The sequence below is a fragment of the Sphaeramia orbicularis genome, chromosome 16 (genome assembly GCF_902148855.1).
Source record: "Sphaeramia orbicularis chromosome 16, fSphaOr1.1, whole genome shotgun sequence".
NCBI classification, from domain to species: Eukaryota; Metazoa; Chordata; class Actinopteri; order Kurtiformes; family Apogonidae; genus Sphaeramia; species Sphaeramia orbicularis.
The window spans coordinates 5,785,362-5,857,450 of record NC_043972.1 but is presented as its reverse complement, the minus strand read 5'-3'; the positions used below and the strand labels follow the sequence as shown (position 1 = coordinate 5,857,450).

The following is a 72,089-nucleotide window of genomic DNA, read 5'->3' as shown; positions in this document are numbered from 1 at the left end:
GTGTACCTGTACTAGTCATACTTACATTATTAATTGAGCTGTGTGTATTACTTATAAGTAAGAGAGGTACAAATTCAGTAAAATAAATAAATGCACCACAAGAGACCTTTTTATAATGTGACTTACAGGTAGAGATGGAACCCATGGGGAGCAGCTACTGCCATCCAGAAGTATCGTACCCATGTTGTTTCCAGGTGATGGAGTGTGATTAAACATGCAGTAGTCAGTGAGCAATAGTGAGTTGAAAGCACATGTTTGCGCTTTTTGTTTGTGCAGCCAACTCATGATTCAATACGATTTCTGATACTGGGTTAACAATACGATTTTCTCATGATTTTTAAAACAGAATGAGCTTGGAGACAAATTATGACTGAAAAACAGTCCTTTAATTATTTCTCAGACAAAAAACACATTTCTTAGGTAGGGTGTAACTGCAAAACACAAACTATGCTATGAATGCATATTTAAAAAACATACATGTTTTTAAAATATGTATTAATTGCATATTTATTTATATATTTTTAATATATAAAAACTACAAAATATATTTTCTCTTGTCTTTAACAAATTAAAGAGTATCCAACTGTCTTTGACACCTGAGGTCACACTCACAAAAAACTACTGCATTCTGGGTAGTTGTCACCATTTTGAAGGGTAAAGTGATAAACAAAGCTGCACATCATGAGAGAGTTAAGGACTGTTTCTTGTGTGGTATAAAATAACACTGACTTGTTATTTTTGGATCATATCTTACATACACTTCAAGATGCTGTAGTGCGAATGTGGAGAAAAAAACAAACATCATACTGTTTACAGGTGATACACGGGCTTGACTAACCCGAATGACAAATTGAGTGGAATAACAAATGACCACAAGGGTTAGGGTTAGGGTTTGGGGTTTGGGGTTAGGGTTTGGGGTTAGGGTTAGATCATTCATTATTCCATGCCATTTGTCATTCGGACTAGGAAGGCCCGTGATGCACTGACTAGGCTTTCTTACCTTTGCTGTGACGGCCGTGTTTGCACAATTCTCCAGTTGAACTGAGTAAAAATCCTGCATCCAGCCATTGGAAAAGTGTCCATGTGCCTCCAGAGATTTGTAATTTTTAAACTCTTCTGCCGTAAACCAGATAGTAATGTCCATGGAAGACTTCAGAGGCAGCAGTGCTGTGTCGGCTTTCCAGCTGTTTTTTTTTTTTTTTCGGGTTATGTGGATCAGTGTTGTTCATAGAGGCCAACCTAGTAAAGTACTGATCCATGGAATCTTTGCTCAGTTTCTCTTGATACGGTATCTGCTTGTTCTTCTTTTTCCTCTCCATTATTGTTATATTTCCTTAACTCTCCTCTCTCTCTTTAATAAACAGTGTTTGTTGTTGTTCACTTACCCATTAAAATGGCGCCGGGGGCGTGTCTGTGATATCAGTGTCAAAGACCTGACAGAGACGTACGACGTCAAACAAATGAAATCAAAGTAGAATACGTCCTCTGCTTTAAAAAGGGCATCACGATTCATTTTTCATGTCAGCCAATGGGCTCTATGCACAGCCCCACTACTTCCTGAACTTCAGGTGGCTCCTTTATTTCCTGTCTTTCATTATTGGACACACTGATTAATCCAGGTGTGCCTAATTAATCAACAAGAAGCAGCAGACACACCTGGATTAATCAGTGTGTCCAATAATGAAAGACAGGAAATAAAGGATCCACCTGAAGTTCAGGAAGTACTGGGACTGTGCATAGAGCCCATTTCAATCGTCACACATTTGTAACTGTCTTGTGATGCATCGTTTTAACCCTAGTATTTATAAAAGATAAGAGTAGATTCACAGATTATTACATCAAAACAGAGAAAAGGTGACTTTCTCAACAAAATATATCATTAACCTAACATAAAACTAAGCAACAACCACTGTCATTTTTCAAACTCCATGGGTTTTATTGGAGAATTAATTTTACAGAAGGTGACAGTGTTTCCATGTTGACTACAGAACCTTTGAGCATCCAGATGGATCATATCTGATGCCAGTGAAAAACTGAGAAACTGCATTTTATCTGAATTATTTGTATGTATTGACTGGATTAATGTTTCAAAAGTTAAACATTTGAGATCAGTAGAGGCTTTTGGTTTCCAGTGGCTGTTTAGGAATGAAAGAGTCGAAGGTTTTTTGTGAATCACCTTTAGCCATAATGAGGGCAAATTTGTTGTTTTTTTGTCACAATGGAACAACTCGACTGTCAGTTTTTGGCTGTTCTTTTACCACAGATACACAACTTAGTGCTAAATAGTGCATCACATTTTACAGATGTCAGTTATGACACAAAATGCCAACTGTCCAGCATCCGATGAACTACTTGTAGGAGCCATTCTTTATGTTTGTTTGTTTGTTTGTTTTGTGTCTACTTAATTGTGGCTTTCCGGTTTGAGTTAGGGGGGGTGAACGGAAATCTATTTAAGGGGTAGATAACTAGGTCACTAGGAAGGGACGGGGAGGTCATACGGTTTTTACCGCTATCAGTTAGAAGTCAGCATCCTTTAGTAGTCATGTTTGTATTTTAATCTTCATGAGACACTGATGTGATCATCTACGAACATTCAATAAAAGTGAAAAGCTCACCGAAGGATTCTGTCTGGACATTAATTGTTTGGACATTAATTGTTGGAAGTGCGTCAAAAATGAGGTCTCCACCTGCACCCAGCAGTGACAGGTCCGTCACTATACTACTAATAAGTGTTTATTGTATATGAAGTAGAAAAATGAGTGTTATTGTTGCATTGGAAGTCTGCTAAATATCCTTCCATCTCCCGGTGGCTTAAAGACACCATGTATTTTCTAAAACTCGAGAAAATTAAAGTCACATTGAGAGGATGTACTGACAAGTTTTTCCACAAATGGAAACTCTTTATTTCTTATTTCACAAACTTAGAGGTACTGCCTGATTGAATGTGTGCATGTTGTTGTTGTACTTTATAATACATAAATAAACATTACTTTGTACTGGTCAGGATGAGCTGAGGTGGGACAGGTTTCGGGGTGGGGGGGTGGGGGGGCAATTTCTTTATTTCATTACATATTTAGTTTATTTTTTTATTTTTTTATTTTTATTTTTTGCTACACTCTAATTCGAGTACTCTTTCATTTATTGTTTTTGAATGCATGCATGTATGTATATATAGTAATTCCATGATTGGAAGTGTCTTATTAGAGCGGGTAGAGCAGGTTTGAATCCCGTTCTGTCCTAGTCATGTGCTGTTGTGTCCTTGGGCAAGACACTTCACCCTCCTTGCTTCCAGAGCTGCTACTCACACTGCTGTATAAATGTGTATGAATGTTCGGTGGTGGTGGGAGGGGCCAAAGGCGCAAATTTGCAGCCACTCTTCTGTCAGTCTTTAAAACTCATTGACCTTGTGGAGTTCAAAACTATTCAAAAAATGTATTAAGCAAAGAATAACTTACTGCCTGGCAATATTCATGAAATGTTCTGTGAAAGAGAGGGAGTCTATGATTTACAGGGAAAATTTAATTTAAAGATTCATAAAGTACGCACTACGTTAAAAAGTTTCTGTATCACTATCAGTGGAGTAAAATTATGGAACAAATTGTGTGTGGAGATAAAAGAAATATCAAACATAATTCAGTTTAAAAAAAGATATAAAGAATTGATTCTTGAGAGGTACAATATTTAATAATGACCATGAGGCCTGTTTGTTTATGGATGATGTTGTACTGATAAATTTTCTGTAATTATTGAAGAAAATGGTTAAACTGTTGAGTCTGTTTGTATGACTGGACTGCCATGAACATTTTGTTGTGAATAATTCAGTTACTGCATTATGGATTTGTTGTGGTTTGATGCTAAAATTAGGAAAATAGTATTGTTTGATTCTTGTATTAAGTTAATGATAAAGGTGTACAAGCACTGAGGGGTTGGATTAAATAAGTTTACACTTCTTCCTACTCCTTTTCGACCATAGAATATTCAGACTTGTATGTGCTTGAAAATAGATTCTGTCCATTTAAATGTTCCTTTGTTTTTGTCTTAATTTGCTTTGTTTTGTTTTATTTTGTTTCTTTGCATGTTTGAAATAAAAACAATAAATCAAATCTAATCAAATCAGTCTGCCCCAGGACAGCTGTGGATACAGATGTAGTTTACCACCACCAGAGGGAGGATGTGAGAGCGAATGAATAATGGATCCACTGTACGCACTTTGAGTATGTGTTCATAGAAAAGTTCTATATAAATCTAATCCATTATTATTATTATTATTATTATTATTATTATTAGAATATTATTATTATTAAGGAGGTACGAGGAGGAGGAATAATGTGTGTGGAGTGTGAAAAGTGTGGAGATTTTTTAAAATAAATGACGGTGATAAAAGTAACGCTGACCGCAAGTAACGTTAAAGACGCAGACAGATACAGACGCAGCGTTCTGTCCGTCCTCTGCGTACATTCCATCTGTTTTCCATGTGCTGGTGCTGATGAGTACCCAGACAGAGAATACCAGCGGGAGTATGGAGCGGTGTGGACCTCTGTCAACAGAAGTGAAAATGAAACGTATTTCTCTTTAACTCATTTGTCTTTTCTCTTCCTGCTGAAGCTAAGCTTTTAAACCTTACCTGCAAAAACGCTGCAATATTAGTATCACATTAGTGTTGCCTCTGTCGTCTCCATGTTTGTTATTACTGACTTTCTTCTTCTTCTCATTAAACTTTCCTCTTCTTTGTGGTATTTGTCCAGTATGGTTAAATCAGAGCGGCGCCCCCTGATGGATTAATTGACAAACGCTCATTCCAACACATTAAATGTCAGTAGCAGCACTTTGTTCCAGTCAGACTAATGACAACGACAATAAAGCACATTTACCAAAGGAACTAACAACTGGAACAGGATTATTAAGTATTGGTACTCAGTATCGGCAAGTACTCAAATGTAAGTACTCGTACTTGTACTCGGTCTGGAAAAAAGTGGTATCGGTGCATCCCTAATTATTATTATTATTATTATTATTATTATTATTATTATTATTATTATTATTATTATTATTGGGAAAAATGAGTGAATAAAGGAGTGACACAACCTGAGGCTGAAAAATTATTCCAGCCTTGTTTCCCTTTTATGGATCTGCTCCATGCTTTAAGGGGTTTGTCCTTGGTTCATGCCCTTCTACAAATCAATCAAATGACTTCTTCTGTGTATGTAAATATCTGTCCATTCTACACACATGACAAATAAAGCTTTTTCTACTGTTCCAAAGAAGTAATAGTCATATCTTTTCTGCAGGACTTCAGTACAGACATGTAGTCACCGTCATGGTTCTGGGTTAGATTAAAATGGGAGTTGAAGTAAATTAAGGTGCAATGTGCAAGAGGAAATAGCCGTCACCATGGTTACTCATAGATGCCTCAGCTGTCAGGTTGTTTTCTAATTGATGCTCGTATATAAGCTTCTTTTTGTCTTAATTTTTCACTTCACTGCACAATTGTTTAGTTGTTTGTCTACAGCCATTATCCAGGACTGAAGCTGAAAATCGAACCTGCAAAGAATTAACGTTTCATTCTGAGATTTATTCAGGGGAAGGATATGTATAAATACACATGTAATAGTTTGAGAAATACACTGATATCCCTTAAGATATTATCAATAGTAACATTAAAGGCGCTTCATGTTGTTTAATCTTTCTTTTTTGGTATTATATGTACATAATAGATCATGTTAATAAACACAAGTGTTGTTCCAAATAAAAACTACATTTTCTGGACATTTTCTGGGCTAATTCTTGTGTGTGGACATTCTACAATAGTGGAGTTACGTTATCTGTGAACGTGGAACAGAACAACCCTGGATGTACAGAATGGTTGATGTAAATGTGAAGACCAAGGTGAGGTTAACACACTTCTACTGTAGCGATGTGGATAAAATGAAGTTGAATTATTGTGCACTGTAGCTTTAAAGGTCACTGGAAAATGTAGGGTTTTTTTTTTTGTTATTTCATTTTATTAGGCTCATAAGAAATAAAAAATACAACTGGAATACAGAAACTCTGAAGGGATGAATACAAAACTAGATCTTAACCTTTACCTCATTATGACAGAAACCTTTAGGGACCCATGTTTTGCCCTGGACACCATGAAACTCCTGACTTGCAGACTCTGAAGTATGAAGGGCCTGTTGTTTCTGAATAAAACAGTGACTTTCTGCATGGATTACATCTCCCCCCTCATGAGCAGATGCCATGTACACATCTTTCCCAAGTTGTAGTATTCTTGAAAAAGTCATGCGCCTCGGAGTCAGGGTGATTTCTCATCGACTGTGACATCGCTGTGATTTAAATGGAAGACCTGTGTACCTCTGAAGTTTACCAACATCAAATATAAAACAAAACAAAACCTCCTCATTCCAGCGAGACCGCTTGGCTGTTAAATATTTCAAAAACCTTCCCCCTTTTTCCTCTTGCCGGCAATCAGGAAACAATCTTTCCTTGTCTCTCCCCGGCATCTTCAGGGACTCTGGGTACAGAGTGTGAGGGAAGACGTCTGAATGCGAGATGACTGCTCCAGATCCGACGGCGGATGGGTTGGGTAGAGCTGGGTGGAGGCTGGTTTAATTGGAGATGTGGTTGGCTTCTCCTGCGGAGGGAGAATAGGAATATGAGTGGCTCCCAGTGGCTCGGCGCATCGCATAACCAGTGACCTAGAAAAGGAACACTGATCACTCCCCGGAGTTGACGGCACACGAGCCGAGCTCCTAACGAACGCGCTCGGCTGAAGTCTGCTGCTGATCACAGAAAACAGAGGCATTGTGGGTAAGCAGGAAGGGCAGCAGCGAATGTGACCCTGAAGAGGAGAACTCAGTGAAGTGATTTCTAACCTAAAAAAAAAAAAAAGTTGAATTCCTTATTTAAAAGCCAAACAATTGCACAGACATTGGTTTAAAATGCAAGCATTCCCGCTGACCTTCATATTTTTCTGTGCTTTATAATGAGGTGAAAGAAAAAGAGAAAGGAATCGGCTGCTGTTAGTCATGTTGGAGACGTCTCCTGTGTTTCCTCAGTCAATTACTTCAAACCCAAGGAGAGGCTGATCACTGAAGGAGCTGCAGCCAGTCAATACACCAGCCGCTAACCCTGGATGACTCAAATTCAATGGGTCCAGATGGGGCAAAAAAAGGACATTTAAAAAAATCCATTCAAGTTTGGAAATTCAGAAAAATCTGTTTCTTATAGTGCACGTCTAATCAAGGCACTATATTCAATAGGTCAAATGGAAGGACATCTCATCAGAAAAGAATCCACCTACAGTCAAACACAGATGGACCTCTGACTAATCATGTATTTTATCTAAGGCAGTGTTTTTCAACCTTGGGGTCAGGAACCCACGTGGGGTCACCTGGAATTCAAATAGGGTTGCTGGAAATTTCTAGTAATTGATAAAAATTTTAAAATGACTAATAAAAAATATGGTGAGTTGAGAGAGACAATCACAATCCATAACAGACATGACAAACTGAGTCTGAAACTGCAGCACTGTGGTTCTGTTTCTCTGTCAAATGTTCATTGTGGTCAGTTTCAGATGCTGCAGCTCTGTCATAATTCATAGTTTGAGTTCTTGTTTGTTCAGTATTAATTTGCAGCCTTGTAAATACAAGCTGGACTGACTGACCAAAGAAAATCAAATTCTCCCTTTGTGCAGTAATCTACACCTGGCTTTTCTGCCTCTGTCCATAATAATATATATTATACAAACTAAATGTCATCTAAAATAAAAAAAAAAACATAGTAAATCAACATAGTATAGCTATACTGACTGCCCGTTCAACCTCACCTACTCTCATCTACCTTCTTTTATGTCTTTTTTTTTTTTTTTTGTCAGTATTTGTCTCTGTATTTGTTCTTCAATCACCATTTAGCATTAACTTCGTATCTGTTTACCCATTTGATGTATGTTCGTCCCATGGTGGTTTATTGTGAAGCATCTTTGAGTACTTAGAAAAGCGCTATATAAAACCGATGTATTATTATTATTATTATTATTATTATTATTATTATTATTATTATTATTATTATTATTATTATTATTTCTGGCAAATTATTACATGATCAAAAACAAACAAAAAAAAGTCTCTGTTTTGAATGTCTGGGGTCGCCAGAAATGTATGACATTAAAATGGGGTCACAAGCCAAAAAAGGTTGGGAACCACTGATCTAAGGGGAATATGTCAGCCCAACAAACTGCAACATTCTCTCAATATTTTGCTGAATCTGCTCCACGGCTGCAAACTGCAAAATGTACCTGATTCAGAGGAACAGTCACAGCTCGACTCAAGATTCAGAAAACAATACTGCAACTAAAAATCAGAGGGAGACTGTCTAATATGATAAAAGCTGCGTCAAAGCGCTAACAGTAGAAAGCGTCCGCACTTTGACCAGGTTTGGGGTTGAAATGTTATTAGCTCCTGTCCTCTTTTTCCTTTTCAAAGAAATTTTCTGCCCTTCCTTTCATTTGTCTCCCGTTGACGTGCATCACAGCCTTCACATTAATCACCAGTCTGTCGCTTCTTTCTCTCCTCCTCCTGGTCTCAATTTATTCACATTCCTCTCTTTCCCTTCCTTTACCGTGAATCACGCCTAATTAGGCGCTCTCTAGATCTGATTTTCATAAAAGGCTCAGGGGAAGGGGGGATTTCGTTATGACAATTATTTTTCATATATGGAGCAGGGACAAAGGATAAATGGTTATTAGTATTCCGCACCTTAAAGAAAATCACCAAATGATTCTGCTTTGATTGTGAAATTACAAAGAGGCAGTGCTGTTTTTTGTGGATATGTGGGACAGTGTCAGATAAGACGCATGGGCACTTTATGTAGATAAGAAACACCCCAGACTCTGTGTTCATTTTCTTAAAAATTACTTTCAACTATACAAAACTTGCAAAAAATATTGATAATACACAATAGCAGAGTTTCACTGATGGGCTGTTTTTTCTTATTTTTCCTGTTTTTTCTTGAGGAAGTGTCTGAGTCTACATCTGCTCTCTACAAATTGCTCTTCTGCAGCAGGTTTCTTTTGTTCAAATTAGCGGCTGCTGTGGTTGTAAGTGCGCCACTCTTCAGTAGATACATATGGAACACACAACACAAACAATAACAGACCCACAAACACGGCGGGAAATCAAGATTTTATAGATGCATAAAAAGAAAAATGTAAAACTGTAAAAAGAAATATAAAGAATGTGATTTACAGCCTTTACATCAGGAGAACAGATAGCATTTTTACCGCTTGAGGCACTTTTCACCCAAACTCTCAGAAATTATTGACCTTTTTTTTTTTCTTTTTTTTTTTATCATATTTGTCTTTAATACTGTAACATGTCTGGAATGCATTGATTCCTTTTACATTTATAACAACTCAGATCTTATTTTTCTCCACATTTACCATTTTCTTAAGGCATCTACGTCCACTGTCACTTATCAGATTCCATGGGTTTTACTGGTGAATCAATGTTGTAGAAGATGACGGCGTTTCCATGGTAACTACAGAGCCTCTGAACGTCCAAATGGGTCATATCTGATGTCCATGAAAAGATGACAAACTGTATTTTACATCAATTACTAAAATATATTTATAGGATTAATGGATCAGAAGTTATTAAATATATGACATGTTTAGGTCTTTGACGGTTATTAAAATGTGTTATTATACGTTTCTGCAAACCACAAATATGTACAATCTGAACATATCTGGATCAAAAACACAATTTATATCAACATATCTACACATTTCAACTTTTCACTTTGCTATAAGGAATAGAATGAGGATAGAATAATAACAGCCATAACCACACACAATGACTTGATATTAAGAATAGAGATAAAAAGTGCATAAAAATACAGTTGCAGAAAATATTATTAGACCACCCCATGTTTTCTTCAATTTCTTGTTCATTTTAATGCCTGGTAAAGCTAAAGGTACATTTGTTTGGACACATATAATGATAACAACAAAACTAACTCATAGTAGTTTAATTTCAGAGCTGATATCTATCCATTTAACATGTTTTCTTGATAATAACCAAAATCTCTTCAGTTCTTGTATCAATATCTATGTCATACTGACAAAAACAGTGCTTTTAGGCATTCCATGTTTTCTTTTCTGTCTGTTTTAGTCACATGATACACACAGGAGTTAGGACTTGATTGTATAACTATTGTTTTTGATGACTTTTGGTGGTCTAATAATTTTTTCCGCGACTGTGTGGTGTAAAAAATATTTGCAATGTCTTTTTCGAAGCTCCTTTGCTTTCCAAATACCAATCGAAGCATTTTATTGGCTAATTTTACAACACTAAATAGAAGTTAGAATGTGTTTTCAGCATCTGGTGGCAAGGTATTGGATTTTTTTTACCCAAGAAATAGTTGATCCTTCAATATTCAATTACATTGAGATTGTATGGATCCAAAATGTACAACAACAACAACAAAAATGAGAAAAGTTCTGCATCCACAAACTGTGCACAAAGGCCTGAATGAAGACTTGGATTTTAAACCTTTTCATCATGAACTGAACTTTACAGTAACTCCATTATATGTATATACAGTTTTCTCATATATTTATGTAGCGCTTTTGTAATATTTTTGTAAGTGTTCTGTAAGTACAAAATTCTCCAGCTATATACATATATATATATGCATATATAGTCTCTTAAGGCCTTCAGTTGTATTTGAAGCATTAAAAATATTTCCCTTTGTCCTTGTGTTGCCTCTGTACATGTGTTTTCTGCAATTTTTCATGTATTACTTAACTTGGTGTAAACTGGACATAGTGTGACCGCTTTTATGTCACTAAAAACACTAAACTCCATAATAGATCTTCTATATATTTAGCATTTATGACAGCTACATAGTGTGAGTCCCCATTAAACACTGGGTCAATCCCTCTTTTGTGTGTATATTCTTTTCATGTCCAATAAAAGACCTTGAACCTGATAAAAATGATTGTAAATATTCTTGAATAAATCACAGAAACATAGGGAACATAGCCTGGAGCAGCAAAGTTGCAAAAACACAACTTTAGGGCATGACTGTATTTTTTGTGTATATCTGTAATAATGTAGTAACATGTCTTAAATATTTCCTTTTCATCATCCCATGGTCAGAACAAAGGGAGGTGATGCTGAATATTACATGAAGCAATCCAATATGTGTTGTTTTGCTTTGGTTTTTGTTAATGTATGCCATTTATTGAGTTGAGGTTTGTGTTTGGTGTTTTCTACCTCATAATACTGACCCTGTTTCTGGTTATTTACACTTTTTTGTGATGTTATCTATTTTGATTTGATAGATAGCTGATGAAGGAAATATATTTGGTTATGAAGCTGACACAGAAGGTAAGGAAGGGGCAGGACTAGACGGCTTTGCTTCTTTCTGTTCCTTCTCAAACTGTGTTTATCAGTTGATTCATAGTTATATTAATGTTAAATTTATTGTATTTTGTCACTTTTTCTGTGATTAATGACCATTGATGGGTGCATATGTAATTAACTTCTTACATTTACTGTTTTTTTTTTTTTTAATTTATTCATTTTTTCACTTCAACCTTTGAGACACAAACAAATACATGCAAAAATGACACAGAATGCTTATATGTACAGGGTGGGGAAGCAAAATTTACAATGAACATTTAGTTGTTTTTTCTCAGCAGGCACTACGTCAATTGTTTTGAAACCAAACATATATTGATGTCATAATCATACCTAACACTATTATCCATACCTTTTCAGAAACTTTTGCCCATATGAGTAACCAGAAAAGCAAACGTCAAAGAGTGTGTGACTTGCTGAATGCACTCGTCACACCAAAGGAGATTTCAAAAATAGTTGGAGTGTCCATAAAGACTGTTTATAATATAAAGAAGAGAATGACTATGAGCAAAACTATTACCAGAAAGTCTGGAAGATACTATTAAAGAAGAATGGGAGAAGTTGTCACCCGAATATTTGAGGAACACTTGCACAAGTTTCAGGAAGCGTGTGAAGGCAGTTATTGAGAAAGAAGGAGGACAAATACAGGGGTTGGACAAAATAATGGAAACACCTTAAAAAAATCAACAAAATATAATTTAATATGGTGTAGGTCCGCCTTTTGCGGCAATTACAGCCTCAATTCTCCGAGGTATTGATTCATACAACTTGTGAATTGTTTCCAAAGGAATTTTAAGCCATTCTTCAGTTAGAATACCCTCCAACTCTTTTAGAGACGATGGCGGTGGAAATCGACGTCTTACTTGAATCTCTAAAACTGACCATAAATGCTCAATAATGTTGAGGTCTGGGGACTGTGCCGGCCATACGAGATGCTCAACTTCATTAGAATGTTCCTCATGCCATTCTTTAACAATTCTAGCTGTATGGATTGGGGCATTATCATCTTGAGGTGAAGGTGTTTCCATTATTTTGTCCAACCCCTGTAGAATAAAAACATTTTCTATTATGTACATTTTCTTGTGGCAAATAAATTCTCATGACTTTCAATAAACTAATTGGTCATACACTGTCTTTCAATCCCTGCCTCAAGATATTGTAAATTTTGCTTCCCCACCCTGTATATGTATGTGTTTGTGTTTTTTGTGTTTCAGTTTTAATTATCTTGCATTAAGAACCACAAATACAAAAAAGATGCTTGGTTTACTTATAATGCATGTACATTTTCTTTATTTTTCATGCAATTCTATAATTTACAGAAACCCACAATTATAATATGTCTGTGTTGGGAAAAGCTGCACATGCAGAGTCCATCTTTTAGGTGCAGAATAAATGAGTTCTACATTATTCAAATAGTCTGTGCCTCTCATGGCATTAAGTGCAGCAGTACCTGACCGCCTCAGGGTGGATGCAGGGGGTGACAAAACATTGGTTTAGGTGGGGAAGATCCGGTGACGTCTGCCGCCGTATTAACAACACACACACACACACACACGCACACACACACACACTGACGCCGTCTCCTGCCATATTGAGTGGGCTCCATTGTTTACGGCCCCCTGGACAGGGTCTCCAGATGGCAGGGTGCCTATTACTGCGGCCCCTACTGTGAGGGCCCCACTGTGCATTATGAGAGTGTGCAGCTACATGTGTGCACGGTGTCGGGATGCAAATACACACAGAGGGAGATGCTCACCTATTTCTGTGTGCATTTCTGCCTATGTGTCCACAGGGCGGGTCGAGGGGTGTGATTGTGTGTTGATGGTGTAGGGGTGAGCCCGAGGCGACACACAGAGACACCAGTGTGACATTCCTTCAAAGGCCTCATCACAGCCTTTCGCCTACAAAGGGGAGAGCGCAGCGTCCCTCCGGGGGATTAGCCCGGCCTTGGTCATTAGGCCTCAGCCAAATGGCCCCGAGGAGACGCTGGCTGGATCTATAGCATGAAACGCATACAACATGCACACAGCCGTATGGTGGGCCCAGCTCATGAATATCATTACATAGTAATGGAGGATAACTACCCAGGGATAAGACCACGAATCAGACAATATGTTTTGCTTTGCTGTTGGAATCATATTCAAGAAAGCGTACGGACATTATGTTGAATCAGAGTTTACATTTTCAAAGACTTGTTCTGATTTTAATGCGGTGTTTGTCTAATTAATGAACGTTGCAGCTTTAATTACATTGTGCTTTAATCATCTCAGAAACTGGATAACAATAAACCGATAAAAGAAAGCACATGAAAAGTCCTGTCATTCACTTTTCAGGTGTGAAACGTGAGAGGAGAAAACTAAATCTCATCAAATGAAGATGTTTTTGCTCCTCTGTCAGCGCTCATCGACGACTTCCCTCCACCTCTGACCTTTATCGCACTGATCAACATTAGGCCACATTGATCAGAAGAGGAAGAGCAGAGCTTCAATACGGCGATCAATCTCCACAGGTCACAGAGGGTGGACAGACTCAGATTGCACATAACAGGATTACGGCAATTGGATTTAACAAGACACTGCACAGGTGATTTATTACTGTTAATGTAATAATGGTGATGGCTGAAATAATAGAACGCTTAAAAGAGTGTTTTATTTATGTGCCAGATGATACAAGTACTTCATATCAAACACAAAGTACAGTATTTCTCAAAAATAGTAGATGATGATCATTTTAAATACATAAATGTACAATTAAATCTGTTAGGTGAGTAGTTACTTAGATGTCCAATAGAGAGATTTAATACGCAACATTTGATGCTTTATGCAAAATATTATATCTTTTTGTGCCATACAGCTACATTTTTAACTATGCCGGTCTCAATAATGGTTATTTTAACCATTAGATAATACAGTTATAGTGAAAACATCACAGTGCTGCAGCCTTAGTTTTAATTTCTTGATTAAATCTTACACATTTGCTCTTTTATGCATAAATTCTTTCCATATTCACTGAATCTGTTCTTTCTTTCCATTTCATTTTCTAGTTTCTGAGTTACTATGATATAAAAAAATATGTACATATGCGTTACTGTGAACATCCCTTTTGTTGTAACGACATAAAATCTGCTTTCATCACAGGGAAAAGAACTGAGACACAGGTAAATGGATCGATTCACAAACGAACACGAACGTCAGTGGAAACTTCACATATTCCGTCGCCCCGGTGACATCCACAGACAGTTTCATTCATTCATTACCTGCAGTCTGGGACGTGCTGTGATGCTTCTCTTTGTACGGAGCGACGACACGCTGACATTTCAACATAATGGTGCCAATAATGCATTCATCTGTTCAGTGTTTATGGACCAGCAGTCAGGACTGATGTGATATTGTGACGTGTAGTGAAGCACAAGCTGCTTCAAGCTGGGGGGACGTTTGACTTTTAGCATTTGGATAAACAAAGTAGACAGAGATTATAGTAGTTTTATATTATGTCATAACACATAACAACCATTTCTGCACACTTATTTATGTATATTTCTTTTAATTGTCATATTGATTACATATAGTCTAGTACATATTGTAAAGATTGCTGTTCTTTTCCTGCTACTTTTTATAATACCTGAAAGGAGCAACAAAGTATGTGAATGTGAATGATGTGAATGAGTTTTTTATATAGATGGAGTTATAGAAATGCATTTTTTACTGCTTTTTGTATGTTTTAGTTTTTATTAATGTCTTTTTTTTTAATGATAACATCAGCCTGCCCAGGGACTACAGGAGGAAATTAGTACTAGTGCTACAACCTGGCACACTACATCTCTCCTTTTTAAGGTTAATGTATATTGTGCATTGTCCCAGTCTAAATAAATAAATAAAATGAAATGAAAGTAGATTAATAAAGTATTCTGATTCTGAAACTTTATTGATCTCACAACAGCGAAATTTACTGATTAAGGCAAGAATTTTTTTTTTTTTTATTGATTTATTTCAAATATGGACATGATACAAGCTTCCTGATTGCTACTAATTGTCTTCTTTGCACAACATAATATAGAAATGAAAATTCAAGGAAGCAAAAATAATAATACACACAAAAAAGAAAAAGAAAAAAGAGTCCTTATTAAGTCAAAATTAAAGTGCAAGAAAATGTACATGCATAAAGATACAAAAAAACAAAACAAAAAGTCGAGTTCTAATCTAATATCTAATGTTTCTGAATGTCGAACCGACCTCCGTGACTCTACTTCTATTGCTTTTTCTCAAACTTCTCCACTCGCACACTGTCATCATTATTTTTTTGCACTTCCCCTTTTCAGTCACTGATAAATTATTTACACAGAGTATGGATCTACAAGCTTTCAGTTGCTCAGCCACGTCGCTCAGGGGCGGAGGAAGGGGGTGGGTAAGACGGGTGGCCGGGTTTTTTTTTTCTTTTTTTTACGAAAGAGCGAGCAAGCGAGGCGAAAATGCAGCACTCTCGAAAGGTCATCGCCACCCACTGGGTCTCCTGTGATATTTTCATTACTGAGGTGAAAAACGCCGCTCCGCTGCACAGCTCTCTATGAATTGTGCACCACCTTCAGGCCCGCCGCAGTAATCCCCAATGGCAAAATTATGTGCTAGGCATGATGGAAAGAGGTGGAAGACGAGGGATGTTTTTTTGGCGTGTTTTGAGATGTGCTAGTGAAGGGCAGAGAAGGAGTGTGAGGCGAGGAGAAAGAAGAATGAAAAGTGAAAAAATTAGATGAGAAACAGAACAGGAACATGATGATAGTCGTGATAGGATGAGGAGAAATGCAACACAGGGGACCCAGGCAAGAAGGAAGGCAAAGGAGGATGAGGAGGAGAGGAAAAAGGGTGGAGGGAAGGAAGAGGGATGAAGAGAAAGAGGGGAAATAAGAGACTTCATTACAGCGACGTGTCTCCAGCTAAAGCACGGAATCAGATAGGCTCTGATTGTTTTTCCCTTAGATACACTGTAATCTCGCTGATCTCCAAACACTGCTGTAATTGGATTCTTCTGGGATGATCAGAAAAAAAATGTCCTATTAACTGTTGTCTTTTGTCCCCAAACAGCAGGACCAAAAAGAGGAAAGATGATAACCTTAAAGATAGATAAATGTTTGGAGTTAAGGAAAAAAAAATAGATTCAACAAAAAAAAGTTGTTGTCCTTAAATGGCTTCAGTTTTTGTTTTGTTTTTTTCTTTCATTTTTTTCATTCCACATCAATTTATGAGGTAAATTAATTATTTCAATTCCAGTCCGACTGGCTGTAAGTAAATCATTTGAGGTGATGCTACTTAAATGAAACGAGGTCAGTGCTATTTACTGGTATGATGTTCACACACAAATAAACACACAGAAACATCTGGTAGAAAAAAAAAACAAAAACTGTTTGAATACCAAAATACCAAAATAGACTTATTTTTAATTATATGACAAGATATTGTACTTTGAACATTTCTTATATAACCCTGAAGCAATTACCGTCTCTGAAGGTGTGTGAAATTGGTGTAAAAACGCTAAAGCTGACTGTTAATTAATTCTTCCTTTGAAATGGCATTAAAACTCCCCTGAAAATATAAATCCCTAATTGCCGTAGTAAACTCTTACAGGGATGGTGAGGAGGATATAAACCGGGCAGAGCAAAACAACTTTGCTGTAACAGGTTCATTTGAAGGCTTTCATCCGTTAACGTTTTTTCATTTCTTCCCTCTGCCACGGGGTGAGGGAAGGGAAGGGAAGGGAAGGAGGATGGCGTGTTTTTACATTTTATTTTCCCCTTTTTTTTATCTTCTTCTTTTAAAGATCTTATAATTCTGTGTTCCTGTCTGTGTTCTATCTGTTCCTCCTGTCTGTCCCTTAATTCTGCAGCCAGTCCTTTTCAGGTTTCCATTAGTGCTTGATGTTCCTCTGGTGCTTCTTTCAGGTCATGTATTGATCCGGGTCAGTCTGATCCCTTCTCTATATCCCAGAGAACAGGGACGCTGGTTTTCCACACTCTCACAGCACAGACTGTATATAGAACAAGCAGATGGAGAGATGGTGTCGTCTTCCATTTGAAGTCAGGAGTTTGTGTTTTAAGCCGTCGCCATCTTCACCGTAATCTGACAAAATGACGAAGCAGGTGGAGCATGAGGGGTGTTGGGTGAGTTAATGTGATCCAGAAAACAAATCATTAGTCAACCAGACCATGTTCTGTCCGGTGGATTTGCTCTAATGCCCTCGGGCTGGTGCTACTGCATATCCCTGAGGAAAACAAACCACTTCTGTACTGCCTTTATTTCTTATTCCATCAGCCTGTTAAATGAAAAAGGTCAAGAGGAGCAGTTTACTTTGTTTTTCTTCTCATTAAGAAACATGTGTACATGTATTTATATATGTGTGTATGTATATGTGTGTGTGTTTGATGCTGAAGATAATACAGGTTGGAATGTTTCAGAATCCACTTCATAGTTAAAGGTGTGGGAGACTTTCCTGACCAATTTTTCATCAAATCTGTCAAACCTCAGTCATAGCCTAAGTATCAGGAATGTGTAAGTCTTCCGGTCATTACTCACAGGAATCTCTTGTGTAACAGTAAGGGACGGGAATCATTAACAATTTAACGATTCCGATTCCATTATCGATATTGCTTATGGATCCGATTCCTTATCGATTCTCTTATCGATTCTCATTGGGTGAGGGAATAAAAGAGTACAAACGGGTGTGTTTGCATTAACTGTCTTTCATATTTCCATCTGCACAGAAAATATAACATATACAGTATGAACAAATAATAAGAACAGATGACGCCGGGCCGGCTCGGGGGGGGGGGGGGGGGGTGCAGTGAAAGTGAAACTAAAGACGCTTTACTAATTGCCACATTTCTATAATAATAATAATAATAATGGATTGGATTTATATAGTGCTTTTCTAGACACCCAAAGTGCTTTACATTATTGACCCATTATTCATTCACTCTCACATTCTCCCTCTGGTGGTGGTAAACTACATCTGTATCCACAGCTGCCCTGGGACAGGCTGACAGAAGCGAGGCTGCCAATTTGTGCCTACAGCCCCTCCGACCACCACCAAACATTCATACACCAGTGTAGGTGGCACTGGAGGCAGGCAGGGTGAAGTGTCTTGCCCAAGGACACAACGGACTGACTAGGACAGAGTGGGATTCAAACCGCCAACCCTTCGGTTATTTCTACTCCGTGGAACCGGTTCGACTCGGCTCAGCTTGTCTCCCGTTGTTGTGCACCTCATTTCCTTTCCCTTCTTACCTTCGGAAACTTGTATTGGAGGAGTTACGACATTTGTTGCCCGCATCGGAACCGGAACCGGCCTGGCGTTCACTCTGCCGCTACATTCACAAGCACCGCCAAGTAGCGAATCAAATATGTGACATTCCTGTAAATGAATCACATGCTGTGGACAAAAGTTTGAGGATATTGGAGGGATTCCACCCTTTAGAAGACATGGAAGCTTTGACAGTGTTCCAAGTAAGTGGACCTGGTGTGGTCTGTTTGGACCGTTTCTGCCTCAACACCATGTTGGCTACGTTCTGACCAGAACAATGCAGCGTACGTGTGACGTCATCGCGCATGTGCAATGAAGGAGGAATTGATAAGCAGAATCGTTAAGCAGGCAGGCAAACGATTCCAAGGAATTGAGCTACTGGGAACTGGTTCTCAAAAAAGAACTCGATTCCCATCCTTAGTAACGGTGAACAGTTTCTTAGTTCCATCCACCAGAAACAAACCACGTGTTTACAAACAGAGCCAACAGGTAACTCGGGCATCTTCAGAATTTTGTTGCGACGTGCATTGTGGGAAACAGAGGTTCATGCAGCCGCCTGACAGTAGCAGTGGCAGCACGACAATATGATATTATATGGATGAAACAAACAAGGCGCGGAAACGGCTGAAACAGCTGAAACAGCTGGAGGAATATGTGCAGAGGGAAGGGAGCTCCTGCCGTTTCTGCGTCGTGTTTGTTCCAGCTGCTGCTGTCAGGCAGCTGCACAAACCTCCCTTTCCCACAATGCACGTCGCAACAAAATTCCGAAGATGCCCGAGTTATCTACTGACTCTGTTTGTAAACACATGGTTTGTTTCTGGTGGATGGAACTAAGAAACTGTTCACTGTGATGCAAGAGATTCAGGTGAGTAATGGCAGAAAGACTTACAGATTCATGATACTGAGGATATGACTGAGGTTTGACAGATTTAATGAAAAATTGGTCACGAAAGTCTCCTGCAGCTTTAAGTATGTTACTGTTATTTATGTATTATATTGTTGTAGGAATTGTTATGTATAAATATAAATGACCTAAATCTGAATCTAATGTGAAACACTATCACATGACACAGAAAAACACTGAACTTAATAATACATTTGCATTATGAAAAACATCTGTTGGCAAAAAAAACAAAACAAAAAACAAAAAAACAACCAGTCACTCATAAATGGCTTCAACTTGATGCACCGGTGCTGGAGGACTGGATGAAATCATTATTAACTAGAAGCACTCGGAGAGCGCAGACCTCCACCAAGGCTGATCAGTGGCCCCCCCCGTGGGCCCCCCCCACGCCAAGGAGGTTATGTTTTTGCCAGGGTTTGTTTGTTTGTTTGTCTGTCTGTCTGTCTGTCTGTTTGTCTGTCCGTTAGTGTGCAACATAACTCAAAAAGTTATGGACAGATTTTGATGAAATTTTGTGGTCTGCGCCCCCCACCCCCGTGCCCCCCCACCCACCCACCCCCGATCACCACCAAAATTTAATCATTTCTTCCTTATCCCATTTCCAACAAACCCTGAAAATTTCATCAAAATCTGTCCATAACTTTTTGAGTTATGTTGCACACTAACGGACAGACAAACAAACAAACAGACAGACAAACAAACAAACAAACCCTGGCAAGAACATAACCTCCTTGGCGGAGGTAATCAGCATTATTATTAAATGTTCTGCAAATTATTGTCATCAATGACTCTTTTATTTTTTTCCACTTCCTTGTCCGCTACCCGCCTGCATTCCGTTTAATTTTACCCGTGCCTGCACTCATAAAAATTTTCCTTAATGTTTTTTTACCTGTGGGTACCCAACCCGGTGCAGGACTCTGGTCCTACACATGTGCCATTGTGTCCTTGGGCAAGACATTTCACCCACCTTGCCTCCGGTGTCACTCACACTGGTGTATGAATGTGTATGAATATTCGATGGTGGTGGGAGGGGCCGTTTGGCAAGGCAGCTGTGGCTACAAATGTACTTTACCACCACCAGAGTGAGAATGTGAGAGCGAATGAATAATAAATTAAAAAGGCAGTGGTTCCCAACCTTTTTTGGCTCCTGACCCCATCCATTTTAACATCACAAATTTCTGGCGACCCCACACATTCAAAACAGAGACTTTTTTTTTTTTTTTGCTAAAATGAATTTGTTTTTGATCATGTAATAGTTTGCTATACTATGTTGCAAATAAACATTAATTTTAGATGACATTTAGTCTATATAATGTATATTATTGTGGACAGAGGCAGAAAATCCAGGTGTAGATTATTGCACAAAGTGAGAATTTTATTTTCCTTGGTCAGCATATGTACAGTCAGTCCAGCTGTGATTTACAAGGAGGACAATTAATACTGAACAAACAAGAACTCAAACTATGAATTATGAAAGAGCTGCAGCATCTGAAACTGACCACAATGAACATTTGACAGATAAACAGAACCACAGTGCTGCAGTTTCAGCTTCCCAGTTTGTCATGTCTTTTATGGATTGTGATTGTGTCTCTCAACTCACCATATATTTTTTATTAGTAAGTTGTTTATTTTTATTTTTATCAGTTACTAGAAACTTCAGGCGACCCCATTTGAATTCCAGACGACCCCAAGGTTGAAAAACACTGCAATAAAGTAAAGCGCCATAGAAGTCTAATTCATCATTCATTCCATATCTACTTGATCATAAAGTGTTCTTTAAATTTCTTTTTCTTCTACTCTGGTTTTGCCTCCTCATGTTCTCTTTTGCCCTGGTTATTCATCTTCCTCCTCTGCTTTCACTCCCTTCTGCCGCCTCACAGCTTTCTCACCCATCCGATTTCTGTGCTTTTCTTTTGATTGACCACCATTTCAATAGCTGTGGCCAAGGTTGTTTGGCAGCCGCCACAGAGCACATTTGTTTGTCCCCTTTCTGCAACTGAAGAAGACACTCTGCTATTCTAATGGACTCCAGAAGAGAGAGTCCTTTGAATTGGTTTAAAAGAAGGCCAGCAGAGTCCTTCTTTTTCTCTTTCCTCTCTCGTTCTCTGCTTTTGTAGACGCTGACAAAGGAGTCTCTCTGTGTTTGCCATGGGACCAGATGTACCCAGGCAGCAGACAGGATACTAACCCCTGGAAGCCCTCGTGTTCCAGCCGCTACAACGCATTTAACCACAATGAGTAGCTTTGCATATTGGCAAATCCAAATGGCAGGGAGAGGTGACCATTACCTCCATACTCTCAGTAAAACATGTCATTTTATTATTAACTGAACTTCTGGAACTCTAGCGTTTTAACACAACCGAGCAAGGACACTTTAATAAAATATGTAAAAGGATGTAAGAGGCTAAAATTTTAAAGCAAATCCACCATAGTCAGTTTCAAAGTCAGGCACAAAATATTATAAGTAAAGCTACTGCATTCAGTATATTTACATGAATAACGCAGACGATCCAGGCCTCTATATTTCCTGACTTTTCTACCATTAACCCTTTCATGCATAGAGGTCACTACAGTGGACAGTTCTTCTCCAGCTGTTCTCTTGTATATTCATGGGTTTTGTTGTTTTAGTTCCATATCAGCCGACACAGTGGACCCTTATGGAACATCCCATACCCTGTAATTCAGACCATTACTGTAACTTTGCTGTTCTTGATAAACCTGATCTGCAGTGACATATTTCAGTGTAAATCAATTGTTATTTGTTAGAAAAAAAAAAGTTTTGGTTGTTTTTTTTTGCGTATTATCTCCATGAAAAGAGTAATAATTAGCATTAGAATATGTTAAAATGTGAGAAAATATCAGATTTTTTTTTTGTTTTAATGTCAGGTTCTGATATTGGGTTTTAAACACATTTCTTTACTTCAAAAATTAAATGCACGGACATTTTTGTAACTCCATGAAAAAAAAAACCCAACTTGATCACATTGTTTTTTTCATGTCTATGGAGGAATGAAAACACTCAAGAAAAAAAATCTTAACTAAGGTTCTCATAATTAATGCATGAAAGGGTTAAAGGAGCTGCATGTAGTATTTCGTTGTCTTTGACCACAGTGCCAGAAAGTGACCAGATGGGATGACAACCACTAAGAAACAATTTTTAGAGTCAGTGAAAGTGATTTGGTGATAAAATGTAGAAGCACTGTTGTTATTTTCTCCATTAGACTTAACTCTAAATGAAAAGAATGGAGTTTGATGCTTAAAAACCAGCGTTTCTTCAACACAGGTGAGTTTGATTCTGAGGCTTATGAAGGTGTAAAGTTATGTGATGCTATTATTTTTGCAAAGTTGCCGTTTGTTGATCCACAGTTCAGACTAAACCGGTGTTTTTCAACCTTGGGGTCGGGACCCCACATGGGGTCACCTGGAATTCAAATGGGGTCGCCTGAAATTTCTAGAAATTGATAAAAATTAAAAATAAAAAAAATACTCATGAAAATGTATGGTGAGTTGACAGAGACAATCCCAATCCATAAAAGACATGACAAACTGTGAAGCTGAAACTGCAGCACTGTGGTTCTGTTTATCTGTCAAATGTTCATTGTGGTCAGTTTCAGATGCTGCAGCTCTTTCATAATTCATAGTTTCAGTTCTTGTTCGTTCAGTATTAATTGTCAGTCTTGTAAATCACAGCTGGACTGGCTGTACATATCCTGACCAAGGAAAATAAAATTCTCACTTTGTGCAGTAATCTACACCTGGATTTTCTGCCTCTGTCCACAATAATATACATTATATAGACTAAATGTCATCTAAAATTAACGTTTATTTGCAACATAGTATAGCAAAGTATTACATGATCAGAAACAAATTAATTTTAGCAAAAAAAAAAAAAGCCTCTGTTTTGAATGTGTGGGGTCGCCAGAAATTTGTGATGTTAAAATGGATGGGATCAGGAGCCAAAAAAGGTTGGGAACCACTGGACTAAACTATGACAGTTCTGAACTTGTTTGTTTGAAGTGATTTGTGGTTTTACTGTGGCTGTTTTCAGTCTGAAAACAGAGCTAAGCTAACAGAGCTATAATGTAAATGATCAGCTGACACAGCGTGTGAAGATTATAAGTGTTACTTGGACTGACTGTGAAAATAAGCGTCTGTAAGTTTTAGTTTGAAGACAAAAACTTGATGATTCCATAATACAGAAACACAAACACAAACAACGAGCATTCTACTTATTCCTCCTCCTAGTTTGACATACCGGAAACATTTCACCATATAAGCACATAACACATACATCCTTTAACACAAAGTCGTCGGTGTGAATATGTTGTGTTTGTTAAAGTTGAGAATGCGGTGTAAGATCATGTATAAAGGGTAAGCAAAATAAGCAGAAAGCTTCAGCCTACTCCTTTTCAGTCTGACTGTATAAATTAATGATCTAATTAGTAATTTTCATTTCATGGAGTGATTGTCGGATCTATGGATTGGATGGATCTGTGGACTGTGTTTGTTCTTCAGACTGAAATAAAACAATAAAAACATTTTCAGATCCACACATCCCTGCACACAGTTGAAATAAATGCCAGAACTAAGCAAGTAATTATAAAAACCAATTCATGCTTTCCAATTTTGTTATGTCCTTGGCCGATCCTCACTCAAAATGTGGAAAATTCATCAGCCAGGAATAAGAGAAATAAAATGAATACATAAATACATAATATATAGATCTATGCTCCAAAACATCCGAACACTAATCCATATAGTATCTAAACACCAATAAGAATGGAAAACCAAAAGCAAAAATGAACCTCAAGTAAAAGTACAATGCAAACCCAGAAACAATGTGCACAAAGTTCCAGATAATATCCAGCAGAAGCACTGAGATAAGATAAGATACTTTATTGCCATTATACAGAATGCACGATGAAATTCAGGTGCACTATCGGGACATGGACTCATAAAATAGCAATAGTTTAACATTTAATTTGAATATCATTTTATTTCTAAATCATTAATTTTTTGTTCATTATTTTGACATTTGTTGATGTTGTAATTTACATATTATTTCATTAATTATTTACTCAATTTATATTATATATTCTTTTATTATGTTTCTTCTTGCCTTTTTCTTAATATTTTGGTTCCTACCTATTGTTTATGGTACGACCTGTTTTGGCGTGACTCGAGAGTTAAGTCCATGGTGGAGCGTGAGCAGCGTATGTTGTCCTGAGCTGCTGACAATAAAGCCTGCTGAAACTGTCCTGCTGTTTGGTGATTATTAGCACGGAAGATAGCAAAACATCAACACCAAGAATACCATTGTAACCCGCTTTACCCACAACCCCGGTGAGACAAGCAATATTTCAGGGTTACAATAGTAATAAATAGTATTATTAATAACTATAAAATATTAATATATAATAAAAACATAATAAAAACAAATACGCGTCACTCACATATCAACATTCATACATTCATTCCCTCATACATCCACCTCCTTCTTTATCACACAGCAATACGTCACACACACATCCCGTCAGTGCCAGTGTATACAGTGCAATGTACAAAATAGTTCAATTAAAAAACATTAAAATGATCAGAACTCAACAAATTCAACAGAACTCAACAAAAACGAAAAACAACAGATATATTGATCCATTTTCTTACTTCACTTGAGTTTCCATTGAGCCAAGGAGGAAGGAATCACATCTAGCATACATAGACATGTGCAGATACAGTCAGTAGATATCAGCTGATCCTGGTGTTTAGCCTTATTACTGCATTGTGATGTTTCTGTCAACGGGAGGCACCTATTCTCAGAGAAACAGGTTCTTAAACAGTGGTATGCAAAGTAACAACAACAGGTGAAAAAGACTTAAGGTGCCTGTGATGCTCTGTGTCTGCTTGAAACAATACATTATGAAGAAATTAAACATATCCATATAAAAGGGGATTAAAACAAAGGATCTAAGCAAGAAACTGGGCCCAAAATAACATTTATACCAGTGGTTCCCAACTTTTTTTTGGGTCATAACTCCATCCATTTTAACATCACAAATTTCTGGTGACCCCACACATTCAAAACAGATTTTTTTTTTGTTGCTAAAATTAATTTGTTTTTGATCATGTCATAGTTTGCTATACTATATTGCAAATAAACATTAATTTTAGAGGACATTTAGTCTATATAATGCATATTATTATGGACGGAGGCAGTAAAGCCAGGTGTAGATTACTGCACAAAGGGAGAATTTTATTTTCTTTGGTCAGGATATGTACAGTCAGTCCAGCTGTGATTTACAGGGAGGACAATTAATACTGAACAAACAAGAACTCAAATTATGAATTATGAAAGAGCTGCAGCATCTGAAACTGACCACAATGAACATTTGACAGATAAACAGAACCACAGTGCTTCAGTTTCAGCTTCAGAGTTTGTCATGTCTTTTATGGATTGGGATTGTCTCTCTCAACTCACCATATATTTTTTATTAGTAAGTTTTTTTTGTTTTTTTTTAAATCAATTCCTAGAAATTCCAGGTGACCCCACGTAGGGTACCAACCTCAAGGTTGAAAAACACTGATTTATACTAAAGAAAAAGATGTGAATGATGCAAAAGTTTCTAGCACTGTTAAAAGACAACAATGTTGAAGTGGTGGAGGTGTTTTTATTTTATTTAAACATTGTATTGTAATTATTTTTATGCAACAGACAAGTCATAATGGGATCATAATTGTAAGTTTTAGGCAATATACAAAGAGGAAATCCAACTCTCTTCCGACATAGAACTCAATATAGCTTTACTTATGTGGAAAAATGTTCAGGAAATGCATTTTTACAGCAAGCCTCTCGAGTTAAAGCTTGGATTTTACAGATTTTAGTCTGGATTTAGAAGATTCAGAGGTTAGAAATTCCACCCTAAATACACATATAAGTCCATTGTGTTGTGTCATGTTTCCGCCTATCAGAAGATGTGGCTGGATTCCAATCAAAACTTGAGATTTCATTACAGTCCACATCCATGAATTCTAATTGGTATCTTCTTTTTATAATTCAACACTATTCTCAGAGCCTCAAACTATTCATATTCCTATAAAAGCACATAATAACTCATAATTGCTAAATGAATCATGCAGAGATAAAAGACACGGAATAAATCCCTTTTTTTTGAGGCATCATCATTTGTCCCATTAAGAATCAGTTTCTTGCTCGGTTCTCAGATGCAGTGTAATCCAGCTCAGTATTAAAGGCTTGACTCCTGCCACAGGCTCACAGTGCAGCCTCGTATCCCCGCTGCTTGATGCACACTATAGAACAACATCGGATTGAAGTCACGCAGAGGTCAGCAGCTCCCTCATGAGAGGAGTATGAATGTTTTCTCCGATGTGCTGCCTCTCTGGCCGACAGATACACCAAATGATGATTAGCCTTTATGTAATAGATACTGCAGCAATGAGACGCCGCTGTGGAAGTTAATTTCTGCCCATTTGCTCAAAGTGATGATGAGGTTGAATTCCAGCTCCTCGGTTTTTATATTGAAAACAGAAACATCAGCTCGAATGTGGAACTGAAGTTTTCTAGATTGGTTCGTCCATGTTTAGTTCCAGCTTTTTCTTGTTTATTCTTTTTTTTTTTAACTTATTATTTATTGAACACATAGACATTCAACATGCAGTCATAAAACTTGGGTTGTAAATACTCAAAAGACAACAGACTGAAGTATCACATCAGATAGGTTCATACCAACAAGTTTACCCAAACATTTCTTGTTTATTCTGATACAACAAACTGTGGAGTGACTTTGTGGAACAATCTAGAACAGATGATAAAGGAAAGTACAAACATAAATGTATTAAAAAAGAGCTATAAAGAATTGTTTCTAAATATCGTTATATATGGAACATGAAGGATAAAAATAGTATTGTCTCAAATACCATTCGTGATTCTTGGAATTAAGAGAGTAATTCGAATTTCAGAGATTTTCATATGTGTGAGTGGATTAAAGTGAGGATAAATGTGAAGTCTAGATGGACTGGGACTGTGGGTGTGAAATTATGGAATGGACTTTATGATGCATTTAAGTTATCCACTCCTTTGGCGAAGTTAAAAAAAAATAAAGTACCTTAAGTTTAAAATTATTCAGAAATATTGAATTGAGATGGTAGATATGTTTTTGTTGGGTTTTCCTTATTATTCTGGTGTGAATGCTCGATGCTGTACACATTTAAGTTGATGTAAGCAGTGAATTAGTTAAAAAGGATAGGCAAAAAAATAAGCTTTTGCTTCTGGCTTATTCCTTTTTTGGTTTTTATGTTTATTATAATTAATGTAGAGTACAAAGATTGATGTAAAACCAAAAATAAATTCATTCATTCATTCATTCATTCATTCATCTATATTATAAAAGCCAAGTGGCCTCTGTGTGCATGTATGTGTGTCTTGGGATTCACACAAAATTCGGAAAGCGCTGACTGTTGCAGTTTGTCATACTTATGGATTTTTGGTCAAAGAACAGACTAGCAAAAATGACAAGTTGATAGGACCAATATTTTGGGAGATATTAGTCATTTTGGAATACAGTAGTCTTACAATCATGTTGCTATGGCCAGAACGTTTTGGTGGAGCTGTGCATTTTTGGCTTTCAGGTAGGAACATGTTGTATCTCACCATCAGTGGACACAGTGAGTATGAGCTGTCGTCTGAATTTAACAAACGTAGCTGAGGATGTTTTTTTTTCTTGAACTGATGTTTTTAGGTTTTTCCTAATTATGAATAACTTCTCTATGATTTATGGCCAAAGTCTCAATTCTAACTACAGATCATTTAATATCCAGATAGTAATACATATCATGATATATTTTATTTTCAATAAAGATGAATACCTAGTTCATCTATGTTAGAAAAGCCAAGTGGCCGCTGTGTGTGTGTGTGTGTGTGTGTGTGTGTATCAAGGTTATAATAGTTTTGGATTTTTCATTATAGTTTAGTTTTATTTACTTTTGACTTTTTTTTCTCCTCTAATTCAGTTTGTTTTAATGAGTTTTTAGAGCAGGTTTGATAGTTTTTATTAGTTTTCGGTATTTTCTAAATGCTTAGTTTTAGTTTAGCTTTAGTTTTTTAAATCTTCTCTCTTCTTCTCTGTCGTCGTTTTCAAATAAATCCCAGACAGGACTCTGCTGTTTTCTCCCAACTTTAGTCTCCATGTTTCCAGGTAGAGTGGGGACCAGAAGATGACTGGAAACCACAAGTGACGAGAAGTGACAGACTATTAAATATCAAACGGTGCCAGCAGCTAAAATTGCTTGAGGGAAATAAATTGATTTCATATCAATCCGAAATTGACAAAGACGAAAACGAAGGGAATTTTATCCACAACTTGTATCTGTTTTAGTTAGTTTTTGTAAACACATAATACAGTTTCAGTTAGTTACCGTTTTTTTCTTTTAATTCTAGTTTTTATTCATTCAGTTAACGAAAATGTTTTTACAATTCTAGTTTTCGTCATTTCGTTAGTTTTCGTTAACGATAATAACCTTGGTGTGTATGTGTGTCTCGGGATTCACACAAAATCTGGAAAGAGCTGACTGTTGCAGTTTGTCATACTTATGTATTTTCGGTCAAGGAACAGACTAGTGAAAACGGCAAGTTTATAGGACCAGTATTTTGGGAGATATTCGTAATTTTGGAAAACAATATCCTTACAATCACGTTGCTATGGCCAGAACACTTTGGCGGTGACTGCTGGAAAAATGCGGTACAGCATGCACAAATACACAACAGCATAAAAACTACCATATCTAGAACCTGTGGATCCCCATGAGTTAACGCACTAGTAGTTTATAAATGAGGATAAACTAGTGCATGTGAACACCTCTTCCATGAATGAATCTCAACTGTAGAAAATGGGATTATGGGAAATGGGGTACAAAGGGTTCTTTTTGTTGTATTTTTTTCAAATGCCTGTAGCTGTTGTAGAATTACAGTGTTGTACGTTTTAAGGCTAAATGACAACAGTGGTTCTGATCAGAGAGCCTTTAGAGCCGTTATTTCCTCAATTCAGCGTTTCCGTGACTGTCAGCTTTTGTCCATTTTTTCTAAACCGCTTTCTTTGAGTTTTTTCCTCGTTCACTTGGATCTTAGATTTTGAAAGGCGCCATATCCTCCTGAGACCCAGCAATGCATTTTTGTCCTGTGTAGGGGACAAAAGCTAAACAGTTTTATTTAAAAAAAAAAAAAAAAAAAAACTGCTGTCAAAGGAGATTCCATTGCAAAATAAATAAAGTAATTTTAAAAATGTACCTGAAAAAACTGTTGCAGTATGCATTTTCCAATTAAGACAATTGTTTAATGTAAAAAAGCTCAAATTTTCACTTTCTTGGGTCTCAGGAGGATACAAACAGACATTTACTTCCTTTCTACTTTTCTGATAATAACAGTTTCTGGACAGTTGTAGTAATTGTCTGTTCCCCAAATAACTGACCAGCTACAGTAGTTCACATCCTACTCTTTACTTTCTCCACTTTAATTGCAAAATGTTAGAAATCTATTCTAATCTAATCAGGCTGTGAATATACAGAGAAACATTAGCATTTATTTGGAGTTTCTCGACAGCAAGCTTTACAAAAGTGGAACTTTTACTTTTCTTTCAGGTCTGGTTTGGCATTAATCTAACACTGACAGAGTAAAGAGAGCTGAAGTCCAAACCCCATAGGGACTTTACTCTGGAAAAACCTGTATTACAGTCAATGGAGAAACAATAAAAAAAAAGTAGTTCCCAGCTGAATAAAGTGTCAGTTTGAAGTAAAAATTTTTCCAGACTGTGAAAATATGAACATATAAAGGCTATCGTTAGAGCCATAAAGTAATTTAGGTATACTTTTGCATATTGTGGCTCATTTAAAAAGTAATCTACTGATTTTGTCTTTATATTAGGATCGCAAGATAGTTTTGCATGTAATCTTTTTCTAATATTATTTTAGTGTAGTATTTGTAAATAATCAGCCAATCTGTGTTCTATTAATTCCATCCTGCTACCGCAAGCTGACCCTCTGCTGTAAAGCGCAGCTAAGTGTAGTAAAGTGATGTGAGGACACCTGCAAAGCACATGCTCTGAGGGGAGAGACTTTCAATTAAGCAGGACAGGGAGCAACAGTATTTCTGACCGTTGTTGTCATCTTAGTAGTTCCTGTTTAGTTAATATCGAAACTTAATTTGGATAGAGGCAAAGAACACTTTAACCTGTTAAACCCTAACCATATTTTCAGGGGAAAAATGCCTAAAAAGACATACCCAAAGTAAATGAAGAATGACTTCACAATAATAAGGTTCATATGGTTGTTCTTGGTGTCTGTGGACATTTACAGACCTCACAGAATCTATTCCCATTGACTAAAATATTGTATCTATTACTCTGCCTGAGTAAACTGTGACAAACTAAAGAGAAATTCAAATTTTTTTATCCTTGCCTGTTTTTTTTCGGCTGGATTGACGATGATATGCATAAATTAATTGTTTGTGTCGGAGATTTTTAATAGCGTATATTTCACCCCACAAAGATTAAAAATCATGTTTGAACATTAAAGTTTACATTAAAATACACTTTTGATGTACTTTTATTAACATTCAGGTCTAAACTTTGAGCAAAAGTTGAAAAAAACATCCATTGTCCTGATTTATTATATTTTTATAGTAGATGAATATTAATATAATTTTTTCGGCCCACAGGCAGGCCGATAGGGCTAAAGGGGTTAACTGTCAACTTAGGGGTTTTTTGTATTCTTTTTACATTTTTTCCTTTTTTCTGGAATAAAAAGACACATCACTTTACAATCCGTCTGCCTTTTTTTTTTGTCTTCCTTGTTTCGGATTATACTTGGAATGAAGAAGGTTTAGGCTTTTTTGTTGCCACTACAGCTACACACGCTGAAGTCATGGAAGTGACATCATCATACCTGTCTGAAGATGTCGCTGCAGCTTCAACATGACCAAACTGGACACATTTTCACCTCTTTCAATATTTTACCTTTAAAACTAAACTCAGCCTGAGACTGCAAGCTGAACTTTACATAATAAAATAGGGCAAATGGATTTCTTTCTTTAAATACAATTAATGTGTGGTTTGCCTCTTGGTCCTGTGAAATGCTATATAAACTGCTGCTCTAAAAATTATTTAGGTAACTTGATTGCTATTTCATAACTGTAACCTAAATTATCATTACTATTAGATTGTGATTATTATCTGTTGCTGATTGTTGTTTGTTATGTTCTGTATGACAAAATGATAAATGAATAAAAACTAAGTGTAAAAAAAAAACAAAAAACTAAACTCAGCTCAAAGATTGAAGTAAAATGTTAAAAGCAGTGGTTGTTTTGTTGTTAGTGACGTCTATCATATGCAACGAGAGATGCAGTCCATTCAGCTGTGACTTTCTTGGCTTGTACAATTATCTTTTAAACTGACAAACATATGTGTAAATGAAGAGATAAGTCAAACTATCAAAAAATTATATGTTCACTGAAGTTAGGTCTCACGGGGCAGAAGAGGCGGGGCTTTGGCTCTATTTGCAAAAATACTACAAATCTATTCTCTAATCCTGCTATCAGCCTACAATGAGAAACATCAACATTTATGTAGAGTTTCTAAACAAGCTTTACTGAAGTGGAACCTTTAGTTTCCTTTTAGATCTGGTTTGACAAAGATTTATTCAGTTCAGTTTGTTTCCGTACATTTACATAAACCTTTGTTCATACAGGAATGGCCTAGTTAGACTTTGTTTTAACCACATACAGTGTAACTCACACCACACCTCATTATATTATAATTGCGATCACAAGTTCTTTGCATTCATGGCTCATCATAATATGCATAGGTTCCACGTCAAGTGTTAGCAGTGTGTTGGTGGATCCATATATTATGCCAGAAGGTGAGCAAACATCGCATGGACGGAGCTAACAATAAAGATGCGATTTAGTAAGTGTATATAGTCACAGAAAAAATTATTAGACCATCAAAGTCAACAAAAACAACGGTTACGCAATCAAGTACTAACTCCTGTGTGTATCATGTGACTGAAACAGACAGAAAAGAAAACATGGAATGCCTGTCAGTACAATGCCATAGCTATTGATGTAAGAACTTAAAGGTAGGGTAGGAGATGTTTTCCTGGAGCATTTTTTTTACTATATAGCTTAAAACACCCTTCACATCCTGATGGCAACCAATTAAATAAATGCTCTAACAAAAAAATTTAATTTTTTGTCACTTGTAGGACAGACAGGACTGAAAAAACATCATCCAATCCTTTTAACCAGCCCATCAAAATGATTGAATGTTGATATGTCTATCAAACTCAAGTGCCATTTGTCCCTCCCCCCTCTGCAAGTACAACACGAGACTCTGGAGGTGTGGCTTTGGGGGGGAAGTCTGATGAAAGGGGTTCGGACTTTTGAACTGTGTATTTTCAAAAAGTAGCTTGCTTGAACCGTGTTTCCAGGATTTCCTACCCTACCTTTAAGTGATTTTGGTTATTAGCAAAAAAAAAAAAAAAAAAACATGGAAAATGGATAGATGTCAGCTCTGAAATTAAACTACTATGAGCTATTTTTGTTGTTATCTTTATATTTGTCCAAATAAATGTACCTTTAGTTGTACCGGGCATTAAAATGAACAAGAAATTGAAGAAAACAAGGGGTGGTCTAAGTTTTTTCATCGATTACTTGTGTACGCTTGGTTTGTCAAAGTTCAGAATGCAGTGTGTAAGCCAGTGTTGCTTTACACATAAAAGAATGATCCCAGTCTCAGTGAAGCTGAAGTACCGGTGCTGGATCGATACTCAGTATTGGCCTGTAACCAAAGCCCAATTATCGATATCAGGACTACAAAAGTTGGAGATGCTGCCAAATGCTCTGCTTTGTTCACACTGAAGCTGCTCTCCTTCTGTTGTACTGTTTAGTCATAAGCTGGTGGTGAAACATGAGATTTAAGAAGTCTTTTCCAAAGGTGAGCCTTAAAAAACAAAACCATCTTTAAGAAAACACTGCAGAGCTAAAGCTAAAGGGAAATACCAAGGGTTTATTTGTGAGTTTGTTTCATTGTTAACAAAAGAAAAAAACCCAAAACGCAAGTGTAATAGGAAAAATCCTTCCATGATCATTTTTAAAATAGAAGCTATTTAACAGTTATTGCTAATTATTGTGGGAGGGGGGTTTGAGGATACTGCCTGGATCTCCTGTTGCTCTTTTCCCTGTGCTTTCTTCTCTTGCATCCAACAAGCTCATTAAATCGCAAGCAAACTGACATTTCACCCTAACTTCTCCCCCTCTCTCTTGTTTCACATCATTAAGTGGCAGCGTCAGGCTCAAAGGTAGCCGGGCAAACTCTTTGAGAGAAATGGCTCGCCTGGCAAGCGGGCGTTTTGATGAGCTTGTCACTCCCTCACCCCAAACATGCCTCATTAGTAGTTCAGTCGAAACACCTATCTACACCCCACCACCTCCTTCTCCTTATTACACACACATACAAACAGTTTCTTTCTCTTTCTGCCTCTCCCTCCATCTCCCATCTCCCACTCTGGCCCCCCTCCTGTTTTCCAGCACTAATTAGCTGGCTTCTCCCTCTTCTGTGCTTCCCCAGTCACATCTCAAAGGGAGACGGATATGATTTTTCTTTAACCCAAAGGCCAACTTAATCAGCTGAATTAATGACTTTATTACCCGTTAGGCTCCGGGCCATGCAACGCATTTCTCTCCAATGCCCAGCACTCCTCTCTCTGTCTCTTTACCACTCCTCCTTTTACCCCCTGCAGGAATTTTTCCATTTCAAAAACAGAAAGAGACAAGAGAAAGAAAGGCTTAGAAAACAGGCGATGGGTGGCAGGAAGATATCAGGAGAAATATAATAATTGAGTTACAGGTACGCTCTAATGACTAGTTTAGCAAGCTGCTTCCAGTTATAGTCAGTTGTGAGTGTTTTAAAAAGTGTAATCAAATCGTCAAATTTTTTTTACATAATCATGCAACCACCATTTTAGAGATAAACAAAGAAATACGTGGTAATTAAAGTTTTTATCAAAAAAGTGACATCCACTTTTTCTTGAAGTTGTGTTGAATTAATTAGCACCTACGTCAGTCAAAAAGAAGGTGAAAGGAAACAGACACGTGAGGCTACAATGATGAAAATCAATTCACAGCCTAACGTCTAAACACTCCCTTTTTAATGGCTAAAATACGGTAATTAGTTGATACATCAGTGTCTGTCAGTAGATGTATTACCACATTTGAAAAACACTACTGATAAGGAGATGCGCCATTAGTCTTCTCATTTACTTGACAAACTCTAACAGAGCCCAAGGCCTATACATTGAATTAGGTTCATCTAGTGACAACAAAATAATGAGGTGGCTCTGCAACTAGGAGACTGGCCTTGGAAACTCACAGCTTAATTCTGTGACCAAAGCAAAGTGTGAAGCTCTGATACACCTGAGCTCTTTGTGCAGAGACAAGCTTTTTGTCCAGATGACTCCAGGAGACGCGCACCATTAGCAGTAATTTGGAGACAGTGGAACGCTCGGCAGGTTGATGTGGCCTTGTGGACGCTGTGTCCTTCTTTTGATTAAAAACTCCAGCTTTTCATCGTAGCCCTGATTATTCACTTTGCACAGATCTGCAGCAGTAATTTAAAACAGGATGACAGCCAGTACAAAAACAAAGGTCATGTCTTCTGCACGTTTCAGGCGGGGTGGATAAATATTCTAGCAACCTTGAATAGTATCAAAATAGAAAAACTAACCTGTTCTGTTCAGTATTTCTCCATGAAGTTTGACTGTAAATCCTGATAATGTTTAGACATTCATAACAGTAAATAAAAGCAACAGGAATTCTGGGTTACTATGGTTATTTAAAATAAAAATTCAGGTCATTATCTAAGTTTTTTTTATTCATACAGTTATTTTAGCCATTTATCCAAGTATATCTGATTGACCACTAATTAAACCATGTACATTTATGAAACGAACTTTAACATAACAGATAAACAACAGCCACTGCTATCTGACAGTGTATGCTTCATACTGGCCGCTGTATTAAAATGTCCCTGAAAATCATTTATTTTCCAAGAAAGACTTGTTAACAACAGCACATTAGACGAAACTAAGGTAATTCATTTTCCATATATGTACTAAATTTTATCTGTATATTTTTTAACAAATGACATAGGTAGGTGTAAATAAACCGAAGGCTCATGCACTCCTTAATTTATCCATCTTTACACATGAACAAATGAATCAGTCCCTGACATCATCTGTATTGCATATGAGGTAATCAATATTGTATTCTCTGCACATTTCCAGATATTTTTCACACTAAGTTTGGTGCTGAAAATATGCCAACCAACCCAGAAAGAGTCCAAGTGGCCTTGGCATATCACTTGACTGTAAAACTTGCTTGTGGCGGTTGGCTGTCCTTGCCCGATGCAGGTCAAATAAACTGCAAATTCCAGCTGAGGAACATGTTGTTGTGCAAATCTGGGTACAAAAGCCTATCAGGCATTAAAATAATCCTTTCCTTTATCCATTTATTGCTATTCAAACAACACTGGAAGTGTGAAACTATTATCCTGAGTGTGCTGCAAAGAATTCTGGGACATGCAACACGAAACACATTGAGGGAAGGTGTCTGGAACTTTCCTGTGACACCTGAGTTATTACATAAACAGCATTAAAGATTTTCTTCAACTAGCGAATACTTCAGAGTCGTATTTGACTTCCAGGCATAATAAACAAACATGCAAAAATAATATGCTAATAAAAATGGCTGCGAGCTACAATACTTTTCTCACAATCAACACATTTATAACAACTGGTGAATTATCGAAGGATGGAAAACACTCATTAACAGCTGATACCACCTCAGAAGAGAAAGACAATTATGTGTGAAGAGTGTATCCACGATAATTCAGATCAACGTGAAACACATTTCCACATACAAGTTGAATTTATCTATCATCTAATTATCAAAATGCTAAATTTATAGTTAGTTCCTCTTTATCTTTCTATAAATATCCATTTCAGAGACTGTCTGTGTAGTTTTACTGATTGTCAGGAATATTCTCGTGTTGCTTACAGTGCATTCATATGATTACCTTAATATTATTTTACTTACAACTGCTTTCCAGGAATCTTTAATTTGAAAGTCTCACCTAAATGCAAACCCCAGCACAACAACGGTGCTGTTGTGAACCAAGGTGTGAGTGATGGTTCCCCCTTCACTCTTCCGGTTTCATACAGTCATTCTTGTCTCACAGGATCTATTAAGCATTTACACCCAAGTGCCGCTGTTAAATATGGGCTGAAAACATATATAGTTCTCAGCATCTCAGACACTTCCTTTGCTGTACAATCTTCCTGTGATATACAGTAATGAGTGAAGCGGAGGTGTGTGTGTGTGCCACATTCAGGGGAAAAAAAAAGGACGAATTATTCATTAGCTCTCTATTTCGCTCTTTCAGCCTCCCTCCTGATCCTCGTGTTCAACAACTCAGGGGCAAATGCAGAATTGCAAATTAGCTTCCAGAAAAATCGAATTAATTGGCCATCCTCACAGGCTTCTTGTCAAAGTTTGGGCTGATGTGTCAACGATTTCCCCAGAACTCCAAATAGCTCTGGCATGGAGCGGAAAAACAAAGGAGCAGAGCAGAGCACTCGGTAAAAAACAAAACTACCCTGTGTGTGATAATTAATAGAGCACTTCAATCAGAGTAAAAGTTTCAGAGTTGACTTTTCTAGCCGCACAATAACTCACTCAACCGAACAGCTGTCACTTTGCCCCTCTGCAATTTCACAATCAGTGAGTCTCAAATCAGAAGTCAGTGTTCGCCGGAGGGGTTTTGGTGGCTCTCCAGTCTGAGTAACGGCTTCACTGCTGCTTGTCCTGCCACAAAAACATAATGGACATCTTAAGAACTTAAAGGATGAAAGGTACTTCATGCAAAACAGTATATATTTACATAATTTAGATAATTATTCCTCATTTCAGTTCCTAAAGATATCTCTATTGTTTCACTAAAATTATACTGATTTTATGCATGTTGTAAATCTGTGAAATGTCACCTGATTTGTTGTAAAGATGGTATACCTAGCTGCTGCTCTACTGTCTTGAGAAGAGAGGGATGACCAGAGCTGAAGCTGCAAACAGCACATCATTTGTCTTAAAGCGCCATCTAGTGCTATGTAAGTGTATTACAATGGATGAACCAGCCTCCCTGACCATGATTTTTTTTAAGGTTAATAATAGAAAATGAGTGGAAATAAATAAGATGCTAAATTTAAAAAAAAAAAAAGGTACACAGATTAATAATATTTCATTTATTTAAAAAAATAGATGAATAAATACAACTTGAAGGTGTAAAATCTAATATATGTACAAATTATAAATCAACTGCACATGAAAAATACAAATCTGCAAGCGTAAAATATAGATAAAATCCAGAAACATGACTGCATGAGTGTCTTTGTCACCGATATAAAAGTTATAGTAAAAGAATTTTCCGGGGATCTGTTGTGATATTATCGCAAGACACCATCAGAGTACGGAGCGATATTTACAAGCAAACATAAGCCACACTCCACAGGCGTTCTCTGGGTAGACAAACACCCGCACACGGACCGCCAGTCTCACATGGTCACCGCGACAACAAACTATTTCCTCGCAGAAAGGAGACCTGCAAAGGAAACAAGAAATACGAGGCATGGAAAATGAGCTACAGCAACACACCCAGATTATAACATAATGGTGATTTACACAGTTTATATAAGACTGTACTAAGAGTAGACACTTACTGACTGTTCCCACATTATACGATACAATAGAATTTTAACTGACAGGTTTTAGTTGATTTAAGCTCTTTTTTTCAGAGCTTAACTCTATTGACTCATATCTGCTCAGGTTGAAACTTGTAAACCATCATTTTGACTCTTATGATTCCAATGGTGGATGAAATATTCAGATTACTTACTCAAATATAAGTACCAACACTCACACTCTAAAATATGACACTGCAGTTCTACATTCAAAATTGTTATAAAAAAACTCTATATGTAGTATTTACACTCTAAGATATTTAAAAACAAACAAACAAACAAACAAAACAAAACAAAACAAAACAAAACAAAAAAATATATATATATATATATAAATTATCATTAGTGTTTAGAATGAAGAGATGTGAAGTTCTGCCAAAGATGCAAATGTACTGGATTGTAGAAATATGAACTGAATTTATTTCCAGTGACAAGACGGGGCCTTTGACCAAAGCATCAGACTGTGACCAGACGGGATGAGAACCACTAAGAAACAACTTTTAGAGTCAGTGAAATTGAGTTGGTGACAAAAGTTAAAAGCACTTTTGTTTTTTCCACTGGACACAGCTCTAAATGAAAAGAATGGAGTTTGAAGGTGAAATGGCAGTGTTTGTTCTACATGGGTGAGTTTGACTCTGTGGCTTATGAAGGTCTTCTTAACCCATAAAGACCCAGTGTGACTTTTGTGGCAGTTCCCAAATGAATTTCCCTCTCTATTTAACCTTTCCTAGGTGATTTATCATCATTTGTTATAATATTATTCTGTGCATTTTGCATTTTCTTCAGTGAAAATCCTGTATTTTCCTACATTTAGGACACTGATCATGCAGATGTTCATTAAAGTTCCATGTAAATTCAAAGTTTATTTTATCAAAACAGAGAACATTGAAGAAAAAGTGACTTTTTCAGTCAAATATATCATTAACTGAACATAAACCCAGTGTGTCCATCCACTGTCATTGATCCAACTCCATGGGTTTTACTGGTGAATCAATGTTGAAGAAGATGATGGTGTTTCCATGGTAACTACGGAGCCAGTGAATGTCCAAATGGGTCATATCTGATGACCATGAAAAGGTGACAAACTGTATTTTACACTAATTATTAACATGTATTGTTAGGATTAGTGGATCAACAGGCACTAAATATTCTAGATCAGTAGATGGTTTTTGGTCGACGGTGGCTGTTTGGGTCTTTACGGGTTAAGTTATTATGTGAGGTTCTAAGTTGCTGTGAGTTGATCCATGATTCAGACTAAACTGTGACAGTCCTGACCTTGTTTGGACGATTGTTTGAAACTCTTTAGTGCAGTAAACCACCAGCTGCACGTGAAGATTATAGGACACTGTTATTTTCACCACCTGTCAAAATAAGTGTCTATGAGTTTTAGTTTGAAGAAGAAAACTTAATGATACCATAATACAGATGTGTGCAAACAATGAGGTTTATACTGTATTAGTGATTGATACAGTCTGTGGATGCATAGAGCTGAATCTGTGGTGGTTTCACTCCTAAGAGACTTCACCCCACTGGTGAGAGTTGAGCTGCATTGACACTGTTTGTCTGTTTTACTACTTCAGTGTATAAGAGGTTTTTGTATTCAGCTGTAATGCTATTCATAGGTACAGAAACACAAAGCTGCTTTCAGCATGCATGCATTTCACAGTAAATCTACAGGTTTTTTAAAGAATTTAAATTATTATTATAAAGAATTTAAAGAATTTATCCTTTAAGAAGGAGGGTAAAGATAAACAACCTCCAACATTTAAATCTTGGTTTCTGGATCTTTTACATTGTTTAACACTGGAAAAAATTAGATATTCTATAAGAGGATGTGCCAATAAGTTTTTCAGTACCTGGCAACCTGTTCTGAATCACATAAGAGAGGTAGATCCCTTACTCATTCCAGAGTAGTCTGATTAATACGAGTCTGTGACTAATATCTGTTCCATTTTTTAAACTTTATTTATTATTATTGTTAATTATCATCTATTTTATGGTGCAACAGAGTGGGAATGTTCATGGGTTTGGGTACATAAAAAAACAAACAAACAATGACTGTATTTTGCTTTTCTGGATGACTCAATATGTAATAAAAACACTTTGAACTAAGAAGGAGGGTATTATTTCCAGTCTATCCTTCAGGTTTTTGCTGGAAGGGAGGGGGATTAAAAATGAATGTATTCTAAAAAGAGTAAACATACTCCGTAACATCCCACCTCTGTACAATCCAAACGGCATCTCACCTGAGGGAGGTGGCAAAGACTCTGCGGGCATTGCGGTGCAGGAAGTGGATGGGGAAGCCTTTGAAGGTGTGTCCGTCTGGCACCGCCCTCCTCACTGCATCCTGAAACTCCTCGTTGCCACAGGAGACGCCGGTGCAGCGCTCCAGCTCATAGGCCGCCAGGGCTGAGGATAGCAGGTAGGACAGGTGGTCATCCCAGACCGTCGCTAGGTCCAGGTCCTGAAGGAGAGAGAACCACCGAGTCCACGCTGTAGTTCAGGTTTTACATTACACATAAATACGCTTATTTCTGACTGTCACTGTGTGGTGAGAACTCAAGCACTTAGAAGGTCAGTTCACGAAAGCTGGTTGTCAGAAAGGAACAGGTTTCATTTCATTTTATTCATTTATTGGCCATGTACAGAAAACATTAGACTAGAGTAAAGATGTTCTGTACAAGAATATGTCTTTTTAGATAATTTCCATCTCCAGTCCTCACAGCAGGCAAAAAAGACATGAACAAAATTATGTTAAAAAAGAGATTACAAGGTACAAAAAGGTTCGTCACAGCTTTACAACACATACTCATATAAAGTGCATTCTCATACAAACTACAGAACATAAAGTGCATAGACTCCCACCCAAGTCAGGGTTCCTACAAGTTAAATTTAAGACTTTTTACGACTACTTAGAACAGAATTTAATGCCCATTTCACAGCCTTTCACCGCCACTCGTGTCAACCAGGTCGAGAAGGATCTTTTCTGCAACCAGGCATTGTTAAATTTGCACTTCCCCAGATATACTTTTTGGTTGCAAGTCCTCCCTTAAAGTTTAAGTACATTTAAACACAGTACAGCAAACAAGTTTATGGCATCACAGCTTAAAACCTACCACATCAAATTTGATACCTATTAAAGACTTTTTTAAGGTATTAAATGCAAATTTGTAATTTCAACACTTTTAAGACTTTTTAAGACCCCACAGGAACCCTGCAAGATCTGACAAGATACAGCTTATTCATCCTAAGTCCTCCTGTACTGTCAAATGCCACCCATCAGGTACTATGCAGGCCTGACCCTGCCCTAATCTCCAAACTCTAATGTGACGAAGTGAACTCATCCCCAAGTGCAAACAGTCCCACTTTGCGCAAAAATGTTAAATTAAGTGTTGTGTAAAACCTCCCTGTGTGCTTTACCTTCCTGTGCTCAGAGATCAGGTAGCGCATCTCCAGTTCCAGCTGGTTACTGACAGCGGCAGCATCCAGAGAGGGGGCACAGAGTGGAGGCAGGGGGGGCAGAGATGTCGTGGAGCCGGGAGCACAGACCGATTTCAGAGCCTCTTCACTCATGGCCTTCCATCGAGACTGGTTCTGAGGAGAAAAACACACATTAGGCTCATGCACTTACACAGAGTAACTTTTTGTTTTCACACCAACTCTCTGGGGAAGCACTTAAAAACAACATGGCAGTAGTTAGTGTGTAGTGAAACAGCTGAATATTCATTTTCCCAACATGTGCTAACCTCTGCTCAGATGAATGAAACTGGAAACTTTCCAGTCAAAAGCCCACAGCTCAGATTAAGGCAATACCTGCTCTGTCTAACCTCAGATCACCACTATCCACTTCAAAACTCTTTAAGTAATGTCATATGTAATAGGGCTGTGTGATACGGCAACATGAAAACATCTATAGTTTCTTACTATGTTCAGTCATTTATTCTTTGTTGCGTGGATGACACTTTGGTTTTCCATACACTACACAAATCCAGGCAGGAAATTTGTATGAAAATAACACATCATACTTAAAAGACAGACTACTTCAGTCACGTAAAAGGTCTGACATGCAAACTGTATCAGTTAATGCAAATCCCGGACTTCACTGCAAAAGTCTTTCACTTTATTATTTTTTTTTTTACAAATTTGGTTTTCTAATTAACTCTGTATAACTTTTCTATTTGCTGTTTTCTATTGTGAGGCTGTGGTACACAAGCCACAGTGGGCACCACCTGAGCCAAAATAATATAAATATCAATGTGAGCATCAAAACTGATGAAATAACTATTTCAACATCTAGTAGTTGCAGTTAGTCAGAGTGGATGTCTTTACAAAATCTTTAAGAAATTCTCTGCATTACTTAGTGTCTATAGCTTTTCCAAATTTTTGTTCACATCTATGGCAATAGTAACTGCTCATAATGATGGTCCATTATATATTTTCTATTGAAACAGGAGTGACCACCACATGTACACTCTACATCTCTGACAAACATAAAGAACAAACTCAAATAGTATAGAATCTACAAGTTTTAGACAAATAGCATTTTACTCAATTTTGGCAGCGCACCCACAATCCTATGACCACATCGCACACATAAAACCCTGTTTTCACACATTAATATTCTATATTTTGTGACAAAATCAAGAGAAAATTTACACAAATGTTCTCAATAAAAAGGAGAAAATAATACAATAAGAGTAGGTGCCTATATTTGTGGAGTATATGAATCTAAATGTCGTAAGAAATAGGTCTTTCTGTGTTATTTTATATTGGCGTGTTGACCTGTGGGGATCCATGGGTTCTAGATGTGGTAGTTTTTATTCTGTTGTGTATTTCTGGATGCTGTACCACATTTGTCCAGCAGTCACCGCCAAAGTGTTCTGGCCATAGCAATGTGATTGTAAGGATACTGTATTCCAAAATGGCTAATATCTCCCAAAATATTGGTCCTATTAACTTGCTGTTTTCACTAGTCTGTTCCTTGACCAAAAACACATAAGTACACCAAACTGCAGCAGTCAGCTCTTTCTGGATTTTGTGTGAATCCCTGTGCACACGCACACATAGAGGCCACTTGGCTTTTATAACATAAATGAACTAGGTATTCATCTTTATTGAAAATAAAATATACCATTATGTGTATTATTATCTGGATATTAAATGATCTATAGTTAGAATTGAGACTTTGGCCATAAATCACACAGAACTTATTCATAATTAGGAAAAACCTAAAAACATCAGTCTGAGAAAAAAAACATCCTCAGCTACAATTGTTTAATTCAGATGACAGCTCATACTCACTGTGCCCACTGATGGTGAGATACAACATGTTCCTACCTGAAAGTCAAAGATGCACAGCTCCACAGCGTCGGAGTGCTGGCAGTTGGCCAGGAAGGTTTGGTGGTTGAAGACACAGCCCACCGTGCGGTAAGGGGAGGATGGTTTGGGCTGGGGTGCCAGGGGAGGGGCATCGGGGTCAATGGCCTGGTGCAGGTATCTGAGCACCACACAACAGTGAACAAGACAACTCAGCATCATAACAAACACACAAGAAAATGTATAATTCACTTAAAACATCCTGGAAACTGAACATAAACAAAATAAAATAATGGATTAGATTTCTATAGTGCTTTTCAAGGCACCCAAAGCGCTTTACATTATTGATCCATTATTCATTCGCTCTCACATTCTCACTCTGGTGGTGGTAAACTATGTTTGTATCCACAGTTACCCTGGGGCAGGCTGATGGAAGCGTGGCTGTCAATTCAAACAGCCCTCCGACCATTCATGCGCATTCATACACCAGTGTGTGTGACACTGGAGACAAGGTGGGGGAAGTGTCTTGCCCAAGGACACAATGGCACATGACTAGGGTAGAGTGGGATCAGAACCGCCAACCCAATCTACCTACTAAGCCATGCCTGCCCTGACATGATCCATGAAAAATCCATTAAATACTGTCATCATGTAACAATACAATAAAACTGTACCTCCGCTTAATTTACTCAACATTTTATGGCACCAGAAAAAACAAGTTAATAAGATTTTTATGAATTTCTCATTAACTGAAGTACAAGACAAGACAAAAAATGGCACACCCCACACATTTCTATCATGCACACGCTGTGAACTGCATTCTCAGGAAATTCTAAAAAACTGCTGGACAAAACCCCAGAACTGAATTATAACTGAAATGTCATCAATTGTTCCTTGGCTAAAAGCCTTGCAACCAAATTTCATGGAAAACCCATTGATTGGATTCTAAGATCTCCTGCTGACAAACACACAAAGACTGTCTAATAACCGAACTGAGGCCAAAACAACAAGCTCAGTGTAGCTCAAACTGCTTCGCTGGCAGTGTCATGGAAGAAAACTGCGCATTCTGAAATTCGAGGGGATTTTCTGAGAGAAAACTTAACTGTGAAGTGGCTCCTCTTCTTCTACAATGGCAGATTACCAATGTGCTTCTAACATGTCCAATCTGTTGCAGCTGTTCTGACATGCACATGTATTTTGATGTAATTTTTCTTTAATGATAAAAAAATGTAATCAGACCTGTGTGCAGTCAGACTTTCCCAAAATGTGATGCTCCCATCAGTTCCACGTGTCAGGACCCAGGTGTGTGGGACTCCCTTTGCTTTGGTTCCCACACATACGTAGGCGTCGAGGCCGAAGCCCAGCAGGAGGCTGCACAGCAGGGTGGCGTGGTCCTCACAGTCCCCCTGAGGACAACACACACACTGAGTCTCTGTGGCGTAATCGGTGAGCACGTTCGGCTGTTAACTGAAAGGTTGGTGGTTCGAGCCCACCCAGGGACGGACATTTAATTGAGTTTGCTGCATCCAGAATGAAATATAGCTTCCACCATATACTGACCACCTTAAAAACAGACCATGATGCTGCTAAATCAGTCACTATTATCACTTTATTTCCACTAGTAAACTGTTGCTGCTGTACATGCACTACTACCTTAAGCTGTCGCTGCTACTGTATATTGTAAATATTCTGAGGTTTTTCCATTTATTTAGTGGTTTTTATAGTACTTTTTATTGTATTCTATTGTTTGTACCTATTTTTATCTTTTCTTGTCTATTTTTTATCCTGTTCATGCACACCAACACCTGGGGAACAATGTTTCATTCTGATCATGTCTGGTGATGGAATGACAATAAAACTGAATCTGAGTCTGAGGAGCAAGAGTTTACAACAAGGTATCTGCAGGTTTTAGGACTTTATAAGAGGTGGATTTTTCAAGGTGTCAGGTTAAATTTCTGACCTTACAATTCACATTAATAACAGTGCAATGGGTCTCAGTTATTGAACAGCAACATGCACAAAAAAACATGCAAAAACTATATTACAGTTTTTAAAAAAACACTAAAATATTCCAAAATATGCTAAATACACAATCAGGGTATCTGCAGGTTTCATGAGGCCAAATTTATGACTTTTTAAGACATTTTTCAAGGCGTCTTTGGTCAAATTTCAGACCTTATATTCACATTAATAACAGTCCAACAGGCCTTAAAGTTATTGTGTTGAACCAGTCTTAATCATGTTTAATCCACTAATGTTACATTTCCATTTGTCCATGACCCATGTTTCTGCTACAGATGTTCAAGCTGCTAAAGCTCATACCTGAACCCCTACACCCATGGACGACTGTATGAGGCGCCACTCATTCCCATCTCCGTTAGAATAAAGTGATCAACACTAATTACACATTGGACTAATTTTCCTTATGTTTCTTAAGCAAATATAACAATATAATTTATTGTGTCTGTGAGAGAGAGACAGAGAGAGAGTGAGAGAGAGAGAGATGCAGAGCCCTATAAAGACAGTGCTTTGATATCGCCGCTACGGTGATCACAGGGTTCATGTCATTGGCTGACGTTCTGTGACACTGAGCTCTCATTGGCTGACGTTCTGTGATGGTTCACTCTCATTGGCTGATGTTGTGTGACGCTGCGCTCTCATTGGCTGACATTCTGTGACGCTGCGCTCTCATTGGCTGATGTTTTGTGACACTGCACTCTCATTGGCTGACGTTCTGTGACGCTGCGCTCTCATTGGCTGATGTTCTGTGACGGCTGACGTTCTGTGAAGTTGCGCTCTCATTGGCTGACATTGTGTGACGCTGCGCTCTCATTGGCTGATGTTTTGTGACGCTGTGCTCTCATTGGCTGATGTTCTGTGACGCTGTGCTCTCATTGGCTTCTATGAAAACATGCACTAAAAAGTCTAGTGTGTTTGTTTAGCATTACTTGGTTTTCAGTCTTCATTTTTAAATGAAGCAGAATCCATCAAACATCTACATGACCCGTGCATGGGGACAAATTCATTGACTCTAATGTGACGGTGAATATTTAGACAGATTTAAACACAACGCTGTCTTTACACATCTGTTGCTTGTCTAATTCTCTATGTCACTACAGCAGTCTGTTTGACAGCAATAACAATTTCCTGTCCTGTTCGCTCTGTTAGCCTTTGTCGGAACTGTGGAACACACACAAGAAAGTCTGCTGCACGGGAAATAAGCTGTAGTCATCAAATTGTCCATGACAGTAAGCAACTCTTATTTCACTCGTACAACTTTTCCGGTAAAGAGGCCCGAGTTGAGCTGGGGACTTGTGTTACCGCTACTGTGTGCTGGCTCGAGCTATGGGCAAGTCAGAATGATAGATGTTCCCCAGAAGTGCTAATATGGACGGCAGCATCGGAACAGGCTGGGGACTGATGAGGCTAAATTAATTTTCCCTGGAATGAAAGTCATAAATCACAGCTGACAAGGGCCACTTTGTGAGAGTTGTGTTGTGTCTGTCTTGCCAGTCGGCTACAGTGGAGAGGCAGGGAACATTTATCCTGTGGTGGTCTGGGAAATTCCCCACTATCTAGACAAGGGATGAAAATGCATCAGTCAGTCAAGTCTGTACTGCTCCAGAAACAGAGAAGGTCCATACACACTAAAGTTTATATGATTCTCTCTGGTCTGTGGGACAAAATGTACTATCTTTGGACAAAATATTTCTGGAGTTTAATTTATAATGGCTTTTGAGGTCAGCAGGGCCAAACTGAGGTCATATGAGGGCAAGGCTTTTTCAGGGGAAAGTAATAAAGCTGCAACTGATGTTTATTTTCTTTCCAGTGTTTTTTTCTTTTAACTCTTTCGGTGCCAGACAGTTAAGGGGCTAATAAGCCTTAAAAGTGCCACAGAATTTGGCCGTTTTTCAGTATTCCGCGCCATTTTTATAATATTTGAAGAATCCTGCAGGAAACCGCTCAGTAACATCCGACCGATTGCTGATTAGATTCAAAACGCACCGGACGCAGCCGATTCATTATTGATTGTAATTTGCATAATTTATAATAATAATAATAATAATAATAATAATCTTTATTTATATAGCACTTTTCATACATTAAAAACTGTAGCACAAAGTGCTTTACATATCAGTTTAAAAATCAGTACCGCCCCCCCACCCACCCACACCCACCCACTCACCCGCACGCACACACACACACACACACACACACACACACACATATACATGCAAACCCACAAGCTCACACATACTTAAGAAGACTGACTGAGCACGGGTAGACCAGAACAAAAATGTACAAGTAAAAGTAAAACATCAGTTTAGGAGGCGCTGTCTCAGGGAGCCATCCGCACCAGGAGGCAGCCGCCGACCCCGGCAACCAGGCACCAGCAACACAGCCCCGCATCCCAACTAGTGGGAGAGGGCCAACTGTGACCCCCACCCACCAGAAAGGAGCGGACCCCAGTGAGAGAAGGCGCCACAGCCCCCGGAGTCCACAGCCACCCCCCGGCATGGAGGGCTCCCTCTGATGAAACACCGGAGAATAAGAAACATTAAAAAGATATAAAAATATTATTCGGTCGCGTGACCTCAAATTCCCGTCTGCTTGGTCTCAAAAGGGGGACACAGAAAGAACGTCATCGAAATGTGAGAAAGAAATGGGGGTGGATGGTTTGTTTGTACACAAATGTGGCGTGTTCTCCAAAGCCGATCTGATCGGCCCGTGGCACTTTAAAGGTTGTATTCGTAAAGCCGATTTAATCGGCCCATGGCATTGAAAGAGTTAAATAAACTGTCTTTGATTAATCTGTTTAAAAAAAGAAAGGCACCCATACTAGCAGGACTTTTCTACTGTATTTACGCACAGCATCCCTTTGAGTTAAATACCAGCATCAGCATGCGAACATGCTGACGTGACGATAATGGCTGATGATGAGCAGGTTTAGCATAATGTGAACCAGGGGTCACCTTTCATCCTGTTAACAAGCTAACAACTCCCAATTAGCAGGAGACACAGAAGAGCTGATGAGAATGTCACTGGTTCTGCAGGCATTTGGTCAAAAGCTCTGGACTGAGTGACATTTGGATGCGATGTTGGTACAGTTAATTATACCGTTCATCCCCAGGGGAACAAGTTGTGTTTGTAGCAGGTTTCAGAAGTTGTACAGACATTTCAGTCTAATCCACAAGGATCCAGTTTGACAGATGCAGTTAGAACTAATGCTATTTACCTAACATGCTTAATCATCTTCCTCTGCTCTTTATCATCACATGTAAAGTGGTAGAATGAACTTGATGTGTTTTATGGACTCAATGACTCAGAACTGCAGCAGATTGAACATAAATAAATGAACAGAATTTACAGAAGTAAACCCAGAAACAGGAAGTGACAACTTAACAACCGCATTTACATGTTCTTCTTTTGTCCTCAGGGTTAAATTTATGTATGTATGAATATTTTGATGTTGGACAAACATTTTACTATTACCTCTGCCAAGGAGGTTACGTTTTTGTCGGCGTTGGTTTGTCTGTTTGTCTGTCTGTTTGTGTGCAAGATAACTCAAAAAGTTATGGACAGATTTGGATGAAAATTTCAGGAAATGTTGATACTGGCACAAGAAATAAATGATTAAATTTTGGTGGTGATGGGGGGGCACTGATCTGCCTTGGTGGAGGTCTGCGCTCTCCAAGTGCTTCTACTTCTGGACATTTTACCTCTAGATTCCTGAAATGATCTCTTGTTAAGTAACTGTATGTATGAATATTTTGATGTTGGACAAACAGTTTATTATTGTAATTGTTCTGAAAATTTTACCTCTAGATTCCTGAAATGATCTCTTGTTAAAGTAATTGTATTTCCTATTCTTACTATGATGAAGAATTTAAAACCACAAATAACCTTCGGCATCACTTCTATCTTGAATTACTTTGCTTAAATCCAAAAGTCAAACTATTAAATCACTAACTCTTAATCACAAAATCAGAGCCTGTGTGTCTGTCGATAATGTTGTCAGTCTTCTTTCATCTTTTACATTGTTTTCATCTTGATACCATAAAGTTTCATCAAAATCAGTCATAACGTTTTTTTTCCGTAATCCTGCCAATAGACAGACAAATGGAAGTGATCACATAATGTAAGAGAGGTAATTAATCCTACTTTTGTTGACTGAGTGGTATCTCAGGCAGTAGTGGCATCTATAAGACTGACACATGCAACATTTCACAGAAACATTAGTGAGGAAAACCATAAATCTCCCCCTGTCTGGGTCTTAGACAGTAGCCACAGAGTACAGTAAGTGCACTGACATCTGAAAAATGACTCTATCCTTGTTGCCGATAAGTTGGCCAGTTCTCCTTACCTTCCCTCTACACAGGAAAGCCATTAATGTGCACCACTGCTCCTGTTTGCCGGCTCCTCCTCCCACCACTGGAGCCCTCTCATGGGCTAGCAGGCTGACGAATCGAGCCGCCTGGCGAGGACTCTCCAGGAGCCGCCCCGCCCGAAGGACACGCACGTACGAACACACCGGCCTGTTGACGCCATTTTCATCCTGCAGAGATACACAGATGTTAAAGAAAAAGGATGTTTGTATGTGTCTATTAGCTTTAGAAAACTATCCTCATTCTTAAGGTAAAATAAGTCTTGAAAAACTCTCGGATTAGCTGGTGAATGTGCTGTCATTGTAGATGAAAACAGGCCTGTTGTTCTGAGCCTTTTTAAAGACAGTAGTGGAAAAAGGTTTTTGGATGCTCCATGCATTTGTGATATGTTACATTAACTCATAAAGACCCAAAAAGCCATTGGCAACCAAAACCATCTACTGATCTAAAATGTTTAATAACTTCTGAACCACTTAACCTATCAATACATTAAATAATAGGTGTGAAATGAAGTTTATCATCTTATCATGGTCATCAGATGACCCATTTGGATGTTCAGAGGCTCTGTAGTTACCATGGAAACACAGTCATCTTCTTTAACATTGAGTCACCAGTAAAGCCCATGGTGTTTGATCAATGACAGTGGATGAAGATTCTTGTTTTTAGATTCGGTTAATGATATCTTTGCTGAAAAAGTTTTTGATATGACAACACTCAGCATTAAATTGAGCTTCTGTGAACATCTACATGACCTGTAAATTAAATAAATACCTGATTTTCACTGAACAAACACAAAATACCAAGAATAAAATTATAATAAATGGTGATAAATCACTTTAAAAAGGTTAAATATAGAGAAAGATTCACTCGGAAAGTGCCACAAAAGTAGGTCTGGGTCTTTATGGGTTAAGAATCCTTCTTTAGTCAATGAACTGTGCCAAGTATTGCTCCATTCCTTCTGCACATGCTCTGTTCCATCGAGGCCAAAACTGGATGTTTCAGCAAGATAATGAAACACATCCAGTTTAAGACATGTTGAAACTGTCAAGAATTTAGTTTTGCTATTTCTTTTTTAATCATTTGTATTTGTTTGTGTCTGTCTGATGCAGACACATCTTTTGAAACACAAAAAAGATTTTCCCACATATATTTCGTGATATGAGGATTAGGTTCAGGATAAACTTTATTGTCCCATACGGGAAATTTGTTTTGGATAACAGTACTACACATTGCTCCATTCACATTCGGACACATACAATCACAAAACAACTCAGTCACAAAATCTTGAAGTCAGCATAATCAGAAATATGTATCGCATCAAGTCCATATATTGCACACTTCCCTCCAAGATACAATAAATAGAATAAATACAATTAAGACAACAAGTTGATTTAAAAAGGGTGGGAGTAATTTCTTTCCTTAAAGAGTAAAAAATGTAAAAGTATTGAAACACAAATAGTTTATGTAATATCTGAGATTGTATAAAATGTTAAGGGTGTCTGAAAGCTTTTTTCCACTGCTGTAAATGCTTCTCACAGGACAGTGACATTACATTCATATGCTGATCGTATAGAATGTGATGGAGTGCTACAAAGGTCACAAAAACCACACATGCAGACTCATACAAACCTGTGCAAAGATCTTGACCATTTTTGATTGATGTGAAGGACGGATTTCAAGGAACTCTCTCCACCACTGCTTGGCATAAACCAAGAATAGCCTCTCCTTCTCTGCAGTCCTCTGCCTTTCCAGCGATTGCTGAATGAGGAATCAAAAGTGACGTCAGCTGCTTAATATAGAGCCTGAATTGTTTCCCCTGCAGGACTGTCCTCACCCAGAGAGATGCGCATCTCTACCAGATTGATTCCACATAACATTAACGGAATCATGTTTCATTGATTCAGTTTTACTCATTCATTAATTCACAGCAAGTTGTTATTCATCAATAATTAAGCAAAGAAATAAACAGAGACAGAAATATAGATAAGGAAACTCCAGTGTGCTGACCTGTGTAGTGATGATATCACTCCTCAAAGACTCTGTGAGAGGAGGGTAAAGCTCAAGATTGATGGTCAAAACACCCGCAGGGACTTTACATTCACTTCCTGTTAAGAAACACACAAATGTGTTACTGGAAACTACCTACCAAGATATTTAATTAATAAGAGATGCACCGATTGTGAAACTCTGCTCTGATATCAATGTTCTAATAATCTGACTGATAACCAGAAGTTACTGTGCTTTTTTTGGGTTGTTTTGTCATTTATTTCCTCTTTTATGCCTTGAAAACCATGAAATCTTAATTAGAAAATACTGTAGAAATTGAAAATGTTTTTCAGGCATAACTCACATTATCCTTAAATGTATATAAATTCAATCTTTAAATAACCACAGCAGAACAGATAAACATTGTCCAATGCCATTAGTGAGTCTTTTTATTTCCTAATGGGTCAAATGAGGTGAATATCAACCAGTACCAGAGTGTGTTTGATGTATTGGTGCATCCTTAATTAATAATGACTCCAGCATTTACACTTTTAATAGTGTAACAGCTGTATTCAAAGATCAGATTAAAAAAAAGCAAAAAAAAAAAAAAAAAAAAAAAAGAAAAACATTTAGAGAGCAGTAATTAAAAAATTATAGAAAGCACACCATCCTCTGTGACCATGAAATGATGCAAGTGTTTCTTGAAACAGAAAAGGTCATAGGCTGATGTCAGAAGAACTAATGACTAATTATTGCAGCTGTTTTATAACTGAAGCTGGATCTACTGTAACAACCACTAATAATTTATTAAGCGAACACAACTAGCTTGGAACATTCGTGTATGACAGTTAACTATAGAGAGTCACTCAGTGACATACTTGATGATAGTAATAAAAAAAACAGCAAAATACTCCTAGAACAAAAAAGGTAAAAAAAAAAATTTAAAAAAAGAATAAAAGAAAAAAATAAAATAAAATGATAAAAGCAAAGAAAAAAATTAGCCTAATAGTAGACAAATTGGCTTATTCACAATTACATCCTACACACAACATAGGGACATGTGTTGTTATTAATATTATTAGAGTACAAAAGTATATATAGCACGCCAAACAGGAAAAAGAAAAAAAATATGTGTGTCATGGAAAACTGCCCTAAAAGCATTTTTTGGAGTTTAGAGTGTAGGACCAGGGGTGGGAGGGTGAGGGGATGGGAAGAATGGGACATGCTTAATGCCTCTGAAACTGAATATTCAAATGTTCAATGTAACTTAAATCTGCACCAAAAAATGGTAAATAAATATGTTAAAAAAAAAAGAAAAAGAAAGTAATTCAGTTATTTAAGTAATTTCCTGGACAACAAATATTTTATTTTGTGGAACTCTGAGTATGTATGGCCTCTGGATTTTACATAGTTGCCCCCCCGACCTCTGCTACTGAACTGCAACATTCTTAGTTATGAAGATATTAGGTGTCTAAATTAAAAAAAAAAAAATGGAGGAAATAACCAAAGCTGCTGTTTCTTACCAACGCCCATCAGCTCCACAGCAATGCAGGTCTTTCCAGTGGGTAAGTTGAGGACTGTCCTCCAATCAAGGAAATAAGATGAGATCAGCGTTGTATCACTGGATGTGTCTGTTTTTATCAGCACCAGGTGAACAGGGTCACATATAGACAGCATCATGGTAGCATCTGCCATCTTGCTCCCCTCTCCTACAGTAAAGTCATGAAATGAATGAATGAATGCATTTACAGGTGAGTATTAATAAACATAAAGAGTACATATCTAATAAAAGATTCTTTATAGCTGAGTACAGTTGAAACATAATCAACATTTTTCAGATACCTATCCCATCTTTGTGGATCTCTAAGAGAAAGCCCTCCTTTAGGTCTGGTTCACAGGCACATGGCACCGGCTTTGAGCGAAACCTCTGGTTGCGGAAGTGAAGGTAGAGTGTAAACGTAGAACACACCTGTCCCGGTAAAGGCTCTGGCTCTTGGAGATGCTCCAGGAAGGCTTTACCACCAAGTACTTGGAGGTAAAGATATCGCCTGGTTGGGTCAATATTAGCTGAGAGAATTAAAAAGATAATCGTAAAGAACCAGTAGATAAAAAAGGAAATGTTGCTCAAGAGAATACAGGTTATTACTATGTTTGCCTGGATTTTATAATGTTCTTACTTTTCTTCAGTGGCACAACATCTTTGTCAACATAATGAGTTGCAGGCTTTGGAGGAGACTGTGTTCCTATATTTGTGGATGCCTCCTATGACACCAAATCAAAAAGTTAAGACGGAACTATACAACTGTATATAAAGAGGAACATTCACTGTAAACTGTGGAATAACCTGAGTAAAATGTAGGTCTTTCATCACATCATCTATGATGCCCCTGGACTGTAAAGCATGTAGAAAATCTGTCTCTGACAGAGTTCGATGTGTTGGACCTTGACTACCCCTTATAGTCTCGGCTAGCACCTCTCGGATCTTCCCATGAATATCCATCTGATGCCAAAAAAAAAAAAAAAGAGAGACAGCAGAGATTTCATGGGTATTTCAAGAGTGATTAACATTGTTTTAAGGCAACAGTCGATCGTTCATTCACATCACCCCTAAAACTTTTGGATATTACAGCATTCTGGAAAAGTGACTGTTTTAAGTTTATTTTATTTTAAATCAGTTTATCAGTTTGTTTTATTGTACAGGTTGTTTCTTGTAAAGCAGTACAGTGCAACTAAATCTACCAGTTCTTGTACATTGTACTTAGCACACCTCTTATGTCTTGATTTGATTAATTGTATTTCCATAACTTGCACTTAACTTTCATTACAATTCTGAGGAAAATACTGCACATTTTTACTCTTTTTGAAAATTTCAATTCTCCTTCTTCTTAAATTACACTCCTGGATAAGAAATTTTTCAGAAAGCTGTAAACAATGCATTACTGTAGAGTCAAGAACTGAAGAATATGTAAGGTTGGATAAAATTAATTCATCATTAAACATCTACAGTATTAAACATAACATACACATTAATGCAGCAGTAATGTGATTGGGTGTTTTCAATCATTATGAGGCTTATGTGTAGCATCTAACTCCCCAGAAACCTAAAGAGAACCCTGTATGAATCTAAAATCACATTTTGATGCACAATGGTTACTTTTACCTTAATACATTAGTACATTTTCTTGTTAATACAGAACATTCACTTCCACTGAATAATTTTCATGGTTGTATTAGTACTTCTAGCAGAGCCTGTAAAGCCAAATGTATGCAAGACATTGTTTATTTTGCAAGATGTTAGAGTTAGGGTTAACAACCCTAACCCTACGGAAGGAGAAGGACACATGCTTAGCACCACAAATGTGTAAAAGTAAAACACATGGAGTTAGTTTACACACCTTGAGCAGATGGTTGTGAATGATCTGCTTCAGTTCGGAAGCTTTTTCTGGAGGTAGAGACATTACCTCTGGGATAAGACGGATAACCTGGCTAAGAAAACAAACCCTACCCGAGGAATGATGACCAACTGTGCTTTCGTATCTTATACCAGGTTTAACATTAGTTTCGTCTCCATTTCTGGTCAGTAAAGCTTCATAATTCTTTTTCCTGACACTGACCTGACAACAACAGCTGCCAGTTTAAACAGTGGCGGCGGAAAAGCGAGCGGGAATGCGACCGCACCGATGCCTGACTGAGTCACGTAGTCTGAGGTCAAACCCGGACACACATGAAGTCAGTCTAAACACAAAAAATATCCATGTAAAACGAGGCGAATATTTGTATGGATACATCTTTTTAAAAAGCATTTATTTTAGATTTATGTAGTTTTTGCGGCATAAATATTTTCCTTTTTATTCAGGCACTATCTAGGTCGACTCTAATGACGTCATATCTGCGAAACATTCGAAGAACCCTTTTGTAGTACATTTAATTCTTGTAGTTCAATAAAAGTATTTTAATGATTGAAGATTGAATTAAAGAAATACTTACATGCTATTTTTAACAGTTTTTTTTGTTTATTGCGCTGATTTTTAATTTACGAAGAAGGACAATCGTATGAAAGTGCATTATTAAACAATTAAATAATAAGATTAATAAATCCAAGAGGAAAGAAAACTGTAGAAAAAAAAAACAGAAATAAAGGAATGTGACAGAATATATCCCCCTGGTTCCTAGTTTATCATATATATATATATATATATATATATATATATATATATATATATATATATATATATATATATATATATTTTTTTTTTTTTTTTTTTTTTTTTTTTTTTTTTTTTAATATTTATAATATTTTATAAATGTAATTTAAAAAAAATCTGAGATTTGTCCTCAATATTCAACAATTTTACATTAGTCTGTAATGTGATTTTAAAAATCTCTACAAATACAGTTATTGGGTATAAAGGTGTTGGTTCATAAGTTTAAAATATGGAGATCTACGCTTTTGTGCATCAATATCACATGTAACAGTCTTTACGTAACAGTCAGTGATGGGGAACTTGACTCACATGACTTACATTCAGGTCTACATACGTATATTTTAACACAGATTTGTACACCACCACAGTGGGTCTGAAATTAAGCAATTAATGTGTGGTTGAAGTGTGGACATTCAGCTTTAATTCAAGGGGTTTGACACAAATATTGCATTAACCATTTAGAAATTGTAACTATTTTAAGCATAGCCCCTTTATTTTAAGATACAAACATGAACACTGTAAGCTTTTTTATTTTTCTTTCAGACAAAAACAGTCACATGATCCACTTGTTTTGGTTTTGACAAGGGGTCAGTGCCAGAAAACGAGTAGATTTTGCTTTTGAAAATTCTTTTTTTTTCCCCATGTAAGACCAGACAGTTCTCATCAGTACCAGGCTAAATCATAACATACATACATATAATAATGGTTACGACTTAACCAGTTCATGTGTTTTTCCCTGGTATAAATCCACCATTTGCATGTATATTTATTTATAGATATTGATATATATCAGTAGGAGATTATCTATGTCAGGACATTAAATTTTGATTATATTGCTCTGTCCTAAACCACAACATTGCATTTCTCAAACCTTAGTTCTTACTCATCTCAATTACTGTAAAAGGGCAGACTACAGGTCTCATTGTGGAAATAAAGAATAATTGCATCACCATATGCAAAATGACAATGGAATGGTTGCACTTTTGTGGCTCATGAATGACTGGAGAAGAAAAAGAGAACTGAGTAAATGTGTTGATAAAAACTGTAAAGTGAAAGTTAGCATTCTCTAAAAGGTCTTACATGTTCTAGTTGTAATGGTGAGATATAGTAACTGTTCTATCAAATCACTTGTTTCAAATACATATTTTCACATTACTCTGATGTGACTGTAGTTATGACACTCCTAATGATGACATCAGTGTTCTGGTTCTTCTGGATGCGTTTATTCTGAAAGTACGCTGTCTCCTCCACTCACATGCATCCCACAGACAAAAGAAAATGAAATTACCACAGAAGTCAATATGAGCAGAGCCTCTTCTTGAAATATTGAATCAATTCCAGGAATCCATGGTGAGAGGACTCCAGTCTGACTGCATTGATTGAGCTCATGGTCAGAATGAAATTATGACTATAATATAGAGACAGCACACAGCGGGGAGGGCTGTGGGTGGACTTTATCTGACTTTTAGATGCTTTACAGACATGAGAGTGAAAGGAAAAAACAGACAAGCAGGCTTTGGTTTAAAAAAAAAATGAATGTTTTATTTAAGAATTATTTCATGTTTTGTTTACTTTTTCAAAACACCAACTATTATGTTCTCACTGCAGCTCAACAGTGTACAAAACTCCCCTGAAATCTAATGTGGAACCCAAGAATGAATGGAATGTAATGGTCAAACATATCGCTCCAAAGTTAAAGCCAGTGGTAAATAAGGTAGCCAACGTCTGACAATGACGACATTCCACCTCTGGAGTCGGTACATGCTAATGACACATTTGGTGTGCAATCAACTCTGACACAACTTATTGCATCACATGGCCACTCGGTATGAACTGGCCAATGCGACGCAGTGCAAACATGTTTTCATTTTATGCGAGAAACACAAACTGCTCTAATCTCGGAGCATGCATTTTTTCTTCTCCCTCACTTAAAGGCACATTAAAATCGTTCTTAACCAACAAACACACTGATCCAGAGTTGTGTTTGCTGCATCACTTGCTCCAAAACTTGGAGCTGAAATCCTGCTGCTCCAACTTGAACTGTACTATTACAACTTTAGTTTGGTCCCTGTCAATTAAAAATCAATTTTTGTGATACAATAGGGTTACAATTGCCAATGCAAAGCTACTGTGACTAGTTTTTTAATATTTGTGTCAGTTATGTGAAAGCTCTAACAGAAAATACATTCCACTTGGTTAGAGTAAAAACTTTTCATCGTTTCTGTGCCCCTTCCTCAAAGTGACAGCTCTGCTTTGGTTTCCTCGAGAACAAACAGTGGGATAACCTGAAAATACACACACATATGAACCCATCCAGTAGGTAAATACACACACTAAACAGTGAGGGACCTGGACAGCATGTATTATTTCTTGTGACAACCTAAAACGTGCTCGTATGACAGAAAATAGCAGTTTGAAACATCAGCAAGGCAGTTCCCCATGAAGAGTCCAGTCACACAAAAATATATATATCTGGCCGTACTGGGATGCCCTGCTAAATGTGAATGGAAGAACAAGTGGTGCTCTGGAAAACCTCTAAATGCATGCATAAAATGCAAAAAAAAAAATAAACATCCCATAGATGACCTCTAGTCTCTGGAGTCTTAACTTCCCGAATATTTATGATAGGATGGACAGTCGTTCTGAAATGTAAAACATGTCCACAGATGATCCACACACATCTGACCATTACAAATAAAGAATGAAAAAATAAACCTGTCAGATTTTTTTTTTCTCTTTGTACTGCACCTTTACTATGCTTCTTAAAAAGCAAATTTCTATGATACAGTACATTCATCAACAGTGACAATAAGGAGAGGAAATTAAATCATCGTGCTGGCACCAAGATCCTGAGATGTTACTATTTTTGTTAAGATCTTACATTAAAAATACACACACACACTCTTTTGATCTAGCGCTTCCACATTTTGACCTTAAGAAATAAATACCCTCAGTTATGCACATATTACCATCTAAATCTATTTAGAGAAGTACCTAAAACCAGGTACTGGTGCAAAATAAGAGTCAGGTTTAGTTGACCGTGTTTCACTGGGCGTACATCCAGCACACCAGCAGGCCGAAGGCCAACGCTGCCCCGGCGCCGACATTGAGCAGGATGGGCCTCCAGTAAAGCCACTTCTCTCGTTTTCGCTCCGAGTCAGTCAGTCTCTGTTTCATCTGCTGGACCTTCTGCGCTGTGCTGGCAATCCTCTCCTCACGGTGGCGCTTTCGGACACTGAAACAAGAGGAGGTTTAGGGGAGGTTGTTGGGAAAAGGAAAAATCCCATCAGTGTCATTTACTGATGATTCTGGTGATATTCACAGGAAACAACATGCACCAACAAGACAATGGCAGCATGAGGAAGCCATAGAGCTGAGCAGTGACGAAAGTACACCGATGTATTTTTAGACAACACATGATGGGGGAATATTGATTCAGTCTGACGTCTTAAAAACCCCAAAAAACTATTCAGCCTAAAACAAAGCACAGTGCAAGCTAAGTTTAAGTGTCCCTTATCAAAGTTTAAGTGAATTGTTTTCATTTAATTTAGTCAGAATGTCCTGCGATCAAGATCTCATTTCCAAGAAAGATCAGAGTACAACAGACATATTATACACATAATAAAATGGTTCAATCAAACAGAGCAGCAATCACAATGTGCAAAAACTAGTTCAAAACGGTTACAAGTGCTCTTTAAAATAAAAGCCGAAGCCAGCAGAGCCTTAAAGTGTCTCAGCTGAATAACAGTATCTAGTTTCAAACTGTTACAGGTCATTCCAGTAATATGATGAAAGAAATACTAGAAACTCGTGCTTCCAAGTTCAGTGTTAGTAGGAGTAATATTTCAAACCAGCTTCTCCTGTGACCTGGTGCGATGATGAAGGGTTCTGGACTTGAGTCAGGATGTTAAATAAATGGATAATTTTGTTAACAAATTTTACCTGTTCACACACTGCTAAAAATATGTACACTTTTGCAAAAGGGGAATGAGAAGTTGCATAGTTCTGCATTTTGTCAATACCTCAGCACAATATGTACAACACATGCACCTTGTTTTCCTAATTTCACCTGTACATATCCTATATTACCTGTATATATCCTTATTTATAGTATATATTTCTCATCTATAGTAAAGAGTTAGCTTTTGTTTATTTCAGTAGTTTCTGTAGTACTTTAGTAGCATATGTATATTCAGTATTTTATCCTGTAGCTTTTTGCACATGCCTACATTTTCAGTATTTTGTGTGATATTTTTATACGGTCTTTTTGCACTAAGTGTTTTTGCTACTAAACAGAACAGAGCTGGTAAACTGATTTTCATTGGTCCTGTGACAATAAAAATCTATTCTATTCTATTGTTAAGAGAATAAAAGAATAAAATCTGTACTTTTAATCTTTTCATCATCCCTTTTAAATCAGTCTCTTATAGCTGCTGAAAACTGACAGGATTATCAGACAGGCCTATTTTTATTTTGCAGCTCTATCTTTCCAACAAGAAGGAAAAAACAAGCTTTTTCTTTTGATCAGAATCCATTTTCGTACAAGTGCCTGTGATATCTGACATCATACTTAACGCCATTCAGACAACATAAGCTTTTGGTCCACATTACCCTGCATTAGGTCTGTGGTATGTTACAGGATCTTATACAGCAGATGGAAGTGATGCATGATGCAAACGTGAAAAGGCTGCATGAAAAGATTGCGCACAGCATGTAAACATTTTCATAAAATCCACATGGGGACGAGCTGTGTCACTTACTGCCCAAGGTTATCTGAAACACCGAGGTCGTGGATGACTGCCTCTCCCTCTGCCTGGTTGTCTTCTGAGTCGTCTTGTGGCTCGAGGCAAGGCCCTGGTTGTCCGTTGGATTTGCTGTCCTTGAGGTGAGGTCTGGGTGGAGGTGGTGGAGGGGGCAGATCTGGCTCCAGGTCATCTCTGGACATCAACGTCTGGTTGTTTTGCTTCAGGGGAAATAACATGGCAGCATAAAAATGTATTCTGTCCCAACTCTTGACATGAAAAGACACAAATATGAGCTTAGAAAAGGAGAAAGCACAACGATTCTGGAAATCTGTGATAGACTGTATGAGCCTTGTAGTTGGGAAGGAAGTCCCATCATGTACTAAAGTTTGTGTGCTGGGCATGTATCCTGAAGATTTTGCTGTCACCTTGCAGCAGTCATTACTCATTGACTTTGGACTTTTACAAGCCAGATGGATAATTGGACTTTTATGGAAAAGTATGGACATACCTTCTGTTGGTTTGTGGATAAAAGAGCTGGCTGCTATTTTTGCCTTGGAAAGGCAAACATATATTGTTAAAAAGAAGGACAAGAAATTTGCCTGTTTATGGGGTCTGTAAATGGCTTTCTTGAAAAATCACAGCTCTGTATGACTTGATTTCCTATTATGTGCTACAGTTGTACACTACTATTGTCTGATTACCTCCGCCAAGGAGGTTATGTTTTTGCCAGGGTTTGTTTGTTTGTCTGTTTGTTTGTTTGTTTGTTTGTTTGTTTGTCTGTCCATTAGTGTGCAACATAACTCAAAAAGTTATGGACAGATTTGGATGAAATTTTCAGGGTTTGTTGGAAATGGGATAAGGAAGAAATGATTAAATTTTGGTGGTGATCGGGGGTGGGGGGGCCCACGGGGGGGGCCACTGATCAGCCTTGGCGGAGGTCTGCGCTCTCCGAGTGCTTCTAGTTTTGTAATTGTATTGTCATTTTATTTTATTTTATTTTATTTATTTATTATATTTACTATTTCTATTTATCTAGAAAATCTTCAATTTCATGGTAATTACTTTTAAGTATGTATTTTCTGTATGTGTGGATTTATATTTTTCTGCCAGGATTGGGGTAATGTTATTTCTTTGTTCATCTGCAAAAGAACAAAAAAAAGGAGAAAGCACAGTTAATAAAATATATATTGGGAAAAAACCAAGACAAAGAGGGACATCGGGTGTAAAGTCTTGTTAACTGTCAAGCTGTCGAGTGGTGCATGGTGTACGCTGTAGTTAGGTTTACTGAGATACAGACAGGCTTTCACAAAAAGAAGTAGGAGGTATCTGTGAAATATGATGTGCTTATTAACTCTAGTTGAAGACTAGGAAAAATATTAAATTGCCTGAGATTGTGTGTTCATGTATAACGTTCTATGACACAAGAAGATGAACAGCTTCAGGTGACGACTTAACGTCTCTACTGCTGTGAATTAGGGCTCATTAACACAAAAGTTATTTTTATTCACTGTGTATGACGAACCCTCTGAGTGGTTCCTTGACCATCCTGCAGACTTAATCCTGCATGCCTTTCTCCATTGTGGCACCACTGGTCAAAAAACAGCTCATCAACGCCACCATACATTCTCCTACCAGCCTGGTGCATTTCTGTGGTGCAGGTTTGGCGATGAGGTACCTGGACTGAGTTGTTTGGCAGGACGAGCTTGGCCCCCTCAATCACAGCCATGTAGGAGAATCGGAGCTGGTCTGAGGTCTGGATCAGGCCCATGCGGTATTCTCTCATGTCCAGTAGCACCTTCTGTATGTCCACAGAAGATGGGTTCTGCCTCTTGTCCATCTGGAAGAACATCATCTCGTTCATATAAAATACAGTTTAAAAATAAAGACTGTAGAGATAAAGCAGGGTGGTCCGTGTCACTATCTTTGTTCATGGTTTTGAGCAAAATTTTTTCAGTTTAAAAGAGAAACTAAACCCCGAGACTTGATTTTCTCGATTCATTGGCCAAAGAATAAACACCATGGCTCAGGCAGTTTGGTTCAAAGTACAATATCATAGTGGATCTACTCTGACACACTATAAGATCATCTTCACATCAGTGTTCTACCTTCAATCAACAAAAATCTGGAAAATCCAAAGGCGTATGCATGTTTTCTTTAGAGATTTTATGTCAGCATTTAACACACTTCAACCCCATTTGCTTATTCAAAAGCTAAAGGACATGTGTTAATCATTTTATAGTTAATTGATTCTATTCTTTTTTTGCTAAAAGGACCCACCAGATAAAGGTAAATGACTCAACCAATAGCGAAACACTGCAGTGCAGGGTTACCACAACAGTGTTTCCCATTAATGACGCTCATTATGGTGCATTGCCACACTCTTACAATGATCCAAAAACATTGTGGAGAGCTCAATCATATTTCCACTAACTTTTAGACAAACTTGGAGCACAATGTCCCATGAAGAAAAAGAAACTAACCACACAAGTGACATTTGACAATATACATATGTAAACACACCTGCGCACAAAACACACAACTGAACCAAAGCCAGAAACAGCAGCCTCTGAAAACATGAGCCACGACTGCGACAGACAACTGAGTCTAAATGTTATCAGCAACATAACTGTCATTTGTTGTTAAAAAAACAAACAAATTATAAACAGAAATGTTATACATTAACATTTAAGTGAGAGTTACTCTAAAATCTGAGTCTGATCATTTAACTGCGTTTTAATTGTTAATAGGAAAAGAAACCAGGCTTCTTTTGCGAATTAATGGTTTTCAGTCAGAGTTATTTCTGGCATTAGTTCTGCATCAGAACATAACTGTTATTCTTTCATTCATTATCCTTGCAGGGCCTCTTTTTTTCCAGTTATCTATTTATGTCGGTTTCACAGGAACTGTCCTGTTCTCCTTGGAAGTCTTTCAGACCACAGCTCCCTCTCAGAATGAGTCAATACACTTTGGACTTGGGACAACCTCTCATTCCTGCACAGTTTTGGTATTAAATTTCACACTTGTTTCAAGATATCATGAGCTGGAGCCTTTGATTTATTATCCTAGAAGTGGTCCGGTATAATGTTATAGATATACGATTATTCCACACGGTAACAAATGTCAGACTAGAAGTGCACTCACACAGACACAGACCTCGCCTCCAAAAGGTCAACAGTCCACTCCTCTTCTTCTTCCATAATATAATTAAATCACAAACCAATACTTTCCTCCTTTTTATCACTTAGTACTACTGATTAACTGTTACCATGGTAACAAAGGTCTTCATCCTGAGTTGGTCTGGGGTTCTCCATTGATCAAGAAAGTGTAGAACAATTCCATTCTAAACTCCCTTTTATGGATCTACTGCCAAGAAATAGTGGGTTTGTCCTGCTTAGAGTTTGGGTCATTTCCTGTTTTGCCAATTTGGTTAAATCATAAACCAGTTTGATTTATTGAAAACCAACTGAAACAACATTGGTCATTATTCAGGTTGTGTGTTCTACATCAGCAACCTGATGCTGATGGCATCATGGCACTAAATCCAACTAGTTTTGTATAGGTATAGCAACATGATAACCTGATGAACATAATATTATTATATTTCATGTGTTGTATTGTAAATTACACAAACAGAAATGCTGCATGTGGCCTGATTTACTGATGAACCAAAGCCAACAACACAAAGGAGGATCAGATTTCAACAGACGAAGGGGGAAGACGTGCGTGTTGCGTTCATTCACTAGAAAGCTCATGTGCTTTTTAGGGCAACACGAGAGACTAAAACTGCACAGATATAGCAATGCGTCCACTTTGATGGTGACGAAGAAAATGTAGACGACGGCACCTGTAAAGACTGCAGGAAAATCTGATTGCGGCGCTTTAACCTGACACAGCCAGCCCTATATCAACAGCGCTGAAAACGATGCTACTTCATTCCTGTCTCTTCTCATTATTTAGAATTTTCTGGCAGTTGACAAACCAGCTTAGAGGTTTGTTACCGCTACCAAATGAACTGGAGGCACTACACTCTGAGTCACATACTTCTGTGGAATTGTGAGATGTTGCAGTAAAATCCAATAAATCAGTTCAGTCCAAACTGGTCTGGAAACTTTTACACCAAGTCCAACCCTATTCCTACTCATCCACCAATTTTCATGAAAATTGGTGCAGCACATTTTGCACAATACTGCCGACTGACAGACAGACAGAAGGCAAACAGAAGTGACAGATAACTTCCTTGATAGAGGTACATTTGAATTACTACAGAAATTGTGTAATTTCTAAGGCACTTACTCCAAATGTCTCCATGTAACATTCAAAGCCATCCAAATGCCGAACTATCAGATTATTTTTTCCAACATTTACGTGAGAGTACAAATACTAACATGACACAACACGTCTCTGTGCAGCTGTCATTATTGAGGTTTAATCCTAACATCAGCATCTTATATTATTCTCCTGCCAAAACTTGAATCTCTTGGGTAATATTTGAACTCTTTGCACCACAACTAAACATTACGCAACATTTCCCCTCCCCGCTCTCACCAGGACCAGGCAGGTGTCCACCAAAGCGAAGGTCCCTGAGCGTCCAATCCCAGCGCTGCAGTGCACCACTGAGGGCCCGTGCTCAGAGCCCAGCGAACCAGACTCCCGCACTCTGAAGAGGAAGCTGAGGAAGGAGGCGGGAGATTCAGGAACGCCGAAGTCAGGCCACGAGGTATAGTGAAAGTGGTAGATCTGCCTCGACTCCCCCGTCTATAACAGAAAACACACAACAGGGTTCTGCATGACTGACACCATTTATCTGTAAAGTAGCCACATGACTGATTTCAACCCACAAGATTTACAGTCTGTTGCTCATGCTCACCTTTATGTTTTGTAGTTCTAACACTCGGATTGTGTAACAGGTTTGGACCTCCTCTGAGCAAAGGTAGACAACAAACCCTGTATCTGTGAAAGGCATCTGTCTCTCCTTTGGAGTCGGCCAATACTGTGCACACTTCTCCTGTTGAGGGAAAAATAAATTAATTAACTCTGTCGTGACATGGGAAAGAAGGCAGCTGATGCTCTCTGAAGTCTTGCAGGCAACAAACACATGGCCTGGGTGTCAGTCATTCCAAAGAAATCAATAAATCATATGAATCCATCTTTACCAAGAAATATAAGGTCCCACACTTTTTACAAAACACTCATTATGTTACTGTCCCTCAGGGTCACTAAACTCAGCACTTTATTATTATTATTATTATTATTATTAACAACAGGACATTGTATCATGTTTCCACAGGTTATTGATAACCAGTGCCCTCAAAGCATTTCAACAAGTTTCTAGTTTTTATCCCAAAGATAAATGAGCATTCACATGTGTTTGATGATTTGTGAAGCCTTTTGCAGACAAAAGAATTGTATAAAATTGAGATTGTAATGACTGATGTCTTTTACAAGGGTGACAAAAGGGGGCTTTTGCATGTTACCAGGCTAAAAGTCACTCAATCTAATTTTTGGACAACCTTTAGCGTTTGGCATTGTATTAATAAGCTTATGCAATGTCAGAGTATTTTCTTTTAATCTAGAGTTACATTAATTATTGAAGTTTACTCCATCATGTCTCAAATACGCCCATGACATCAGTAAAGGGAAAAAAAATCCACTGATGTTCAGACATGGTCATTCAGTATATTCAGGTAGTCGGCTGACCTCATTTTATGGACACAACCTAGACCTGACCAACTGAAGCAACCCCAGATCATAACACTGCCACGACAGGCTTGGACTGTAGGCACTAGGGATGATGGGTAATCACTTCATCTTCCACTTGTCTCACCCTGAAGGACCATCACCTTGGAAGAGGGTCAATCTGGACTCATCAGACCACATGACCTTTTTCCGTTAAAACACAGTCCAGTCTTTATACTCTCTACAAACTGAGGGTTGTTTAAGAAATTAGAAGCTCCTCATTGCATCAGTTAAAAGGTTAAAGAACTGAAACACATTAATCACTGCAGTAATTATCCAGTGGAAGGATTCTAAACTAATTGCAGAGTTAAATCCTGGTGAGGACTTTTTTTTTTGGCTAGGTTGTATATTAAGACATTTGAACAAAGAGTGCATAGGTGAAAGTAGGGCACAGAACCAAACTAAATCTATGCAAAAGGTTCTGTTCTCTGAGAAAATCTTCAGAACATATTACTCAAAAATACTGCAGGAAAAAACACTTATAGGCAATGTAAGAAATAAATGATGACTCACAGATCCCTTTTCAATCACTCTGTTAAGCATTATAACAGCTTTGGAACATTGCTCCCAAATCATCAGCCAGAAATGACCACAGGTATTCCTCAAAGGACCCTGTGGGCAGCAAAACAGACAAATGCTTAGAGAATAATTGCAGCAAATCTTGTAAAACATTCATGTAGCCTGCAGATTTGTTCACACTGAAATCTAACCACACCTCACCTGAGAAAGAATGTAAGCTCTTTGGGCTTCCTCCACCATGACTAAACTTGCATTGATGTAGTCATTTTCAGAGTTTTCAAGTTTTACCCGACTGTGATCGTCTACAAACCAGAGGAGAGAGATCACAGAGCAATTACAGATAACAGGGATGTGGAGAAAATACTTATTTTCACAAAATTGCATTTTTTTTTTAATCTGTGATACTCACATGGGCTGACATCTCTGTAGCGGTTCAAATTCCGATTCACTGGAAGTTTTGCCACTTTGTAGGGATATTCATTGGCTTGGGTACGAATCTCCTGTTACAAGAAAAATTAATCAACAGGAAGTGTCATTGTAAGTTTATGGCAGAAATATAACTCGACTTGAGCATATAGGACTGTATAGTTCCTGTCTGTCTGGAGTGGTGACATGTAAAGCTAATTACATCACAATAACTTAACCTTTAAAGCATGATATATCGTTTGTGCTAGGTGCTGTCAGCGTACTATATCAATTGGAACTGTATTGTTGTCCACTGAGTAAAAGCAGATTCACTGGAATGATACATATCGTCCTTAGCACATACAGCAAACTGTGTCCTGCATTCAACATGTAATACTCCACTTTGACCTGGCTGTCATTTGTCAAATTGATTTACTGTGTTGGAGTGTGCTATTGCTTTAACCGCACATTGTTGTCATTGTATGCTGGGTGAGGCCAAGGAAGATTATATGAACTCTAAGGGACAATAGTTTAGTTAATGATTGTTTAGTTAATGAGTGACAAATTCAAGTATCACACAATAGAGTACTTTAGTCAACAGAGTAACCAAGAGGAATTCACAATAATCTACCAGTACATGTCAGATTAAACTGAATCAGATTCTCAGATGGTTTAGGCGCAGCTTGGATTCCAGTGATTTTGCTAAATTCATGTAAGACTTGAGCACAGATTAGCAGTATGTGCTGTTAAGCAGGTGATACGAATAATTTGGGACCATTATCAACATATCTCTGTGCAAAAATAAGAAAAAGCTGGAGCAGATCCACAATAAATGCAGTTGAAAATATTTAATTTTACTATTTGCCTGGTGTGGTTCCCTAAGAAGACGCATAAAATATGCAAAAAAAATAGTATGAGTAGAGTATAGATTAAAGTATAAATTGGTCATACTGGTTTGACAGTGAAGTCAAATTGTTACTGCCACACAGAAAAAACTCCATTAGAGCTCTGCCTTAAGTGAAATTATGTAAATGTTATGAATAAAATGAAACATAAAAGCTATTCAGAGGGCAGTGAAATGGTATTTGTCAGCATTTTACTGTTACAGATGTTTGGGGTTTTCTTTGATCAAGGTCTTTTTATTTTCAATTTTTAAATGTATAACAAGAAACATACAATTTGAACATGAAACTGTTGTATCCAGTTCCTATCCAACCGCACCCCCACCCTCTCTACCCACACCAAGTACTGGACCTTCATTAAGTTTACATACAGCCAGACATAATATACTTAGGTACAAAACTATATAAACCCCCTTCAAATACATGTACAGACACATATATATATATATATATATATATATATATATATATATACATACATACATATATATATACACACACACACATACATATATACACAAGTGCACTATTTATAAGTTCATATTATAGACATTTTTGTATTAATATTACTGCAATTTAGAACTGTACATGCATAAGTTTTGCTTCATTTGACCACCTTCATGTCCTGCTGAATAGCTTAATCTACAGTCATGCATCATGTTCTGCAAGACCCTATAATTGCATTTATCTAGAACTATGCATCTTTAAAAAGCCAATTTATGATTAGCTCAGAGATGCAACACTGTTTTCACCTTTGTCACGATGTATTTTAAAATGAATCCAAGAAAACTTTTATTATCTACCATAAGAAGCAGAGTTTTTTTCAACCGATAGAAAACTATTGTTCACAAACATTCAAAATCGACACATTAGGAAATAATGTGTTTTAAATGCACACAAAAAGGAAAACTATCTGCAAACTAAAGCTGTCAGACAAATGAAGCAGGGACAAAACTACAATAGTTGCAGGAGTATAGTTGCATGAATTACATGCATGATACTGCACCGTCATTGGGGCATAAAAAGCCTATGTTCTCTACCTCAGTTGTGATTTGTTATTTTAGGTTCTCTCGCTAAAATCTCTATTTTCATCTTATTAGTTGATCTCTATAATCTTATACCAATTACCCCAGCAACGAGTTACATAAAGAGGTACAAAATATATGCAAATGAGGAATTGTTTATTGTGCAACACCGGTATTTTGGTATAACTTAACAGGTATCATTTGCTAAAAACCTCTCCAGTTACACGGCGGGGTTTTCCTCTGGCTAGTGGCTGCACTGTTAACGGAGTCACAGCCGAAGTCAAACCAGAACAAATAAATTTATAAACTTAGTGCTGGGCTCTTTTAGACAGCTGGTGGTAGAGCACATGCGATTTTCTCAGGAAGTCCTGATGAGTTCTAAGAAACTGCAGCTGACGTCTGTTAGCGTCAGCCAGCATTAGCTAACCGAGCTCAACTATGAAAACTGTGCCGCTGCTGCACATTTCCCACCCACGGAAGTCACACACTGCTGCTGCTTTCTCAACGCTTTCACATACACATACTGAGACAAAGTACATAAGTTGCTAAATATCTGGCTCTGAACTAAAACTAACCGCCGGAGCTGTTTAAGTGGGTAGCTATCAAATTAGCCGGCTAACTAAGTTAGCATTCGATCGCCATAGAAACACGAGAGGCCCAGTGTCCGACTTACATTGTAAAGGTTTTGCCATCTCCCGGACGAGTCGATGTCCTCAAATTCCTGCTCCATTGTGTCGTGCTAGTGCCCCGAGACACTTACTGAGTGATCACAGAGTGTTTACGGCACCGTTCTCCAAGTTAGTCCTGTCTGTGAGCCATCTAAACAGCGGTGTGCGTAACCCCGGGGATCCCTGCGGGGAGTCGGTCCGCTGCCTCCGCACGCCGACCGAGGTTACCAGTCACGTGTCTGTCCCAGCCAATCACAAAACAGGACGCTGTTACGCACGTCAGTACTGGCCCGTGCAGCAGACAGATGACAAGATGCACACAAGGACACTTAACCCTTTATGTCTTTATTTAGAGATGCAAATGAATTCTAGGTATCTGGTAAAACAGTAAAAATAGGTAAAAGTGACACAACATGACACAAGATCTAGAGCAGGGGTGTCAAACATGCGGCCCGGGGGTCAAATGCGGCCCGCCAAAGGGTCCAGTTCGGCCCTGGGAGGTTTTTGCCAAGTGCAAAAATCCCACAGTCTGTAATTGAATTAAGGAAAAAAAAAAAAAAAAATTTGCTTGAGTTAAGGAAAAAAATCTTGAATTAAGCAAAAAAAAAAAAAAAAATCTTGAATTGAGCCAAAAAATAAAATCTTCAATTAAGTAAAAAAATCTTCAATTAAGCAAAAAAAAATCTCAAATTTAGCAAAAAATCTTGAATTAAGCCAAAAAATCTTCAATTAAGTAAAAAAAAAAATCTTCAATTAAGTAAAAAAAATCTTGAATTATGTAAAAAAAAATCTAGAATTAACAACCTAATTTTTTTTTCTTTGTTTTAGTGCAAAAAAATAACAGTAAATTATGAAAATATTTTCATTTACAAACTATCCTGTAACACTAAAATGTGAATAAACTGAACAAATATGAACAACCTGAAATGTCTAAAGAAAATTCAGCACAATTTGAACTCTTTTCTGCCTGTTCCTCAGTGTTTAGTGTCTTTGTAGATCTAATCTATAATGCACATGGAGAAATGATAAGTTGAGGAATAATATTGTTAAAATTGCACTAAATTGTCTTACGTTTTTAATTTAAATTTCAGTTTTTTCTTTTTTTTTTTTTTTTTTTGAATAGTTTATAAAAGTAAGTATTTTCATAATTTAATGGGATTTTTTACACTAAAACAAGGACAAAAATTTGGAGTTGTCATTATTTATAGGTTATTATGTTTTTATTTTTCTGGTCCGGCCCACTTCAGATCAAATTTAGCTGAATATGGCCCCTGAACTAAAATGAGTTTGACACTCCTGATCTAGAGGTTTATTTTAGATCAGTGGTGTCAAACTCATTTTAAGGGGCCACATTCAGCCCAATATGATCTCAAGCAGCTGTAAATAAAAGACCAGTAAAATAATAGAGGGGTGTCCAATCCTGGTCCTCGAGGGCTGGCATCCTGTATGTTTTAGATATTTCCCTCTTCCAGCACACCTGATGGTTGTCAGGCTTCTGCAGAGCTTGATGAAAGGCTTTTCATTTGAATCAGGTGTGTTGGAAGAGGGACTCTGATCTAAAACACGCAGGATACTGGCCCTCGAGGACCAGCGTTGGATCCCCTAGGCCAGGGGTGTCAAACTCAGATCCTCAAGGGCCAGTATCCTGCATGTTTTAGATGTTTCCCTCTTCCAACACACCTGATTCAAATGATAAGCCTATCATCCAACTCTGCAGAAGCCTGATA

At 37.6% G+C, this 72,089-nt stretch overlaps 2 protein-coding genes and 1 non-coding gene across 3 annotated transcripts; 1 reads left to right on the top strand and 2 right to left on the bottom strand.

Annotated features, from left to right (window-relative positions):
• Positions 1-37,959: 37,959 nt before the first annotated feature.
• On the bottom strand, positions 37,960-55,801 carry cep76 (centrosomal protein 76). Its single transcript, XM_030159302.1, has 13 exons — positions 55,553-55,801; positions 54,502-54,657; positions 54,335-54,419; positions 54,000-54,224; positions 53,681-53,866; positions 52,179-52,276; positions 51,801-51,929; positions 50,150-50,341; positions 45,025-45,191; positions 43,807-43,966; positions 41,890-42,063; positions 40,716-40,933; positions 37,960-38,330 (listed from the first exon to the last, which is right to left on the bottom strand). Exons 1-13 carry the CDS (start codon positions 55,613-55,615, stop codon positions 38,192-38,194), a joined length of 1,992 nt encoding a protein of 663 aa, XP_030015162.1. The 5' UTR covers positions 55,616-55,801; the 3' UTR covers positions 37,960-38,191.
• On the top strand, positions 45,214-45,287 carry trnan-guu (transfer RNA asparagine (anticodon GUU)). Its single transcript has one exon. It is a non-coding gene; the product is annotated as a tRNA-Asn (tRNA).
• A 2,081-nt stretch (positions 55,802-57,882) lies between the features above and the next one.
• Positions 57,883-70,587, bottom strand: ptpn2a (protein tyrosine phosphatase non-receptor type 2a). The gene is made up of 9 exons (XM_030159303.1): positions 70,368-70,587; positions 67,772-67,862; positions 67,564-67,664; positions 67,357-67,455; positions 65,975-66,112; positions 65,653-65,862; positions 62,783-62,944; positions 61,123-61,325; positions 57,883-59,597 (listed from the first exon to the last, which is right to left on the bottom strand). Exons 1-9 carry the CDS (start codon positions 70,422-70,424, stop codon positions 59,408-59,410), a joined length of 1,251 nt encoding a protein of 416 aa, XP_030015163.1. The 5' UTR covers positions 70,425-70,587; the 3' UTR covers positions 57,883-59,407.
• Between the last annotated feature and the right edge of the window lie 1,502 nt (positions 70,588-72,089).

Excerpts from the sequence above, each read along its gene's own strand:
- cep76 (XM_030159302.1), bottom strand. The coding sequence starts at position 55,615 with ATGTCTCTACCTCCAGAAAAAGCTTCCGAACTGAAGCAGATCATTCAC. Across the intron at positions 54,420-54,501 it reads AAGACCTACATTTTACTCAG|GAGGCATCCACAAATATAGG; the intron begins GTTATTCCACAG and ends TTGGTGTCATAG. Across the intron at positions 42,064-43,806 it reads TGTGCATCTTTGACTTTCAG|AACCAGTCTCGATGGAAGGC; the intron begins GTAGGAACATGT and ends TTTTCTCCTCAG.
- ptpn2a (XM_030159303.1), bottom strand. The coding sequence starts at position 70,424 with ATGGAGCAGGAATTTGAGGACATCGACTCGTCCGGGAGATGGCAAAAC. Across the intron at positions 67,456-67,563 it reads GAGCTTACATTCTTTCTCAG|GGTCCTTTGAGGAATACCTG; the intron begins GTGAGGTGTGGT and ends TGCTGCCCACAG. Across the intron at positions 59,598-61,122 it reads GTTTCAGATAACCTTGGGCA|TGTCCGAAAGCGCCACCGTG; the intron begins GTAAGTGACACA and ends CTCTTGTTTCAG.